The 69,229-nt window shown below is 38.4% G+C and overlaps 1 protein-coding gene and 1 long non-coding RNA gene across 2 annotated transcripts; one reads left to right on the top strand and one right to left on the bottom strand.

The window, feature by feature from the left end:
• Positions 1 to 16,278: 16,278 nt before the first annotated feature.
• On the bottom strand, positions 16,279 to 48,618 carry ikzf2 (IKAROS family zinc finger 2). Its single transcript, XM_034694752.1, has 9 exons — positions 48,192 to 48,618; positions 46,910 to 46,994; positions 45,580 to 45,626; positions 35,943 to 36,044; positions 29,646 to 29,837; positions 28,631 to 28,798; positions 23,137 to 23,274; positions 22,316 to 22,447; positions 16,279 to 21,538 (listed from the first exon to the last, which is right to left on the bottom strand). The coding sequence occupies exons 3-9, from the start codon at positions 45,605 to 45,607 to the stop codon at positions 20,742 to 20,744; spliced, it is 1,557 nt and encodes a 518-aa protein (XP_034550643.1). The 5' UTR covers positions 45,608 to 45,626; positions 46,910 to 46,994; positions 48,192 to 48,618; the 3' UTR covers positions 16,279 to 20,741.
• Positions 47,750 to 49,489, top strand: LOC117820813. The gene is made up of 2 exons (XR_004632846.1): positions 47,750 to 48,129; positions 48,401 to 49,489. It is a non-coding gene; the product is annotated as an uncharacterized LOC117820813 (long non-coding RNA).
• Positions 49,490 to 69,229: the final 19,740 nt, after the last annotated feature.

Genomic DNA, 69,229 nt, shown 5'->3' with positions numbered 1-69,229 from the left:
TCTATTCCAAAAACACAATGGGAAACTTTGGTTGATGTGACTTTTACATTAGAAAGTTATGCCAATTTAAAGCTCCAGTGAGGGGTTTTAAGCTAGCATGTGAAACAGTCTGAAATCGATGTCAGTGCCTTTGACCTACAAAAGCAAACAAGATCATCAGCATGAAAATGGATGGTTTCTATAGAGTTATTTCATATATCAATATATAAAATTGGTGTGAGGAGGAGGTTGTCAAACAAAGTGACTTACTTTACGTAGCCAGAACAGCCTTTTTATTTTCCTTGTTATAGATCTTGATGACATATTTGACTGTTTAACCCTCCTGTTATGTTCGTTTCCCAGGAACAGCAATAACGTTCCTGGGTCAACTTGACCTGGGGCATATTTAATGAATCAAAAGTGTCAGAACCCAAAAAATCCCAATACAATTTTTTTTTATCTCATTATTAACTCCATTACTAATCATGTAAATCAATATGTAGTGCAATGGTGTTCTTTAATTCTCACAGATCATGGTTCAATGAGGATAACTCACTCGTTTTTAATTGTGTGTTCGTGATTGGGATGAAATATGTCACACAGTTGCAAAGAAACAATTAGTATTTGACACTTCTCAAACTACTGTCCTATTTGATACAATTATACATAAAAAGACACAAACGCCCACACACCCACACATACACACACACACACACACTCACACAGACCCACATACACATGCACACATACACATGCACACACACACACACATTATTCTCTGTAATGTTCACTTGTTGTCTTGTCTTTCACTTTTTGTATATTGTGTATTGTCATGTCTCTCACCCATCTTGTATCATTAAGCAACACTTTAATAAGAAAAAAGAAAAAAAAAGTATTTGACACTTCTGACTCCTTTTAGCCTCCATTTTGACTGCCGGGTCAAGTTGACCCACAAGCAGTATCTATGTAATATAAAAATGCAGCGGGGGGTTGCAAATATGTGAAATGAACCATTTTCCTTGTATATGTTGATTACGCTAATTAAGCCAAGCAGAAAAAGTTTCATACCGTAAAAATACTTTTAACAATTTTATTTTTGAATTTTGAAATGAGTCAATCTGACCCAAAAACATAACAGGAGGGCTAAAGATAACTGGATATGATTTTTGCTCAAAAAAACAAAACAAAAAAAACAACCTACACATTTAATCAGCTAAGATATAAGAGGTAACACTTTTTCCACAGGGGGTCTCAGAATTAACACAAACTGAAAGTTTCTCACAGCAGCTTTAAAATAGTGTTCTCATTTTTGGTTGGCGGTCTTTTTTTTCTGGTTTTTTTTTTAGCCTTTTAAACTTGAATATTTTTTTAATGTTCATAAAATGTGAACATGGCTTCATAGCTAAATCAAAGCCATGAGAAGTGTAACATAATCTTCATATTTGCCCGCTCTGTGTGCATAATGATGATCTTTTATGATGTAGGCCAGATCAGCAATCCACATGCAAACCAAAAAATGTTACTTAACCGAGCCAAAATAAGCACACTTACCGAACTAATCATGGTTGGACCAGAAGAGAAAAGTTGTGAGATTAGTATATCACAAAGGAACAAGTGGAAGAAAGAGTGTTTCTATACACAGTAGATCAAGTTTTCTTGTTTATCACTATGCCGTGTTAAATACTTGATTCTGATCAGTCAAAACAACGTAAGCATAGAGATTGATTTTGACAACAAAAGCAACAATAGGTAGTGATGTGTCCTCCCTTGTCGAGGCTTTGAAGCATGTGCCGAGTAATCCAGGAAGATTTCTATGAAGCGCGTATCAAGGCTTGTGTTGATGACATATGTGGTGACGTTCAAAGCCTCGCGAGCCGCCTGTACCACGTGACTTATTCAGGAACCGGTTTGCGTGTTTGGTGCCCGATTCGAAATATAAGGGGCAGCGCACAGTGACAACCTTCTCCCCAATTTGTTTCCACTTTCCCTTTTGACCCGGCCGTTATATCATAAAGACAAACACCATATTTAGAAGTTCATTATTTATGTATTGGCGTCACAAACATTATTCATTCATTTATCCAATTCAAAGCTTCACACACCAAAGGGATGGTGTCATTGTAATCCCTGCGCTTATTTTACATTTATTGTCCACTTGATGGCGCAGTAGAGCAAATGGAGCACCGGCCCATGAGTGAACCAATTGGATGGAAAGCCTCAAAGCTTCAAGAAGCTTCATCTGGCCATCACTAACAATAGGGATCATGCACATCATATCAAAACAGTCTGTGGAAGGAGTTCCCGCACATCTCACTTTTTACTGTTGACACTGTGGCAAAAACGAGGCTGGTCTTGAGAGTCGCGACGTAATGACAGTTAGTGGGCGCAGATGCGAGAGCAGCCTTAGGAACTGGTGAGCCTCAACCATCCCTGACAGGGGAACCCCTTAAGAGAGGTCCTGCTCACCCTGTCCGCATTCTAATCGGCATAATCATCAGTTGATTATTCAAAATCCCTTTCATGATTTATGGTCATTTCTGTTTATTGTGAACCATAATCAGAAGCCATGATTATGTAGTTGATTACTGACACTTGCTGTATTGGCATTCTCATTGAGCATTTCATTACACGTCAATATCAGATTTTGATGTTCTTTCTGGCTACTGACATTTATTTAGCATATAATGATTTCTCGACTGTCAGTGTAAGCATATGCACAATTCTAGCATTGTACAGGAAAAATGAGCTGTTTCAGCAGTTTGAGAGGACTCAAGCATTACGACATCTCTCCAGTGCACTGTCTGAATATATGAAAAATAATCTTTATCGTGAGATTAGACTTGGCTGACAGCAATGACAACACCTCAAAAGATCCATGTACTGAAATCACTAAAGGATGACTGAAGGATTTAGTTCAACTTAAGAGTAATAGTTTCTATCAGAGTATGTTCTGGTTTAAAGACAGCTGAGATATTTGGAATCTATCACCAAAGCTGGAAACGTCTAACCTACTGCCGTCATGGTGGAGAAATGTGTACTTTTTGGATGTTTTTTATTAGTGCTGTAGTCCAGCCGAGCATGAATCATCAAAAGTGCCTATTTCCCAGTTCAATCGACTCGCACAGTCACTCTCCCGAGAAGAAGGAAGCAACAGGAAGTGTTTGGCTTTGTGGGAGACTTGTTTGTGTGCATGCATTTAAAGGGACACATCCACGACAATAGATTTCTTTTCTAAGTTGGTGTATTGAAAGCTTATAGCTATTCCCCTGCACATTTCTCTTCTCACCAGACTCATATGGTGGCTAAAGAGTTGACTAAAACTCCAGCTCTGCATGCGCCTGAGTCAGTGAGCAATAAACAGCGTTAGCGCATTACACACACATGATTACGTGGCCATTTCCTCAGTGAATGAGTCTCATCAGAAGTCAGTGAAGAAGCCACCGAGTGTGTAATTGTTTCCCATTAGGGGAAACGTCGACTGCCATCGAGTAGCATCTCTCTGCAGAGTTTGCTGACGAATGCTCGCTGTCCACTCACTGAGGCGGCCTCATTCTGCTGTGGGGGCTGTGATGGAATTGCTCCAGACTCCCCCAAAACCAGCAGATCAGTTTGAGGGTGAGAGTGATGCATCATGTTTTTTCTTCTTTTTTTTTATTTGTGAGAAAGGAACTGCAGGGCAAGAGTTCATACGTCTGTTGATTCACTGCAGTGACACCAGACTTTAAACATTATTATCAGTCATATCTGAGCCTGCAGCACTAACGCCGCTGTAGCTTGTAGTTAGTGTTTTAAAAGCATTAGTGTGCCACTGTGGGGACATGTTTTTATGTTTTTTCATTGGTGCTGATTTTCCTTTTCCAACGTTGGATTTTGAGATCATCACAAAAACAAGTGTTGCTTCTGTATGTATCTTGACTGAAAGCTGCTAACTCTATGTGCACAAATGTATTCTGAAAATGAAATACTCTATCTTTTTTTAAGCAGCCATTCCACAGTGTAACTATATTTTTTTTAAACACTTACATAGTCTGCAGTCATGACTTAAAGTCAGCATGTGCCGCTGTGAAGATGCTGCAAATTGAAGAGCTTACACTGCAAATTGCAGGCTGGTCAAAAGTTCAGATAGGGTCAACCTTGTCAAGTGAGACCTGAGGATGAGGCAGAATGAGGATCTCTCTAAAGTTATTAATGGTTGCCTGAAATGCACTCTGTTCCTGCACAGTGGTGTTGATTTGAATCGGGAAACATAACCAGCAAAGAGCAAGGGTTTCCTTTACACTGCTGCCATCTAGTGGATGGAGGAGGAAATGTCATCAACACTACCAGGGAGGTGAAAGGGATTTTGACTGTTTTTTTTGCAGACTTCTGAGACAGGTGGAATAGACAGACAGACGGATGGACAGATTGAGTAGAATACATTAAATAAAATACGTGATATTTTCATAAAAATGTTATGACACATTATTAGATAATCATGACTCAGAATCAGTTTATTGTGAATATCATTTGAACATAAAATGAATTTATCTTGGTCTTTTTGTGCAAAGAAAAATGAAAATAAAAGTAGAATATAAAAATATAATCAACAATAAAGAATACAAATCTACAAAAGCAATGTAATACAACACAAATGTCTAAAATGGTAATAGTGGAGGAGCTGTGCGGTTGTGCAGGAACATGCAAGGTGATGGTCCAGTCTGTATTAATGCAATGCATAAAGTCTGATATGGAGTCTTGACATGTATCTATTATCAAGGAGAAGATGAGGCTGGAAAAGGGTCTGTGTAATGCATCGTGTAGGAGGTGGAGAAGAAGGCGTCACTGATAAGATTTATGGAAGAAGGGTAAAAATTGTCTTTGTGGTGTTAAGTTTTGATCCTGAGAGACTGCAGTCTCTTGCGTGAAGGGGAGTGTCTCTGAGGGAGGACTCTGTGTTTGGGGTTAGATGAGTCAGCAACAATCTTACTTGCACACCTCAGGGTCTTGGAGAGTTTTCAGATTGAAGCGAATCAGCCTCTTTGTTTGTCAAATTGATTCTATAACTTCTCAACACAAAATGAAACTCTTGTCTCCTCAGAACAGACCTCCTAATGTTAATTTTGTACATTCTGCAGAGGATCAAATAATGGAATTCTATTTCTTTACATATTTACATGTGAACCGCCAGACCTAGTATGAACATGATGTTAGTTTCAATTTCAGAATTTCCATTTGTTTTTTTTTTTTTTGTTTTAGCCTATTGTTTTTAAATTGAGTTCTAAGCCATATTATGTTTGTGTATTCTGTGACTGTAAATCACAAATCTTACTTCCCTGTCCATTTATTGAAAAAGGCTTTTGTAATGTCTGGATTCAACTTATGAACATGACTCTACAGCTTGTACAGTAGATGGTATGTGAGGATGACTTACAGTGCATGCCCACTGACAAGCAACCATTGAGCATGCACCATGAGGCTCCTCAATTTAAGACAAGGTGTCTTAAATTGAGGAGTCTTTTCAATCAAACCAGCAACCTACATGGTGTATTTAAAAAAACACATAATGGCACTTTTTCCTTTGTATGGAGGATTGTGACATAATAAGGAAGAGACGCTGTTAAAAAGTCTCTTGGTACTATTACTACTACTATTCATCTCATCACTATCATTGCTCTCTCACTCTCTTATTCTCCTCTACCCCTCTTTCCAACCCAGACTAGTTCCAGGCAGATGACTGTGTAACATGAGTCTGGTTCTGCTCGAGGTTTCTGCCTGTTAAAAGGAAGTTTTTCCTCGCCGCTGTAACTAGATAAATACTGCGAGGTGCAATGTTCAATGCTTAATAATTCAACACTGAATATGGTTTGACCTGCTATGTTAAAGTGTCATGAGATAACGTATGTGATGATTTGGCGTTATACAAATAAAGATTGATTGATTGATTGATTGATTGATTGATTGATTGATTGATTGATTGATTGATTGATTGATTGATTGATTGATTGGCGGTCAGTCAGTCGGTTTGTCGATCGATCAATCGATCGATTGATTGATAGGCATTCTGGGAAGCAGATGGTTGCAATACACAATGAATTGGAGCATATTTTTAGCCGCACTTTACACGAGTGAGTGGATCCATACTGTTACTGCCAAGGACTGTTCTGTCTTGTTTTAAAAGTCTAAGACTATTGGTAGAAACATGCAATATTGTGTATTAATTATGCATTTACTGCTTTAATTATTTCTTTACGCAGGAGTAATGCAACACCACAAGCACCTGGGGTTTCGTTTTGGGCTTTTATTCCTAAGAAAGAATAGAAGAGAGGATAGAGTTGGACACTGGGAAGTAAGAGTGTGTTGTGACATGGAGCTGCGGGTTGGAATTTAAAACGTCGCCTGCTTTGAAGACTATAACCTAAAGACATAGGCCATGCAATTTAACCATTGAGTTAAACCAACGCCCTCTGGTGGATTTCTAGGCAATGATCCCTCACATTAATGTAAACATGACTTTATTCATCATAAATGATTCTGTATGTTTATATTTTTAAAACACTTGAGAGGATAACTCTGGCTTTATATTTTCCAATGTCTTATTATGATTATGTAATCTAAATCTTTGTTCAGTTTATTTGAAATCTTAACAAACTTTGTTTTAAACTGAGGGAAAAGTATGTTGCGTCATGAATCTTCAATAGCAACAAGTGTCCACTGGATGGCAGTAGAAGAGAGGGACTGAAGAAGCCTGCAGGCACGGTTACTGCAAACATACACAGGTGTCTGTGTGTGTATGCGCCCTCAAGTGTGTTTGGTGTAGACTGAGAGATAGAAAAGGATCAACAGAGTGTAAATGAGATAAATGAAAAATTGAGATGTCTCATTAAGCTTAGGAGCAGTCTACTATAGCAATTTAGAGGAGGGTTCTTGCATTAAAACATAAAAGAAAAGCATAAAAACAGTGTTTTGAAGAAACAGTTAAAAGACAAGATCCTTATGGATTTGGTAAATATATATATAAATATCATAATAGTGAGATTTAAAAAGAAAAAGTATGAGTGCATAGAATCTAAGCTCATGTTTGAAAGGTTTTTGTTGGACTGAATTTACACCAAACCCACAATTGAAACTGATAGCACTTCCTTTTTCTGTTTCCAAAGCTGTTAGGAGATACTATATTCAGTTAAAACTCTCTGTACCGTGTATGAATAATTGACTACCCATAACTTCTATAAATGAGAAGTTTTGACAGTATCTGATGTTGTTTTCAATCCGTGAGCATGAGTTGGAACACAAAGCTCTTCCCCATAAATAAGAGTAGAAGAGCTTCAGTGTTCGTCGTATTTGGAAGTAAAAAAACAACTCACTTTAAGACTACTTTGTCCTGTTTCTGCTGATTACTCTCTCAATGGAACCCATTTGAAAGCCCAAACAACTCGGCACCACTTTAAATTGATGCAAACAGGCCTCAGATATCTGTAACTGAAAACAAATGGAGCGAGAAATAAGCATTAGTCTAACTTATAAACCAGTTTAACCAGCAAGGCAACATTAGACGAAGATCCTTTATTGGTTTCAGGTGGATTTTCCAGCATTTTTTTCTGAGCCATGCTGCTTTGAGAGACAGGACAGAGGACATACCTCTGTATGCCTCACTGTTAAGTGTAGGGAAAACTCATGTCAGTGACATGACATAGTGCTTGTTAAATATTCTGGCACATGATTACAACAAAGGGAAGAAATCTAATCTTTAAATCAGAGAGCAGTTTAATCATGGAGCAAACATGACATGGATTTAGATTATCTACTGCAGTTCTATTTTCCTCAGTCCTTTTGGTTTTGTCACTTCAGAAACGATTGACACAGGGAGCTTTGCATTAATGTTGAAGGAGCACTGTCCTTGGTTTACTTCACAGAGGGACAATGGTGGATAAAATTCCCACAAAAGTATGAAAAATGTGTTGAAAAAATGTATAAACCTGTATCTGTATTTACTTGGAGCAAATTCATCAAGTAAAGCACACTGTTTTATAACAGGGCATTGCGATGGGGCCTTGTTAGATGTGTATCACCCTTTCCATCGGCTCTCTATGCTGTAATCTTGACCCTAGAGCCTGCGACCACAAGACATGTGCTGACATTTGCAAAACTAAAGGTGAGAAACGTGACAAAGTGTACTCACAAGAGTTGTTTTAGTCTTGACTTTCTTTGTCCCCATTTCCCAGAAGTGCAAGATAAGCTAAATGTGTGAAATACTGAGTCTATAACAAGTGCTTCCCCCTCTAAATACGAAGCAAACTAATCACTAGAAAGGGTGATGTCATTATGTTGACTTTTTTTTTTTTGGCATACTTCCACAACTCTTCTCTTACTGGAACTGTACCAGTCATTATTGTACTGTGTCAAATGTAGGGCTTAGAAAACAAAGACTAAGCAGCTTGTAAGTGATTCCTTTTTTACACAGAAATTTGGATTTACTGGTCTCTTATCATCCTGTCTTTCATTTAGAAATTACACACATCATCATTTGCTGGATTACCAGCAGTGACAACTCTTCAGTTTGAGTAACAGGATTGTCCCAGCCACCTGTGAGTAAAGGCAAACCATTTATTCTTTCAAATGTTTCAAATTCTTTCAACCCCTGTGTTGTGGCCTCACAGACAGTCAAACACATTTAAACTACAAAGCAGAGTAAAAATGTGACATAATTCAAAAACAGATTTCAGTTTGAGTGTTAGAGCCTTGTCAAAATGCAAATAGGAGTACTCTGGTGGTACAGTGAATGTAGCTTGATGTGTTGTTTTCTGACGATAAAGTGCAGAGAAACATAGATACAGGGAGGGGCCGACACACTGAGTGTCCCCGGCCCACATTCAGCTGCACAGAATGTGATGCAAATGGAATAACTCGAAGGGCTGACATTTACTTTTGCACTTTGGTTTACAGTACGTGTGGTTGCCCTTTAAATCACTTGTGATCATTTTTGAACATGACTCCTTATGTTGACCCCTTTTAGGTCCCTACCCTGAAAAAGTGACACGATGCTCTGCGGAGGAAAAGAAGAGAATAATGTGCAATTCTAATACAATTTTAAGGGGTAGGAAAGAAGTTTTTATATAGTATTTATGGCTGGATTGACACCCTCTCTTCCTCTTTATTTGTTTTTTTTTAAAGAAAAAAGTAAAAGCAGCTTTTGCATTCACATTTATTTCCTGTTTTCAGTTCAGCTCTTTGCAGCTGTGTATTCATTTCTGTCTAACCACCAGTGCATGTATCCCCACATCATTCCAGTGCCAGGCGCCTGCAATGAACCTGTCCCTGTGTGCTTTGTGACAGCCCTCAAACTGTAGCTTGCTTCCCAGTGAACTTTTTTTTTCTTTTTTTTCACTCTTCATGCCGATCAGCAGGTGCACGGCTCTACAAAACCCCACTTTCTCTCTTTCTGTCACGTTCTCTATCTTCCTGTGTCGGATGCATTCATCCCTCTCTCTCGGTTTTTGTCTCTCTCTGAGTCTCTCTCTGTCCCTGCCAAACTTACCCTTGCTACTTTTGCTTTCTCTTACTTGTTCCCCTTTTGACTTTCTCCTGTCTTTTCTTTGGTCAGATGACTGCAAACTTATTTTTTTTGCACACTTTCACGGCCTCTCTCCTCTCACCTTTATCTCTCGTGCATGTGCATGCCTGCATGACGCGGCTAAGCGAAGGAAGGAAAGTAGAAGTTCCCCCACAGTTCTACTTCCTCGCCACATAAAAATTTGCGACCTCGCTCTTTTTAAGCACTCTGACCACAAACCCAGAGGCCTTTGCAGTAACACCAAAGTCTTCATCACTAGCATTATGGTGTCAGTGCACAGGTTGTGAAGACAAGCTTGGCGTCAAACTGCTGAAATAGCAGCTTAATTTACAGCTGAGTGCAAACATTGATAGCATGTGCATTGCAAGTTTGCAGGGCTTCCATTTATTTTTTATTTTTTTTGCATAAAGCAAAAAGATTTTAAAACCTTTTTACCTTTGTTAACTTTCCACATTTCTACACCGCCTAACTAACTCCTAAAATCTGGGTGTGTAACTGAAACAAGTGGGTGTGCGTGCATGTCTTTGCTGGTGTGTGTGAGGCTTTAAAAGGCCAGTCCAAACATCCACCATTACCTGGCAGGAAAAACAGGAACGGAACTTGTCGCCAGGTGATTGCACAACAGAGCCGTGGATTCTCACTTGGCTGAAAAAGATCTGGAACTGAGCAGCTCCCTGCACTGTAACCTGAAACCTAGACTGGCTGTGCCACTTGTTGGTAACACAAAAGATATACTGATCCTAACATGCTCAAAAAATGTCAATTCAAGGGACTACTATTTTAATTCAGGATCATAGGGATGTTTATTTTTCTATCAACTGTGCCTGCAGAGTATTTAAATCACCTACAGTTGTCCTGTAAGCAAGGATTTTAGGATTTTTACTCAAGATATAGAAAATTCAGTACTCAGTGTTGAACACTTGTCTGCTGAAGTGCCAAACTGTGGTGATTTTTTATTAGCCTGAGGTTGCAATGTGGGTCTGTATGGATGTCTGCAGTTTCTGCAGCACCCCGTCTGCTCTTATTATATAACAATGTCTGCAGAAAAAGCAGCCTGGGCAGTGGAGCCCAGCAGAGGAAGTCTTGCAACCAGAACCACAAAGCTTCTTCAACCCTGCGTCCGAAGACAAAAAATGAGAGAAAAAACTTTGAACCTTTCCTTCACTTTGGCCAGAGAGGTTATAGCTGCATCATGCTAACCATCACAAGTCCATCCTGTAATGCTGTCTTTCTAATTCAAAGTATGAGCTCACTCAATCACTTGGATTCTTGAATGTGGAGTGCAAAACTGCTAGGCTAACATACATTTAGAGGTTCTGTCTTTTTAAAAAAATATATATTACACATGTGGGTGACTTGATGGGCTTCAATATTCAATCTCCAGAAATTATGGATTGCGAGGATTTCAAAATGTCATGTTTGAATTTTAAGGAATTACTTGACACAAGGAACAGACAAGGTCATTCTGCTGCAGTTTGAGCAGCTGATGTCGGCCTTACACCAGGCAACATTTCAAGCAATCACTAAGGTCACAGACACATTTCAAAAGTTGTAATAAAATCATGAGAGTTTTGCTCAAAGTTAAGGTTTGCTCCCGTGATCTCTGCAGTTTTGTATAAGGTGGTCATAAAACTCTGTCCGGACTGTTCTAAGGTAATCTTTTTCCCATCTTGGCGTTACAACTACAGTTTACTGTTCACTAAAATGAACTTAATGTTCTGACATTTGCAAAATACATCATCTCACCCGCGTCAAACAGGAAGCTGCAAACTAGCTTACAAACATAACTAACAGGCGAACGAACATACGTACAGTCCTCTTGGAATGTGGAAAAGAAGGAGAAACTTGTGGAGTTGTAGAGAGAGTATTGAATGCCTTTGACAAATCCTCCTATTTATACCAAAACAGAGTGGAGTAGGAAAATCAGTGGACAGAAATTGCCCTCAAAACTTTCCCTCAAGTGCTAACTTCTGTCCAGAATCGGGACATGACTCTAATTAAATTGCAGTCTGTGATCCTTGATGCCCAGTCTGTGCTGTCTTTCTGTAGTCTTTGACACTGTGACCTGCTAACACTTTGTTTTAAGATGTAAGAGGATATCAAATATTAGTGTTTTTAAAAAGTTTTTTCAAAGTCTTCCAGTATATGGAAAGAATAGGAGGGATTATTGAACTCTAAATAGTAAAAGAGGGAAATGTTAAGACTTCTTCAAACGCTTAATCTTATCAATCAATACATTTGTATTCACATAGTGCCACATCACTACAAAAATTCTACAAGGACACTTTACAGAAAGAGCAGCAGACCGTGCTCTTTGTTGTTTCATATCTAGAGATGCAACATGAGTTCACCATGAGCAATTACTTGGCAACAGTGGTAAACAGAAACCCTGAGCAGAACTAGATTCATTGGTGAGCAGCCATCTGCTATGACTGTTGAGCCGAGAAAGTGGGATGGAGGGAGTTGCAGGAAGAGAGAGAGAGAGAGAGAGAGAGAGAGAGAGAGAGAGGAGAGAGAGAGAGAGAGAGAGAGAGAGAGAGAGAGAGAGAGAGAGAGAGAGAGAGAGAGAGAGAGAGAGAGAGAGAGATGGGTCGACAAACAGAGCTATGGTAGCAACAGATCATATGGTCTCATGGCTACAATGCAAATGATAATATTAAAGCTCCTGTAAGGAGATTTAAGCTGGTTAAATTACAGACCTAAATTAATACTGATGTCTTTATGTGAGCTCCAAAAACAACCAAGACCATGAGCAACAAAAATGCTCATCTGTTTAAAGTTTATTCTAGTGCCTGTAACTACTGCCGCAGGGTAGGTGATAAGTGAAGGGAGTTTTAGCCCACTGCCGAAACAGCCTTTTCATACAGTTTCAGAAAGCAAAAATTCACTGTGAGAGATACATTTCAGATAGAAATACTGTTTATATTTCAGAAAACACTTCTAACACATATACAGGACAAGATCACCAAAAACAGAAGACCTATAAATTTGTCCACAGGGGGTGCCAAAATCCACACAGATTAAAGGGTAACACTTTACAATAATGGAAGTTTTCTTAGCTAAATAATGCTTAATTCACATTGAAGTAATGCATGACTCATGATGAATTTCTGTATGAATTAATAATTAATTCCTGTTGATCACCATGAACTAATGATCCTGTCACGATGACTTCATGTAATGACAACGTGTTTAATACATCATTAGTTAAGGTATGGTAATTAACAGTTACTTCATACATCACTTCATACATGACCACATTTGCTGGACATACAAGGTTTTTTTAGGATAATTGCATATGAACAGCCTCTCAGGTGGAATTTTTAAACGTCATATTTCTGAGAACAAACTGAATGGTGCGTGTGTGTGTATATATACATATAAAAAACCTAGTATGTCCAGCAAATTTGGTTATATATGAACTGATGTATGAAGTAACTAATTACCATACATTAACTAATGATGTATTAAACACGTTGTCATACATGAAGTCATAGTGACAGGATCATTAGTTCATGGTGATCAACAGGAATTAATTATTAATTCATACAGAGATTCATCATGAGTCATGCATTACTTCAATGTGAATTAAGCTTTATTTTGCAAATAAAACTGTTCCATTATTGTACAGTGTTACCAATAAAAGTCCCTCACAGGCGCTTTAAGAGTAAAATTAGCAAAAACAGTTTAGTAATGCTAATATAAAAACAATAATTTTAATAGTTGGAGTCAACATGTCAAATGTTAGCAGGTGCATTTCATATGGCCACAGTCTCCACTGTTAACATCTTTGAAATCATCACGACTCTCAGACTCTAACCAGGAAGCAGCTAGTGAAGCAGTACGCATTTGCTTCACACATTAACATTTAATATACTTAGTGTGCTTAATAACTTGATAAACTAACAATTTAGTTGATAATCTTGGACAGACTTTTTTTTTCCACTGCCTGCTTTAATGTGGTGAGTATACAACACTGTCCAGAGTCAATAATATCCTCACCTGAACCCCAAGCTGCAGCTGACATTATTGATTGTACTGTAGTTGTCATGTGGCCTTCAGCAAGGGAAAAATACAATATTCCAGTGCTTTACCGCGCCCCAAAGAGAAATGTCTGGTCTCTGTACAAAGAAAACACTCATAATTAACAATATATGAGAATTAATTTAGTCTTTAATGAAAAGACACAACTGTCAGTTCTTTTACATTTTTGATAAAAGCTTCCTTTGTCTTTAACTGAAGACAAAAGCTAGATCAAAGAATTTTAGCAATTAACGCTTAAATGAGCTCAGTAATTGAAAGTTAATGTTCTTGTGAAATTGTTTTTCAGTGTCTGAGAAATGGTTTTCTGCCAGAAGAGCCCCACAGAGTGAGTTGCAGGTGTATCACTCCTGCGTTTAAAGTATGAGTCAAACTGAGATGTGATCTGGAAAGGAACAAACAATCAACTGACATGCAGGTAAATAGTGGAATCTGAAGATGAAAAGATACAGTTTGGGGTCTGTTCAGGCTTTACACTTCTCGCTTTTGCTACCGCCTTCAGGCAGCTTTGATTTATGTGTGTGTTTGCTCAGAAAATGTGTGTGAGTGTGAGATACACAGATTAAAGAGGCAAGGGGATGAAGAAGACTGCTCTGACATTTAGAGGCTTCAACAGGCTCTGGCGCCCACCTGTTCATAGACAAAGACTGGAGGAGAACAAACAGCAGTCATTATATCGCAAACTTCGGCTAAAGCTGTTTTTATGATGGTGTAGCCGTTCAGGTTGTGTGCTGATTTTTTTTCAGTAATGATACTTAACATAAGGACAGAAAGTTTGTGGAACACTTTTTTGCAGGAGCTTCTTATGTCTCTGTACTTGAGATAAAGCGTGGTGTGACCCTGATACTGATGCCACACAATCACACCTTATTCACATCTTTTTGTATCTTTCATGATTATGTATAGAAAACAAAAAAGCAAAATTCTAAATAGGAATAAAAATAGATGTAAGATAGTTTATGTGGTTTGTATGACATTGTACAGAGCAGCTGGTGAGCTGTCTCTAAGTTAAACAGCGGAGGATCTATTGTGGTCCAAAATCTTGCAACATGAGTAGTAATCTATACCAGTGTTTTTCAAAGTGGTGTTCCCCTACTTTGAGATTAATAATAACATTAGTTGTGACAGTCACATTTTATGTCTTTAGATGTTATTAATCTCTGCATACTGACATCTGTGTTCTGTTTCTACACTCATCTTTTATTTAAAAATCCCTAGCCAATCAGAATTGAGCAGCCGCACACTGATGTATCAGATAAATGCTGTACCACTTAAAACTAGCCAACTCCTCACATTTCTTTTAAAAAATAATATTAATAATAATAATAATAATAATAATAATACATCTTATTTATAAAGCGCTTTTCAAAAACTCAAAGACACTGCACAATTGTTAAAAACAATACAAGCAAGGAACACTAATCAAACAAAAGAAAAAAACAGTACAATCACAAATCAAAAGCCAATTTAAAAAGAAGAGTTTTTAATAGGGATTTGAATGTTAAAGGGTCAGAGCAGCCTTGGATATGAGTGGGGAGTGAGTTCCAGAGGGGGGTCGGGTGGCTATGGAGAAGGCTCTGTCCCTCCAGGTTCGGTGCTTGGTTCTGTGAGGTGGAGACAGGAGGTTGGCATGTGAGGAACGCAGGTTACGGGAAGGAGTGCGATGGTGGAAAAGAGTTTACAAAAAAATTAACAAAATAAAGACTGACAAGATCATTAATAAGGGATACATGATATATATCTGTCTGATAAATGATCTGCTGGTAATGGCAATATATTATGTAGTTTCACCACAGATATATGGACTTCTAAAGTTAATCTTGTGAGTATGCTGAGTTTGACAAAATACACACTATAAACTTATTTTAAAAATACAGAAGTGGGGAAAAAATATCAGTAATCTTCTCGGTACTGACCATTAGGACCCTTGATCTTGACAGTGGTGGGTCAGTACCAAAATAAATTTACCTCAGTACTTTTTTTTTGAGTATGTGCTTCACCTACTTGATTATTATTTTGGGAGAAACTCCCACTACACTACACTTGATAGACAAACATTGTGCTTTTGACTCCTCTAAATGTCTTTCAAGTTATCCCTTACTCTCTACTTTGCTCTGGTCAGCTGATTAAATGTATTTTATTTTCTGGAATCTGATCCCAAATACAATCAAGTGTGTTCATTTGATTCCAATGTAGTCTCTACAGTTGGACAGACCATAGAGATTACAGCAAGCTGTCATTGGGCAAGAGGCAGGGTACACCCTGGACCAGCGGTCACATAGAGACAACCATTCAGGCAGACACTCAGGTCACTCAGAATTTAGAAAGACCAATTAAACTGACAAGCATGTTTTGGGACTGTGGGAGGAGGCCGGAGTACCCAGAGAGAGCCCACACACGCACTGGAAAAATATGCTCACCTCCACACAGAAAGGCTCCTTCCCAGGCAGGGATTTGATGACAGCAAAGAACCTTCTTGGGTTTAGGGTTAAGATAGCAGCATACATTTTTTTTGTTAGAATGCACAACCAACCCAGAGATGCCACTTTGTCCACAAGGGACCCTAAACTTGACACAAACTAAAAAGTTTTACACACTTTTTTAGTTAAAAATACATTTTCAATTTATAAGACAGTTCCATGTAAAACAAATAAATGTGTAAAATGTCTGGCTTTCTGTTTCAAACAAAAGAAAAAAAACAGCCAGGGTAGTCAAATCAACTTTTTTAATAGAGAGAAACCCATGCCTTAAAAATATACATTGTGTTCTTCACAGCAGTGTGTCTTCATGTTAATTCATTGATGTCTAAAACAGGGCTGAACGATCCTTCACCACATTCATTGTTGGACTGATAAAAGTCATGAGAAATTACCAGAGTATTTCAATGACTGTGCATTTTTTTTGGATAAATAAATCACATATTTTAGGACATAAAAATACACAAGCTATGCAAATACCTGAGAGCCCTCACATTGGAAAGTCCTTATCAATATCAGTGATGATCAATCGGCACACATTTCTGGATTATTCCAATATTCAGTGCCAAAATACACACCTTTCATATATTATTTCTTAAAAAATACAATTCACCTGAACCCAGCCTTTTACATTTTCTGTAAACATTTTTAAACTTAAAAAACACACAAAAAGTTCACAAAACTATTTGGATCAATATTTTAGCAGAAAAATAGACATTTAACAGACACATTTTCAAAATTTACAAAAAATCCCCGTAATGTGGTACAATAGCGATAATTTAGATTTTCAAGTAAACTCCTCACGTATGAGGAGGACAGACAGAAGACCCTTTTTCTTACTTTTTAGTTCATATGGCTGCTGCATTTAAAGAAGATGTTCACAGGTAAGGCTGTCCTTATCGCAGCATTGATATAAGTACAAGAAAATATAAGTCTGTGCTGCAAAACATTACCTGGAGAGGAAATGAAAGCATTTTCAAGATTTAGTTTAAAACGCCTGTCATATACTGTGCCTAATTCAATAATTTATTCCTAATTCAATTTTATTTTTTCACTGTTTTAAACAGGTTTTTTTTGATAGAGTGAAAAAAAACAGGGTTGTAATAACTTCCATTAAACTGAAAAGATTTGTATATCGACAGGACCCGTGTCTTTACAGATAAGGCTTCAGATAATGAATATATACAGGATTTTAATAGGAATGTAGAGAGTCAATATCACAGCTGTGAGGTGTAAACAACTTCCAGTGCTGATGCATTACAGACGTTAGTTTTTATGCTAGCTGGGCACCAGGTGCACATAAATGAAGCGGCGTGTAAACAGATAAAAGCTGCCATTTGATCCCAAGTAGACACTGAACAGAAAAGTAAATCACTGAGTTCAACCTCAGAATATAATCTTTTATCATGACCAGTATGAAACATGTAATGCAAAACTTCTTGTAGGTACTGTTAGCATGAAAATAGCATGTTCATCAGGCAGCATAGAAAAACCTCCATAATGTTTTAGGCTCCACTGAGGAAAATAATAGCCTTTGTTCTGCTAAAGATTGATTTCCACCTTACCTAGACTCTAACCTGAAAAGTATAAAACAAAAACTAATCAAAAAATATGGACATAAAGTGCAGGCCCAACTGTACAATGAACAGTCTTATCTAAGTCCTTCCACAGGGAGAGGCAGCAATGAAAAAGCAGCACTCAGCCGTACTCACTGACATCTGTTTTCCTTCAACATACTGTACATGATGGACAAGAGATCTGGAGGTGGAAAGTGGCATATCTCCTACTCACTATTTAAATTTTGCATACAAAGGTTACGCGTGTTTTCAGAGGTGACTTGGAATGCTACAGTTATAAGAAGTGCTTTCAGAGCAGTACTATGGGATAAACTCACTCCTTCTTTCACCTTACTGCTGGCCCAAGCATAAAATACATTATGTGTGTGTGTGCCTTAGTTTGACATTGTGCTGTTAAGGTGCAGACAATAAGTGAATTGGTTCAAACAGTATCTGCTTGATAATAACACAGCAGGACATCTTAATTTGACAAATGCTCATAATATACATAATTTCCCCTTGAATCCCTCAGTGTAGAAAAATGTCAGCTTAAATAAAGCTGCACTATGCTAGCTTTAAGCAGCTGAGTGAACCACTTCAAGAAGAGCTCTACCTCTTCCTCTTTTTTCATGGAATCCAATTAAGATTAGGATTGAACTGAATCCAGAAATGTGCATTTGTATTAATTGACTGAGCTAGAAAACAGCACCAATAATGATGAGCCACCCTTACCCCGTACAGAGTGGATTAGATCAAAAATCGTGGAACATTTGGTCGACTGATGTTCATCATGGAAGATAAACCAATGCTTTATCTTAATCTATCTTGATGCTGCTGGTTTATATTGTCACAAAGCATCAAACTCCAGCCAGGTAGTTAAATGACTCCTAGTATATTCACTGTACCATAGCATCTTTAAATTTAAGGTGTGGTATCACTGTGCCTTTCTGCCAGCTTTAAACAAACTTTGATACTCAAAGTTTAGGAATCTGTGTTCTCAAACTGCAAGCAACAACCACGAATCACCAGAATCTGGCAGTTTCAAAAAGAGCAACCAGGGAACAAAGGGATTGCCAGTTATTTGTGTAGGGACTGCATTAGCTTGGCAGCAAAGAATGGCAAAAAAAAAAAAAAAGGGAAAAAAAGATGGCCAACTATCGCTGACCTTTTTAAGATGACAGGGCTGACAAAAACCATTAGGCTGGATTTTGTGTACTTCCTTGTTTTCCTTTCATTGTAATTTTGCCTCATGATACTTTAACAGTTCTACCTTGTAAGTGCAAAGTGAATAGATGATAATAACTTTGAAAAGAATGATTCCTTTATGTGTAAAAAATGCACTTTCAAGGGACAGAAATAAAAAAAGGATTCTAAATTATGGAAGTGTTTATTTTAACCGTATTGGACTATTGAAATCTGAAGCCATTTTAATAAAAAAATGTCACATTATTGAACTTAATTCATTTGCACTGGGCATGCTAACTGTGAACATTAATGCTTCAATGTTCCTTTTTCCATTTATCTAAAAATTGTCAAATTTTCATGTTTGGTTACAGTTGTGGTGGAAAACTGAGATACAATTGAATTTTGAACATAATGATTAGTTTATCAAATTAACTTAAGTTGTAATGATTTTGTTGTTGATACATTAAATATGAATTTTAAATTTTTCAAATGAACATTATTCAAATCTGAGGGGCACGTTAACTTTCAAGAGGTAGAAGGCAATCACTTTGCAGGCCACAAATAATTGGAACAAGGTTAACTTTGAAAGTAAAACTTAACAAACTGAAATCATGGATGAATCAAAACAGAAACTTTGTCCAGTTAGCTAGCACAGCCTTACTCTCCTAGTGTAGCGACCCCAATCTAGTGAAGCAAAGAGTGCAGAAAAATGGCCCAAATTTTATATCCTATAAACTCAAAGTTTAATAAATGTTTAATAATGGATGCTATCTTGTCAAATGACTACTTTGTATTTGTAAGAGGTAGTTTTCCGCCATTGACTTCCTATGTAGCTTTTTAAGTTAACATAAGCTTTTTGGTCAACTGCAGCTAATTTTTGAATGCAATTTTAAAGGAAATATTTACTTGTGTTTCTATGTTTATTGTGCATAGGTAAAAAAATAAAAATAAATGTAATATAATGGTGAATTGTGTGATCTTAAAAAAGATACACATCTGAAAAGCTACATTTCTCAGTTTACTTCATCGCACATTAATTTAAGTTCACATTTTTGATGCCTTAGCACAGCTATTTTATCATATATCCAAAGACTACATGTACTAAAGTCCCAAAACATTTTGATGTTGTATTCATTGGTGGGGGTCACTGATAAAGTTTTTAACAACTTCCTAATTACTAAAATATTTATTATAGTCTCTGCAAAACTAAGGATAAAACTAAGTACTTTAGATGATGGTAAGACTGTTCATTGTTTTACATCCATGGGTAAAAAAAGAAGGACAAACACTACACTGGCAATCCAAAGTACAAGTCCAAATGGACACCAAGTTGCGTCCAGCTCAATAGAACAGCATCAAATAACAAGGTGAATTCACACCACTGTTCCAAGGAAAATAATCAGCATTATGGGCCACAGCAATGTCACAAACTTAACAGATACTGCATGATATGCCTTAGTTTTGAAGCCAGTTCAATAACATGCTGCTATTGTGTTATTATCGACTGCATTGGTCCCACAAGGTGGAAATATTTCAAATATCTGTATGCATTCATTATTTTTTTTTAGGAGTAGAGAAAATGCTGTAAGAAAAGCGTGACAATGGGAAAAGCACAAAAGTTGACATTCCCAAATAAGACTCAAATGAAAACTAGTCAAAGTCATCCGACAGCTGCTCTGTTATACAATTCAAGAACATACAAAAACTTACCTTCCTTCCTCTGCATTAATCATATTTAAATATGTAGAAAATGTGTCTTTGGCCCGTACCTTCATATGATTGTTCAACTGTTCAGATTCACAACAAAGTAGCTTAAAAAGAAGTCTATGCTATGATTGTGCTACACTTTTCAACAGTGCCATTCAACTGTGCAGTCTCAGAGGTCTGGGGACAAGGACAGATCTCAGGCTATTGCTCCTTTCTTTTCCTTCACCTGAATTCCTTTCCGGCCTTTTACTGGAAGGTGTGTTCACCTCGGACTATGTGGGAGGAAAACTCATAGCGGTCTTTGCTGCGGTGGCCACAGATGTTGCACTCCAGTGGATCTCTGTATCCATGGCAGCCCATGTGGATGGTGTACATGACATGATCAAGGAAGAGAACCCGACAGTGCTCGCATTGGAAGGCTCGCAACTCCTGGCCCTCTCGTCCGTACACCCGCACTCCTTCCTGGATGATAGGCTTCTCTGTAGCCCCTCGCATTATTCCAGTCCCAATCCCCACCCCGCTTCTTGGGGATGCTGCTGCTGCCCGCTCCCCTGAATAGACCACTGCTGGACTGGCTCGAGACCTTACACCTTGAGGTACCCCGTGGTAGCCCTGTTTTTCCTGAGGGCTGCTGCGAGCTGAGTCAGCAGAGTCAAGTCCACTGTGGTTGGGAGACTCGTCTTGCCCTCGGTGGTTGGGCTTAACCTGCCTAGTTAAGGTAGTAGGCCCATTTGTGATGGGATGGCTGGGGAAGTCATGGGGCTGATGTGGAAGCGTTTCACAGTTCCCTGGACGCTCTGCTCGTTGGCTGATGGGAAGGACGTGATGGAAGAGAGGGTTGACCATTGGCACCACCTCTGCCATGGAAAGATGGGGGCCTGGGTGGTGTAGCATGGGCCTAAGGGTGTCAGATCCCAAGTATGTCATGGCGTTGCTGATGGCCTGGTCCATCATGTGGGGTGGCATCAGGTCAGCCTGCTTCTCATACTTCAGACCCATCTCGTAGCCTAGTTCAGGGTAGCTGTAGCGCACCATCTTTTCACCTGTTTGGGACAGAATGACACTATGAATGCGTGGAATGGATTGATTTAAAATTTCAATGGCATTTTGAGAAACCAAAACAAGAGCAAGAACAGATTAAATCGCAGGGTGCAGGAAAACAGTCTTGCATTTAGCTTGAAATGAAAAGTATACATGCAGATCTGAGCTTGGTTTTATATCAAACAGTTTTCTTTCTCGCCTGTGAAAGTCATTATTGTTGATATTTTGGGGCTTGTTTTTTTTATATCGGTACACTATGTTCTGCACGCACGCGTCTAATAGGGTGGAAAGCCCCATCCATCTGCTACTGCACTGTTTAACCCCTCTAGAACAAGGATGCGGTGAGCTGTTTTCTCTCGATAAGAGCTATGGTGGTGTTACAGGTGTACCTAACCACAAAGTGAAAAACATTTCCTTGCCTTTCAGTAAACCTCGTGCTCTGGCTTGCTCAGTCTCTTTTTCTAATTGTATGGCAAATAAAACCAAATTTAGAAACAAGTTAAAGCAGAAGCAAAAACATACATGTTACATGACGGCGTTCAAATTCAGGAAATAAAAGCAATTTTTCATCCCAAATTCCTCAGTGTCTGTTTGGACAAGAACTACTATCCTTTAACCCCGATTGCTTAAATCAAGTTGAGCTCAACTTTTTGTGTTCAACAAACTCGTGATACTGTGTCTTGCTTGGCAGTCGATCATGCAGAACACAATGGACACTCCACAAAGACAGAAACAGCAGACAAAAATGTTCACCGTCTGGCCATACTAGGATTACCCACCCACAAATTTCTGAGGTGTGGTGCTCTTTCTCTTGCCCACGTTGTTGTGCAGCCTCTCAATAACAGGTGGCCGATCAAAGGCTCCAACGCTGTTGACCTCTGCCATGGGCCTCGGCTCTTTAGGAACCTCACCTTGAAAAGGAAGTTAAAATGGAATGGGGGTTTAGAAAAGTGAAATGTTACCTAAAGACAGTTTGTTGGAAAGATAGACTCCCACCCACACATTGGAAAGTTAGACTGCTGATACAAAGAGTTGACTTCCCGTGGTACTTAAAAGTGAAATTGAAATCAGAATTTTGCTTCTTTTTTTTTTTTCTAATCACGAAATTTAACTATTATCTCATTAACCTTCCTAATATCACATTTAATGTTGTTTTAGTTGCTCATTTGCCTGGGATTAAAATAGAAAACTCAACTTAAGAACAATTTCAAATGTCAAAAAATTAAAATGAAGATATATTTAAAAAGGTGAATAAATACATTGAAGGACATTTTCAAAAGTTCAAAGTGACTGAACATACACAACAGAAGTAAACATAAAAATAACAAAAAAATGCATGAATTTATAATATTTTATTTATATAAGTTTAAAGCTAAAATGAAAAAATAATAGCCACTTTTTACAAAGTGTTTTACAGAGTCAGCCTTTGTTTTATTACACTCTTAACATTTCATATATTCCTCACATAGTCCACAGTTGTATTCATAACAAGCATTACTTCAAATATAAAAAACCCACCACATTTTCCTGCATTACTGTAATACTGTTCAACATAATCCTGCCCACATAATCATGGTTTTAGTTCTTGGTAAACTTTTACCTGTGTAGGGGCCAGTGTTGATGGTGGGCTCCAAACCAATACCCTGCAGGTAACTATGGCAGCGCTCCTTATGTTCCTCTAAAGAAGTACGCTGTTTGTAGCTGCGTCCACAATAGTTGCACTTATGTGGCTTGCCAACTAAAAGTAAAGACATCAAATGAGAGCACATTAATTTCATTCACCGCTTTACAGACAGAAAGAGTGGGTAGTGTCTAATGAGATAACGCAACCTGCCACAAAGCGTAGTAGTAACAGGCAGTAGTAGAAACAAACCTGCCTCTGAGATCATGGATTTCCACTACTAATGTGAGGATTCCAGATAATGTGGGTGACAGAAGGAGTTTCACAATGAAGCCTGCATTCCACAATGCTTTGGTGTCTGGAAAATATATACTGTAGCAACTCCCACTCTGGCTGAACATGACTGAACAGTGGAGTTCATCATGCATCCCATAGTGGCGGTAGGAAACTGACTCCAAAGTTAAACTGTTATGATTCATTGTGCCACATCTATTTTATGTGATTCCGTCCGACCGCAATAAGTGGAAAAATGAAGACATATCCTGTACGTTTGTATCTGCCAAGCTATCAGCACATAATAATCCATTGCTGATCAATGGATTATTAATGGATGCATTTAATGTTGAACATAGTATGCTTGTATCTAAACTGAGGAATGTCCAGACTTTTTTGACTGGGGTGGCCGATGCAGGACAATGACTTATGCAGGGGGTGGCATGAAGTACATGTGGGAACACATAGATGACTAGCATTTGTTTTACCCATTCTGACTCAATTAATCAAACCTACTATAACTACTAACATTACAGTATCAAACAGATGTTGTATTCCCGTGTCTATGTTTTAACTTTGAATGATCACACTATGTTTAAGGCTCAGTTCTTTTAGGACTCAAAAATGAATAATAATTCAAGGTAATAACAAAATAATGTGATACATGGTAATGCAAAGCAAGCTCTAAGCAGACTGTATGAGCATGGCAACAGTTTTTCGTCACCAATGACAACACACATTAGTCATAGTTTATATTTCGGTATTACATATTTAATTATTATTATGTTTTAATTTGAGAAAGTTCCATTTACATGTGATTCCTGTGGCCAAATACAGGCCAACAGTTAGCAAGGCCACTTGTGTCACCATCTTTATACAATGGAACTAAATGAGCTGAGTCCTAATTGATCTGAAATGAGAATAAAAATGTGACTAGATTTCATTTTGAGATATTTTTTTTAGGAAATGAAAATGCTATACAGAAAAGCACTGCTGAGGAAATAGGTCTGACAGAGTATTCTGAAAACTAATGCAATGACTCATAAAGAGACTCAGTGAGTAAACTGGAGGCCACATAAGCCCACTGATGTGACCCAGACAGCTGCATTAGCAAAATGATGTAGTAAGACATTCACGGCTATAATGGTGATGGCTATTACTAGAAGAAATGTGCAGATGATCCTGTGCTTTTGTCATTGTGAGAACAAGAGAAAGCAAACATATTTCAGTCTGATGCTGTAACACATATACTACACACATACACATTAAGAGGTCGGTTACAGTCCACATGTGAGTTTCACCATATTTTCAAACCTCTGATATGTTCCTGGTGGAGATTAGTGATTACTACTTTAGCGGTAAATGTCACTTTTTCCTTGATATATTTCTTGTGGGTGAAACAAAACCAGTTTGTGACAGACTTAAATGATTATTCATGGCTGATCTTACATCAGCAGGATTTTTTTTTCAGTGAAATATGTGCTATAATAAGTTTACTGCTGCATCTGTCTTTCAGTATTCTTGTGGTCTAGGCTTCATTATTATTTGCCTCCTAGTATGAGCAGACACAAAAAAATGCGGTGGCTGATGATGACAGGTTTCAGTGTTGTCTAAGCATGTGTTGGTGTATCTGCTGGGTCATTTCTGTAATATTATTTTTGGTAGAAAAGGAGTAAATTCTAGATAAAGAGTCATCATGGAAATATTTCCTTTGCTGCTGTACTGGAAACATTGAAGTGGGCAGTATTCAGTCAATAATCACTCTCTTGTTCTTAATAACTCACATCGCACTTTCTTTCTCCCCACACTCACAACAGACTTCATTACTTTTTCATATTTATACATCCGCCCACACACAGCCCTGTGCACATGCTGGATGAACCTGATGTATCCACCTTTCAGCTGCTATTCTTATTCATGCAAATTATCCACATTGTGCCTAGGACTCACTTGACTGATTGCATTTGGCTAACAAAAAGGAACCGTATCAAGTTTACACCATCTGTCTTACAAGATGTAAAATCTTTGTTCACTCACGTGTTGCCTTTCCTGCATCACTCTGTCCCTAATCAGCGAATAATGTCATCTTTGAACAGTTAACCTGCCATGAGCAGGGGCGTGTCCAGTTTGTTGTTTTTTAACAGGGTGGCCCAACTTGGAAAATAAACAGGGGTCTGCGTAAAATATATGTGGGCAGATATGGACAAATAGCATTTATTTACCCATTCTGTGTTGGCTAACGATACTTACTTGTACTTTAATTACTAATGTTATAGTATAATACTAAAATCGTGTTGCTTTGTATGTTTTTTACTGTAAAAAGTGCAACTGAATGGCAACATAAAAATGTTCTAATGTTGTTGTATGTTCCCAGTCACAATTTCAACTTCTAACAATCAGATGGCCGATCAGATTACATGAGGTCCCATGCCACAAAAGGTTGGGTACAACTTCAAGTTGATTCATTGCACCTCTGCTACCTGGTTCTGGTTCTTAGTGATTCTTCAAAGTTCAAAGTTTAAAGACTTCTTTATTGTCAAATTAACTGCAGTATGCCCTAGACATACTGAGGATTTGATATTACGATTCTCTCTCAGACCCTAGCAACGACAACAACAGATAAACATAGGAAAGCTAAAAAAGATAAGAAGTAAGCTAATAAAAATAATAAAATACAGTTTAAACAGTGCAAAAACTCTACTATAGTGCAATTTAAAATCAAAAGTGGGTGTGTGCGTTTCAGTCCTGAGGATGACAGACCTCAGCGTTGATTGGGGGGGGGGGGGGGGGGGGGGGGGGGTCAGTGACTGGGTTAAGTCTGTGAAGGGGGCACTATGGGAAGAGGGGGCAAAGTGAGAGAGAGTGAGAGTGAGGGAGAGAGTTCAGCATCCTGACTGCCTGGTGGATAAAACTGTCCCTCAGTCTGCTGGTTCTGGCCCGGAGACTGCGTAGTCTCCTTCCTGATGGCAACAGGCTGAAGAGGCTGTGAGACGGGTGACTGGGTCCGATTCCATTATTTTACAGTGAACAAAAAAGCTATGAATATTTCCAGGACAAAAATGAGCTTGCCTTTGTTGTTGGGACATTTAAACTCTCAAAAGTGAACTGTGAGAATGATTTTTCTTCATTCTTACAATATCAATATCATTAAAATGTTAGCTCAACAAGAGAATGTACAAACCTTGAACTATGGGACCTCTCTTTAGGAAATTCAGGTGGAGGGGTGCTATCTAAATTAATAACTAACAAAGAAATACCTGAAATATTTATACACATGATTATTTTACCTCAATATAAATGTAAACTAAGTGTTTTGTAACAGAGTGTGACGAGACGTTGCTCCAGCTACTACCCCTGCTACCACTTGCTGTGGCAGAAGTGTTTTCGTGAGCAGCCCATCGAAAACAGTGCATTCCCTCAAATTCACACTGTGCTGGAGTAAATGCTATTTCCTATTAGATTATCAGAGTGTTTTTGCCATACATTTGGCACTTTGTTGTGTCATTATCTTTAGCCAAACTTGGGTACTTGCTGCCTTCTGCTGTGATCCGCTTCTCATAACTTTGTTGATGGACTGCATCACAAATGGATTCAGTCAAATATGTCAGCACAGCAGGTCCTGGCAGATAAATTAAACTCCTAAGGACTTCAAAATTCTTACTGAGGTTTAGTCCTGGAAGATTTATGTTGTTTGGAACTGGAATTCAGGTGCCTTGTCGTATCCACAAATGCCAGAAATTTAGAACCGGTTCCAAGTTGGGACTGGTTCTTGATACCCAAGCCTAATGGCCCCCTTAGGCCACTCCTAATCCTAAGGAATAGCAGCATAATCCAACAAGCTTTGATTCTACCACCCTTTTTCTAATTCTCACTCTTGTCCTCATTTATCCTTTTCCTGGCCCCTCTTTAACGCTTTACATCCCCTTTTGGTTACACCTGTTCTTCTGGGTAGAGCACCAAGCCAGACCTACAAGGTGCAGAGCATCCTAAGACCCCAAGTACTGAGTCATTGCATTTAAAAGAATGTCATGACAAAGTAGACAGAAAGAAATACAATAAAGACATAACTGAGTAACATAACAAGTACACACACACTAAACACACGCATTACCCCTATTTGAAAAATAATGCTGTGTATGAGTAAACCTTGTGGGGGCATCAAAGGCAGGTATGACGGTATTGTCTGGGCTTGATTTCAAAGGTGTACATAAGGGGAGAGCACACCCTCTCTGAAAGGAAAATGGGTTACAGTTGAGAGACACAGCCAGCACTCCTGCATGTGTCTCTCAGCAGATAGATATCTTCCTCCTCAGCAACAGTAGTAACTGAGAAACAGTATGTCCTTGGTGCCTAACCACAAAGCATTCACTATGCTGTCTATATCATGCGTCTATAAAATAATAAAAAAACATGGCTTTGTTGAGAACCAATGGAAGGCAGAGTAATCAACCAGCACATATGGATATTTTGGCTATTGCAGTTCTGCTAGTTTTCAAAGGAGAGGCTACGTCAGGAAAAGCTACATAGGGAAAAATGATTATCAGTATAATAAATGTAAGATACTTATATTCATTTCAAAGGCTGATAGTAGGTAAGTAGCAACCGCCATTGTTGGAAAACAAGCCAATGCAGAAGTGTCCTCTTGCAGCTGGCTACAAGAACGGATGAACTGCACTGGGCTCAATGTTAAAATAAAACAGAATCAAACAAGTTTAGTCTGGTTAATCATGTTTTTAGTCTCAACAACTGAATGTATGTTTTTTTTTATTTTGATAACTCATCTATATGGATTGAAAAAAGGCTAAGAGTTATGCATCATTAGTCTCGATTAGGTACGTGGCTGATTTGCAGCAACCAAGATTCATATGTACCAACCCAACTCCCCCTCTTGGCTGGTTTCTGGATCAGCCAAGAGTTAGTTTAAGTAAAAAATTCCAATTTGGCAGCCACCTTCATTGGCTGCCATATTGCTTCTTCAGAAACCAATGGACGTCATCAATGAGTCTATGCCCATGTTTTGTACAGTCCATGGTATTATGTTAAACCTTGCAGGTGTGTATCTCATATTGGTGATATTTATAAAGCAGGGACATGTCTTCAATATTTTGGGATCAATCCCAGCCTCTCAATCATTTTGAGTGTATTTTTATAATGTCTAAATAACTGCAAGGAAAGGAAGGAGTATGAGGAGGAGTCTTACCGGCATGAGTGCGCAGATGTCCGGTGAGGGCATCGCGCCGCCGGCAAGCGTAGCTGCAAAAGGGGCATTTGAAGGGCTTTTCTCCCGTGTGCAGCTTGATATGTCGCAGCAGGTTTCCCTTCTGGGTGAACGAGACACCACACTGGTTGCACTGGAACGGCCTGTCACCTGATAGAGGCAGACACAGGAAGTCAATACCACAGTCACTGTGGAAGGGAGACGTTTTTAGAAAGTATCAACAAGCCTCAAGACTTTTTTTCTTTTGTGTTTAACTGAACTCATTAACCTTTGATGTTTCTGTAACTGAAAACAATGTCCGTCCCCTTGTGTAGGTACCATGAACCATAGGCACCTGCTTTATGGTATAGAGGTAAATAATAGCTGTATATTACTGTCTTCATGTGACTCTTTTAACTGCTTCTTGTTGATGATTAATGATAACTAAGAAACAAACGTGTTTTTTTGCTGTTTGGATTTTTTGTGGCATGTGTGGCAGTTCTAAGAATAAGAAAAGTAAATCTAAACTCTGCACATAGTGCATGTGAATTTTAAGTTAGGCATTTCAGTACACACTTTGGATTTTACAGCTTCTTTTAACTGCTGTCGTCCGTTCCAATGGCAAATCTTTTGATCTTCAGCCAGTTGGAAAAGAGAAACATGATCCTGACGCTGTGACAACCAAAGTAGTCATGGCGTCAGTTGGAACAGGTTGCGGGGGATTCCAAGGATATTTTTTCCCTGATAATAATTCCTAGTCTAAGCAATTGTCTTTGAACAAAAATAACCAAACAAAAAAAACAGAAAGCACTCCACACCCACTCTCGGAGAAAACAAATGATTTCTGAGTCACTCTTAAGACGGGAAGACATACATACCTCCCTGTTTTAACATAAGACAAATACAGATCCTGTTTGGATTATGAAAGCCTGAATATACTCATGAAATACTTATATCACACAGCTTTTTAAGAGCTTAAGACACTTGTAAGGACACATGTAAGTATCTCCATCAGTACCATTTGGTTGTCGACTTCCTGAATCAGCTGTCACATTTGATCCTGATAATCCATCCTGTGTGTTGTTTGGGCTGTCAGTCATGGATTCCTCCAATGTGTCTGCTTCCTCCCCTGTTTGGCCTATATCTTCAAGTGCCGGGCTTCTGTTGTCAGCCTCCTCCGCTGTATCTTCCTCTTGCTTAATTGCCACTTCTGTAAAAACACAAACAAAAACAAGGCGTCATTACACAGCTTGCAGTATCAGGTTTAAGGGATACTTTCATTACTTGCATTACTTGATGAAGCACGAGCAGATTACAACACGATGGCACACACATCGCAAATACTGTGGTAAAATGAGCTGATCTGTGATGCTCATTGGAGGCGAAGCGGTGTAAAACAGGGAAGATGAATTCAAGTAGCATGTTTGAGTTGAAAAATTCTAGTCTGACTTTAACATTAGATTAAAAAATAAACACATTATTAAATCACACCTACAGGCCTGTAATTCTAACCCTGCATGGCAATGTGGTGCTACCCCTGGAACTTAAGCCTTGAGTTTAGTACACACATTTTTAAATTGCTGACATTTTACTCCCTGAGTAATGTTACATTCTGTACCACCAGCACCACATTGCTACTGTTTGCTTGTGTCAAGCGATAGATTGCCTGATAAATCTTCTTCTGTCCTGCAGTTGTTGCCATTGGCAGTCATTATGCATCCATGTTGGTAGCAGCATTGCTGTGCAAGCAATTTGCACTGTGCTTTTACTAGCTGCAAAGAGGAAATGGATTCTGGTGATAAAAGTTGACTGATTGAAAGGATAATATATTGCAGAATTGGATGCGTATGGTCTGATGTACTCACAAATACTGTTAATCAGCTTTAGGAAGTAGTAAAAGCATTTCAAATAATGGCATTGGTATAGGAAAAGCTCAAATAGACGAGGCATCCTGTTGAGTCCTTGTGACTTGTAGACAGCATCTGGATGGACTGACGCATAGATACAAGAGGAGAAAGAAAGAAAAAGAAACAGGCTGGTCTGGTTCCTGGCTGTCCCTGGGGAGAAAGGGAGTGTCAGAGGCCCTGTAGCCTAGCACACCTGACAGGCAATGGGAGACCGGCTGGATGACAAGGGTAAGAGATTGAATAATGTTAGTGTGTGTGAGTGCGTCTCTCTTTGTCTGTGTGTGTGTGTGTTTGTGGGAGTGTTAGTGGCGGGAAACTATTCACCACCTGCAGTCTCTAGTTGAAAATCAGCAGCAATTAGTAGCTCTAATTATACACTACTATCCCATAACTAACACACTAAAATAATGATCCAGGGGATGGAAATACACGTGTAGTACACGACACTGCTAGACTTGATTTCTTTCATTTACATTTGTGTCTGAACAAGCACTTTGATGGTAAATACTGAAATACAGTTCAGTCATAGAGAGAAACCGGTTTCATGATATTCAACAAAATACTCCTATCCGGAGAAAAACTTTGGATGAAAAAGGCAGGTACCACATTACTCTTCCATTTCATACAAACCACATTAAATGACATTTTGTTGAAAAATGAGACTGGTGATAGCTCTTTTGTGTGACACAGATCGTTTGTAGAAGCACACAGGAGCTTAAGTTTGTATTTTAAGAGAGAGGAAACAGTTCTTTTGTCTTAAACTTCAAATTTCAGACATTTATGCACACAAACTATGATTGCAATTTGATCAAGCCTTTATAAAAAGCAGGGTATGGTCTAGCAGGATTAAAAAAGTATGCAATATATCCAGTAACTTATTCTTTGTCGTCTGTCTGATGCGTCAGTATCAACTGTGTTTACAGGCCTAACACAGGGAAACAATTCTGTTTTTAATCAACCCTCTGAGACAAAACTTGTATGACTTCCTCCCCTTCAGCATTTGAGATTTTGCAAGAATTGCACTCAACCTCTTTCCCCACTCATACCTGAAAATTTCTTGAGAACTTCAGGAGAACCAGCCCCTGAAATTTTCAAAAGTCAGGGGAGGGGGGGATTTTAAAAGGGTGATGAAGTCTTTACTGTATAATGTTTAAAACAAATCCAACATAGCTGGCCAAGAAGAGCCTATAAGTGAGTGCTACGTGTCATTGGATGTTTTTGCAATATAAATGAAAGAGTGGAAAAGAACATACTGGGAAGTAGAGAAGAGTACAAAGCAGCTTCATTGCAAGACATGATTTGACCCTGTTTGTGATCACACTGTGGCTCACCCTGAAGGTGATGAGGGCATTTTCCTTTCATGTGACAGGACAGGTTGAGAAAGATAAGAAATGTGGGGAGTAACATGCACCAATCACTGTCCAGTCCAGGAATCAATCCCACGGTCACTGCAATGAGGACTGTAGCCTCTGTACATGCTACTCTGGCAACCCCGCTCTCAGTTAAACTCTCAATAGGTTTAAACCGGTGTAAAATGGGTCTTTAGAAAAAGTGTGGAAAAAGTCTAAACACCTTCCATGCTAACTTACTGATCCTGATGATCCTGTTTAGGGAATAACCGTGGTAATAATCACTGTGTGGGTTTAAGAGATTGTTTTACTAAAAACCTTCCATGTGAATGTAACCATCAAGTGTCCCCTCAGGCTTTGGAACTGCTTGCACTCAAAGGCTCGTCAAAGAAATTAAAAAATTCAAGCAACATGTCCTTTGTACCTATCCTTCCAAGCAACAGTATTCTTTAAACTGATGCTGTATGTTTCCAATGCCACAGTTTGTACAGAAGAAACACTTATCCCAATACCCACAATGCCGTTGAGCCTTGTCTTCGTCTGCTGTATCCTGGCAACACGGAGCGGACCTGAATGTCCTTGCAACTCAGCTCTATGCATCTTTACATCTGTCTCTAGAGATGCAGTTTTGGTATATTTTCACTCCTCTGGATAAACCACATTACATTCTGCAATCGGGGTCTATCACCCATAATCAATAGAATATCAGGGTGACAGACCCCTAATGATTACAAGGTTGACCAAGAGCACCACATCGTTATGAAGATGATATTCCGTCATTCTCACAGCCGAGGCTGTCACCTTACGCCCAAAGGATGTAATTCTACTCTTCTCCCTTTTATTACCAGACAGAGTGCACATTAACAAGACAACTGCTGTACAGTTTCAGCCTGAGAGTTTCATGCAGATGATGTGATGCAGCCCTTCTTTTGTAACAAAACCTCAAATAGCAAATCATGTTAGGCAACCTTAGGGATGACAACAGCTCTTATCGGTGAAGAGTATCTCCCTGTGAAAACCATCGCCTCGCCTGCCTCCTGTAGCTATAAACCTGTGGGAGACTAGCTTCTCTTTTTCTCCCTCTTCTCACTTAGTTTCCTCTTTTCTTACATTGCTGTTTCATTGTGACATTGCTTAAGCTAATCTGAGGCATCAGGCAAAAAGGGGCAGAGAAGGGAGACAGCAATACTTCAGAGTTTGAATTAGGGCATTTTTGGATCAAGCCTGTACAAGCTATTGCTTCTCACTGTGGCTCGTGATCACCCCAATCACAGTTTTTTTTAATAAGCTTAATAAGAACTATTTTATTTGAAACCTTTTTACTTTTGCTGAGACTGGAATTTATAAAGTGATTTTATTGAAAGAGCTTACCTAGCTTATGGACCATCTTTCACACAGAACTACGAATCTCTCTGTTACCAGAGGATCTGATACTATTCAATTAAATATGATTCGATTCAGTTTGAACTCTGATGGCTGAGATCCCAAATTTGGAATGGTTTGATGCAATTAGATTCGAGGGTGATTCCATTCAATACAATTCAGTTTGATACATTTTGATGATTACTGATTCCCAAGTATTTTTCTTACTTTACACAACTGCTAAAAACTATAATTGTGCTTAAGATGGGTTCACACAACACCTTTTTGCTGTTCTGATTAAAATCTTTCCAGTTTAAACATCTTTGTCATGTCTTTACATGGAGTAGGATATATTCCAATCTGGTGTTTACATGCAGCATGTAAGAGGCACCAATTGTACGCCATAGTGTGACATCATGGTACTTTGGTAACTATTGTGGTGATGACAAGTTAATTGTTGATGATGATAATGGAAGGTCTTAAATTGTTTGGTTGCTTCATTTTAGATTTTCCTTATTTTACGAAAAAAAAAAAAAAATCCTTATTTACTTTTGTGCATTGCCTTTATAATGCTTGGCAGTACCAGCATCCAAATGGACTTGAAGCACTTTGTTACTCGAACTGATCTTGTTTCCTCTTGTCTAGATATTTGCTTGTGTTGTTCTTGTTCTCGTATGTGCGTCGCTTTGGATAAAAGCGTCTGCTAAATGACATTGTAACATTGTAACATCATGGCCTCACAACACGATGAAGGAGATGGGGGGTTGAGCATCTGTTGTGTGGATTAGTAGCTTTTGTTATTGTCTTGTTTTTAATGAAGCAAAGTTAAAATAGTGCATTGTCTCCATTTGGTGCAATGCTAAGGACGATTTGTTGTGGGGATCATCATTTCTTAGTTTTTGCCCATCAGGCTGATAAATTATTTTAATCTGGGGCGCTGGTGGCCTAGCGGTCTAAGCGCCCCACGTATAGGGGATACAGTTACGGTTCGATTCCCGGGCGGGCGACCATTTGCTGCATGTCCTCCCCCACCCTCTACTCCCCACATTTCCTGTCTCTCTTCGGCTGTCCTGTCATTAAAAGCAAAAATGCCCCCCCCCCCCAAATATATATTTTTTTGATTTGTTTCAAAATGCCAAAAAAGACCCTCATTTTATTATTCAGCAAAGTTCGCACCCAAGAGTTACATCAAATTGCTCTTGCTTGAGCTCAAGTGACAAGATACAACAAATGAGAATGCGCAAAACGTCTACAATTGGATTGAGTGAATACATGGCTGTTTAACTACCCCTCTTTTAAGATTAAAATTCCAATCAGATCAGCAGCTGTCATCTAATCACAGTTTTTTTCTAATCTGAATAGAAGTGATCATGTAAACCTACCTGGTGTGTCTTTCAAAAAACATGTCCTTGTGTTTATAACTTTTGAAACAGACAAAAGAATAGGGCTACTGTTAACAAAGAAGACCAAAGTATTTGATGTAAAGGAGAAACTCCCTGGAGCACACAGACAGTTTGTGGTTTTTTATTTAAGGTGCAAATAAAGTTAGTGACTAACATTTCAGCGTCGATACGTCTTCTTCTGAGTCAAGGCTGATGCTGAGTTTTTCCTTTACCACCTGACATTATTGTCCTCTCCTGAGATGCACTGGATTGCAAAGCTAAATCAACTCACTCAAGAGACTGAAACACAGTGGATCACCCAATTTCTTAAAACTTAGCTTTTTTACGCACATCTTCCTTCATTTGGCTTTGCAAAGCCCCTTTAGCACTTAAAACAAAGTATCACACAAGCGCCAACAACTTGAGCAATGAAACAATAAAAGTAGATCCAAAACAAACACTGTATGACAGCTGAAAGATCAATATTGTTGTGTTAAAACTTAAAAAATTAACAACAACAATATACTTTTTAATCTCCTCTCATTCTCTGTGATTGTCATCAGTGCAATGCACATGACATTTAGGCATCGTTGTTATCATTGCCAGTTTCTCCTCATTTGAAGGTTCTTGTTGAGCTTAGTCCTTAATTTGAGAAATATTTCTGTCATACACTGAAATGCTGGCTGCTCAGTATCTGAAGGTTGTAAACCTCAGCAATACAAGATGTCAGATGGCACGTTGCAGAGTAGGGGCTGAAAAAAGTGGTCAATATCAGGTGTGCTTGTGCTGCTGCTTGCTAATGCTAGCAATGTTGCACTGGTTTTGTAATATTAATTGTCTTATCAGGTGAAACTAGTCTTGCAGCTCATGGGCATAATTGCTTTCTTCAGAGCGTACGGACGGGCAGACTTTTGGCGAGTTTCCTTCCCTCAAATGAAGTCCGCCTGACTTGATTTCTCAGGTGAAGACTGTAAATCGATTGGTCAATCTTGGATGTTGTTGTTTTCTCTCATGAGCTATCTAATGCAATCTGGCCAGCCACCTAAGCTAATATTGCTCTTGTGTGAGGTAAAGGACAGTGTCCAAGTCTTGCAAGATTAAATACACTGAGCACATTGTGAAGTAATTCCTCTTTCCTCAGAAGGCTCTTATTGTGAAAGTGTTGAGTTTCATCAAATCAGAATACAAATGTCAGAATCAACTCATGTGTTGGCAGAGAGCCACATGTTTCTTTAGAGAGGGGACTGTGTGTGAGTATTGTGTGAGTTGTTGTTGGCAGTCTGCAAAAATGTGTGTCTCTTAATAGAGCACTCACCACTTGGGGATTTAGGACCCTGAGGAAGCGTCTGTCCATTAGGTGTTGACATATCCGCCAACATTCTCGAGTTCTCCTTACCAGGAGAGCATTGGCCGTTACCTGGGAGACAAACAGAAACAGAGCAGCCTTTCATTGTACTGTACAATATTGTAGTGGTATAATAAATACAATGCAATGCTGTTGTGTCTGTCTTTGTGGAAAAGCAAACAAACACAAGAAATGAAACTATGGATGCATGTTTTTGATGCACTCCATATCTGACCTGAGATTGTTTTTGTTTTTTTTGTGTATTTTATCAATTTTAGTGTTAATAAATGTAGCTTACTGAAATGGCCAATTAAGGAAAGAAAAAAAAAAACATGTCAACTGGGACAATATGTAAGTTCTCCCCCTCTCTGATCCATAATGATTCATTTCATTCCTTATAAATTTCTTCACAAGTCCAACCTGATCGGTCACTATGGTCATCACATTGAATGCAACAGGCAACTCACTAAACAGTCTCTATATGGCTCCTTATGTCCAGCAAATGTGGATCAGATTGCATCCTCTCAGCATTCTGTACAGAGCCTAGGCTATGGATAGCCCTGTGTCCACTCAGAGGGAGAGCAAACCAATCCCTTATCCCCTTACACCCCAACCTCGTCAGGGTCACTGGAACAATACAGTGGCAACAGGCAAACACCCCTGCTGACCCAGGTGTCAGATCCCTCAGGAACCACAGTGAGCCATCATTCAGCAGGAGCACTTTTAAAGGTTAGCCTTCAGCTAATGACAACAGAAAGAGTTCATTTTGAAGACTCAAGCTCTCGACTCATGTAGCAATAACGGTAGCCGAGGAATTGTCTGTAAAAATCAAAAGGATCTGCAACATGCTATATCTGAAATCGCTACAAGGAAGGCCATGTTACAATTTGTCAGTACTGAATATGTCTGAAATGATCCCTCATACATGAAAAAGAAATCTGTGTCAGATCTCTTCTTGCTGTGACAGCTCCTCTTAGTTTGACAACCTCTTCTGTGGTATTGTTCTATTGTAGTGGCGGCCCCACTGAGTGAAGCATACTGGGAGACATTGTCCATGACACAATCCCTGGGCACGGGCTCGGGTTGCACCGGCTGGGGTTGGAGGAAATCTCAGGTAACCGACGCTGGCTATCCCTTGGCAATGCTGTCCTGGAGACAGGAGTGGCCCAGATTTGTCATGAAGGATTTTCCATTACTGTCGCAGACGCTGACAGCTGCCTAGCAGCACCAAGGCTAAGTTGTCTGGATCACAAAGTGCAGTTTGGGGCTGTCTGGTATAAAATGCTAAAATAAGCAAGTCAAAAAAATCAAAAATCAAATGTCTGCAGATGTAGAAATACATCATGAAAAGACTTGAGTCATCAAAGTACCCTGATCATTCGAGAAACACTGACCATCAAAGAAGAGGTCACACTTATATTGTGCCTATCTGATGCTGAGAAAAAAGCCTGACATGTTTTGGTCTTCAACAGTTGTAGTAGTATGCACGCACGCACGCACGCATACACACACACACAAACACACACACAAACACATGCACGCACACACACACACACACACACACACACACGTGTTTGTACTGGTTTGTGGCGTTGTTTTTTTGCTGAGTCAACCATGTTCAGTAAGATCAGGAGTTCAAACATAATTTAAATATTTTCTTAGTAATACACAAAATTGAGATAATTTAATGTGCCGGCGAATGGAAAGGAACAAATGTGTGCACATGAAACCTGGTAGGAGTAAGAAACGCTGAATTCATCAGTGACGCCACATAATCACATAGTTTCAAAAGTACAGTCATCTTCTCAGGAATCTAAAAAGGGTCAATGCAATTTCTTATCTCACAAACTCTTTAAAAGGTAGCACAAGCCAATTATAAAATGGTATTCAGGTTCAGGAACAGTATTTAATCATGATACATCTCAGTCAAACCAGGGTTGAGCTTAACCTGCCTGCTTGTGTTAGAAGAAATGAATTAAAAACACGGAAAATATCTCAGCAGCACCTTAAGGTGTGTGAGGACTTAAAGCAGATTCTTCTCCGCAGTGACGAGGCCCTTCTTTCTGGCTTGTTGGATACAGACTGTTTGGGAGCTGGTTTTTCCTGTCAAACCCTGAGCCTTCCTTAAGAGACAGATTCATATCACACAGAAACGCACATGCAGACACACATCACTGACCAAGCATACAGAGTCATATATAGACAGGAAAATAAGAGCTTTTAGTCATAGCTTTAAAAAAATATAAGATATTGTATCCAAAGCCCTTGACACATAATGCAAATTACTCAATACAGTTAGAAGTTTATACCTAACACTGCTTTACTTTGAGACAGTAAGTTACGGTAAGTTTAAGATGCTAGTTAATAAAAAATCCTGAGAGTTTTAAGGACAACTACAGGTACTAAATCATGTTGTAGATGCTGATTTGTTTCTTATTTCACATACACTACCAGTCAAAAGTTTGGACACACCATCTCATTCAATGGTTTTTATTTATTTTAATAATTTTCAACATTCTAGATTAATACTGAAGACATCAAAACTATGAAATATTATGGTTTTGCCATAATATGGATTACAACAGTAGTCCAATAGGGCTATCAACTGTGTACTAACCCTACCTCTGAACAACACAACTGATGGTCTCAAACACATTAAGAAGGCAAGTCATTCTACAAATGAACTCTTGACAAGGCTCATGTTAATTAGAAACCACTCCAGGAGACCACTTCATGAAGCAGACTGAGAGAATACCAAGAGTGTGCAAAGCTGTCATGAAGGAAAAAGGGGGCTACTTTACAGAATCTAAAATATAAAACATTCTGGTTTGTCTAACACTTTTTTGTTAATTAAATAATTCCATATATGTTCTTTCATAGTTTTGATGTCTTTGTTATTAATCTACAGTGTTTCGAATAATTGAAATAAATACAAACCCTTGAATTAGAAGGTGTTTACAAACTTTTGACTGGTAGTGTAGTTTATAATAGACTACCTTGTTTGTTTACACATACGAACCATACTTTTTTTGCAAACCTTACTGCATCTGTTGTATTCACATGTATGGTATATTCCCTTTCACCCTTTATCAGTAAGGAATAATCAATTGTTTACATGGGATTAAATGGGATCACAGAGTATGCAAGACACAAGATCATTTTGGTTTGCCATGTATGGCTACCATTAGTAGAGCTATCACCACCAGCCTTCGCATGTTGGTCAAAACGTCCACAAACCTTTGCTGGTTACACATTACTCTGGTCAAGTGGTTACATACCAGTTTAACCAGACACAGCCTACATACAACTTAATCTCCATTTTTCCAATCAAATACTGCCAAACCATGCCATGCTAAGAGATGCCATCTGATTTCTGTGCTTGTTTACATCCAGGTAGTAGAGCAATACAGTTTTTTTGGAAACAGCAATTAACCTGAGCTGCAGCCTTAGCTAGTGGCAGGGGGCTGCGCTATACTGTTAGGACACAAAATTTGAATGTCATTCAATTCTTGTGCCAACTCGTGAGGGTGACAACAACACCGTATCAACTCAACTCACACATCACAAATTATTACGGACTTTGCTAGCCGATCTGACCTCTATTTCTGACAGTTTACCTCAATTAACACGAATCAGTGTTCACAACATGACCTATTGAACCTAAAACCAAACATTAGATGCTGTATGTTTACGTAAGTTCAAGGCTGCTGCCTGCAAGTGTGACTTTTATGTTTAGCCACTTCCCTCTGTCCCAGGTAACATCACATCGGGAAATTAAATTAATTGAAGAAGAAAGTTAGAAATTCAGAAATCAAATGAGACAAATTCGAAGGCATGAGACATTATTGGACTTTTGCCATTAATATTGGAGTTCAATCTCAGTTCAAAATAGCAGTAGCTTCATGGACAACATGGGCAGCGCATTATCTTTAATTTACCTCACCTTTTTGGTCAGTTACCACAGCCCTTATCGTTCTTATTTTTATTCCACTTAACTACACTCGGCATGGGCTGCTTTATGTCTTGCTCAGTTTAAGAATACCAACACAGCATTTCTTTGGAAAAACCTCAGACCACTTCTGACAGCTGTCTGACACTTCATTAGCTTCCAGCAAGGTTGTACTGCAGCATACGTGACCAAAAACCAAAGGATGACAACATAATTATGTAACATACTGTTTAATCTTTTAGGCAAATGGTGTAAACCAGGCATGTCCAAAGTACGGCCCGGGGGCCAATCGCGGCCCAAGGTCCATTTATTTATGGCCCCAAGCTTCCATCTTAAAACGTGTTATTTATAGCAAAGAAATTAATCACATTCTGAATCATCAGCACTGGAAATTCTGCAAGGCGGCATTAAAGAAGAAACACAAGAACTCTTACAGCTGACAGGTTTTCAAATTAATGTTTTAAGATGATGTGAAAATGTTCTTGATGAACATTAAAAGTTCAGAAGACACAAAAGAGGACACAAGACAAGATCAAGATTATGAAATTGTGCAGAAAAGGCAACATTTGGTGCATTAAAAATGTTCAAAACGAATTATTTTGTTCTTAAAATGATGTCTGCTGGTCAGAAAAGTCTTAAAAACAACATGAAAAAGAAGTGCGATGAAATCCAGATTGTGATCCTGCCATAGAAAAATAATGAGACGATGTTTTTCCCACATTGCCCGACCCTCATGAAAAACATTTTCCTCCAGAAGAAGATAAAGTTTACCAATGTTTATGTGGCTGGTGGAGAACTGAGGACTACCTAGTTACTGATTTATTGAGAAAAAAAAAACGACATTAAATAAAGTTCATAATAACTTTTATGATTCCTAAGTCTCAGTAGGAACCACTGGCCCTGAGGTATTCTGACAACATCAGATGTGGCCCTTTTTGAAAAAAGTTTGGACACCACTGGTGTACACGTTCGATGTGATCAGAATTCAAGAGTGTGACGTGTAACTTTTTTGTAAAACTACCTTTATCTAAAGCTGTGAAAAGTAATAATTGAGATGAATCAGAAATCAAGCAAGCCAACACAGTATGAAATGACTTACAGGTAGTTTGCTAATGGAAGCACTGTTGGTGATATTTAAATTATCTTTGTATTATAGTTAATTTACATTCATTTCTGGCATTGGTGGGAAATGACTAGATAACTATGGAAGAACAAGAATAATCTAAAGCTTCTCTCTGATATGATATGACATTTTGTGTGTGATTTGGTTCTATATTAAAAAAATGGATCAATTGTTTGATTGATTTAATGACCAAGAGGATGACCTTACCTTACTTATACATTCTGAATTGTCTTATGTCTGATTTAATATATTGTGGGAACTTTATGGTATGTAGTGGTAAAGCACAGAGTACAGAGTGTATTCACTATTTTATACTATTTGTTTTTCTACTTAACTGTATTGTTAGAGTCAGTCAAATAAGGGAAATTCAAATTCAAGAACTCTGGGATGAGGAAGTAAACGAGGCCACTGAAAGTTAAAAAACTTGAGTGAATTACCATTGTAACTCTGAAAGCCAGAGTAAAATAATACTTAAATTAATTCATTTTATACAGAGAAGAGATAGTTTGTAGTTATTTTTGGTAGATATTTGGCATTTGGGTAAGCCACCTATACAGAGGACAGTTACATAGAATCCATTTAAAACCAAGACTGAAAACTTCGGATGAGAAATGTCACAAGTGTGACTTTTAAAATAATTACATATCTGAGAGAGTATATCAGATATATATAGAGTAATCAGCCTGAGCAAATGACAGTATGTATGATACACTGTGATGGTGTGTGATAAAGAGAAAACACGTGTTTCGTGGGAAAAGTGTGTGTGCCTGAGTATGACATCCTGCTCAATAGAGATTGGATGTGACAATGACAGCCCCAGCAGTAGTTAACAATAATAGTAAGAGAAGAGTGTTAATATTAAAAGGATAGTTGGTAAATTAAACAGAAATGATGTGTCTGAATAGCCTTCTTGAAAACAATGTTTGTTGCTGTTATCACTGTTTTGGCTTACAAATTCAGCCACACACCGCATTTGTCAGTACAATAGGGTTGTTGCTCTGGGTTTTTAAAAGTGTAAGCATCCTTTATCTTGATATATAAGTTCTAAAAAGTTAAAAGCAATTCAGAAATTGAAACCACAAATATTGATCACGCTGTCACGCTATGTCTGATATTGCTACTCTGAGTCACAAGACAATTCTGACCTATAGATTATCGCAACATCAATGTAAATGACTATACACTGTGTTCCAAATTATTATGCAAGTTGCATTGCTGTGAATACAGGCTGTATTTTTTAATAAATGCAGAATCTGCAGAAATGAGTGTGCCAAATTATTATGCAAGTTGGTGATAAGAGCATTTAACTTGTAAAAATGTAAAACTAGGCACCATTTTCAACGTTCTATTGATTGAACATATTAATATTTACCACAACTGTATTCAAACTTCAACAAGAACAACAGTTCTCTTTACATTTGTATACAAAATAAAACATTTCAAATCCAAAGTGTTTCTCAAATGTCAAATATAACCTCCTTTTCTTTTAGTGAGGGTCAGAGGTCACTGTAAACTGATTTAGTTTCTGATGACTTCTCTGCTGACTCTGTGTGCTGCACCTTGTATGTCTTTCCAAAGATGCTCTTTTGGGCTGTATTTCTTGTCATTGCTGTAAATTATCTTCTTTATTATTGACCACAAGTTCTCAGTTGGGTTGAGATCAGGTGAGCAGGCAGACCAGTTCATGAGGCGATCGTCTTTAAAGCCCTGAGATGCCATCCTGTCTAGGGAATAACGTGAGGCATGTTATGGTGCATTGTCATGCATGGACACTAGTATCTTTTTCACTTTAGCTGAATGTCTTTTCCTCCATGGAAGAAAATTTGTACCCCATCATGAACCATTTTACACCATCGTGAACCTCTTGGTCCTTTTCGGGTTCATGATGGTGTAAAAATGTCCTTCCATGGAGGAAAAGACATTCAGCTAAAGTGAAAAAGATGCTAGTGTCCATGCATGAGCACAATGCACCATCACATGCCTCACGTTATTCCCAAGACAGGATGGCATCTCAGGGCTTTAAAGAGGATCGCCTCATGAACTGGCCTGCCTGCTCACCCGATCTCAACCAGATTGAGAACTTGTGGTCAATAATAAATAAGATAATTCACAGTGATAGGAAGAAATACAGCTCAAAAGAGCATGGTTGGAAAGCCATACAAGGCACAGCACACAGTGTCAGCAGAGAAGTCATCAGAACCCTCACTGAATCAGTTTACAGTGACCTCTGACCCTCACTGAAAGAAAAGGAGGTTATATTGGACATTAGAGAAACACTTAAGATTTTAAATGTTTCAAAGACATTAACAGTTTTATTTTAAATGTAAAGAACACTGTTGTTCTTGTTGAAGTTTGAATACAGTTGTAGTATATATTATTATTTTGAATCAGTAGAACATTAAAAATGGTGCCTTGTTTTTGATTTTCTCAAGTTACATGCTCTTATCACCAATTTGCATAATAATTTGGCACACTCATTTCTGCAGATTCAGCATGTATTTAAAAATACAGCTGACGCATAATTTTAACCGCACATTTGAAGAAATATATTCACTATCTGACTTCTTAACAAATTTGAAAACGACTGTTATCAGCCACAATGACTTTTACCAAATTGTATCTCAATTTCCCCGCACCGCCATTCTGAGAACTACACAGACATTAGCTGTTTGTGGCTGTGTGAGCCTGGGGCTAAAGCCCCCAGTACAAATTCAACTCAATAAAAAAATAATAATTGTAGTAATATTACGGTTTGAGAGCTTTGGTCACATCCACAGAGTGTTCTGCACTTTGCAATAAAGGTATGTATGAGTGTATCTGGCAGCTGAGCCTTCATCTTTAGATCATTCTGTTAATTTCCTCCAGACCGATCTGCGTGTTCATGAAACGGAATCACAGTTTTGCCTCATATGACTTAAATTAAGTCGCTGGTCCAAACAACAAAGTGCCATAGTGTACACACAAGCAAAGTTGCAATTATCAGCCACCTTAAGCAACAAAGCAACACAACTTTAGACATTTAACCCCAAAATGTCATAATTGGGATTCCCCTGTAGTATTGGCAAGATACCTAGCCTCTGATGTCCCTCTTTATAACTTCCATGAAACTTATTTTGGATGGTGTTTCTCTTAAATTTCACCAGTTATAAACAGATGATTTCTTTTAACTTTTTGTCACAAGGCTATGACCAGGAAATCCGTTTTAACCTAATCGCAATGAACTGATAAAACTTTTGTTTAGTTGGTAATGAGCTTTCTATTAAGGCATGCCAAGATAAGATAAGATAAGATAAGATAAGATAAGATAAGATAAGATAAGATAATATATTCTTTATTGATCCCCATTGGTGGAAATATATTTTGTTCCAGCAGCTTACAACTCAGGACAGGGGAATACAACAATGTACCTAAATAGTTCAAAATATGATTACAATATTAATAATTAATAATAGTAATAATAATAATAATAATAATAATAATAATAATAATAATAATAATAATAATAATAGTAATGATAAATGTAAAATAAAGAAAAATAAAATGAAATATAGCAGATATGACAGATATTTACACTCTATGTACACTTCTATCTTATGTCATCATCATAGGCTACAAATTCTACTTGCTCAATAATGTATAAGAGTGTAAAAAAAATAACAAAGTAGGAAGCCACCGTTTCTGGCCGATCTGCGCATTAAAAACATCAAATTTCACACATCAAATAGGCTTTTACTTCTGGGACCAAAGAGAGTATAATATTCTGTTTTATGATGTCAAACAAAGGAGTATGATTGCATATAAACGAGGGTATTATTGTAGCAAAGCCTCGCAAACATATTTAGCAAATAATGAAACATATAGAAGCAAAGCGATTAAGATTTTAGCGTTCCTAAAATATGTGTGTTTCTGCGACCATTTTTCCGATGGCTCATGCTAACGGAACTGACTATCATTTCAGAAGCGACCCACGGATGGACAGGAACAGGAAGAGCCTCCATTTTTTCTTCCACCACCGCCCCTACTCCGCCTGCAAAGTGTTCCTCTTAGCACAAACCCCCACTGGAGACCTGAAATCCCCGCTGATGTCATAAATAACATGCTACCTGTTTATATATCTGTTCAACACAGCGAACTACAAGAGAGGATATACAAGAGACCTGCCCAGAGGAAACCAGCAAAGGGCAATGGAGGACCACAAAAGCATATCCAGTATCTGCTGCATTAAACAGGATGTGAACAGGCAAAAAACTGCGCTGGGGGGAAATCCCTTGAAATGTTAATACTGTTATGTTTGCAAAAAAAATGTTTTTGTTTTTTGGGACAGTGCTGTATCAAAAAGTTGAAAGAGACAGGACAGCCTAATCAGGCTTGTAGTATCGTCACAATCACTTCATACCACATATCCGAAATCCTCACCATCATTACCATCATCATTTGCACTGACACAGAGAAAAATGCTTACATGTACTGCACTGATTCAGTCTGAGTAAAAGTAGGGGTCAGTGTGCACTGAACATGGTGTGTTAGTCACTTACTAGCACAGTGGCCTTCAGGAGCCTCCATCTCAAGTGCTTTGGGAGTACTGGGAAGAGAAAAAGAGACAATTCAGTGACTTATAACGGTGACACAGCATTTCGTTTTTATACAGCATGCATTTGCCTTTCTTTAAATTATTCTTCACGCATTTTAAATGTTCAACATCAGATATTACATGAAGAATTCATACAACCACTTTGACACTGCACACAGGTTGTAGTTTTAAATAATAGCCATATGCAAATGTAGGACCGTTAGGCAGCTTTCTGTGCATGAATTCCTCTGTGCATATGTGCATTTCAAAGGAGACAGTGGTGTAACCTGTCTTCTTATTGGAGAAGTAGTCCGATATATTTAGCAAACCACCCTATGAACTAGTCTAAATGAGTGAACAGTGAAGTTTTAGTTTCAGGTTCTATGCACATATCTTCAGTCTAAATAAGGGTTAAAAAAATATAGCAGGCACGGCGTCTCTGTGTTCTGCATTTTACTTCTAAGAACTTGCACAATTTTCCCTTCATTGTGACAAACTTTTATTTCTATAGAAATTCCGCAACTAATTGTTAAAGCCATGGTCATTCTATTCAACACAAGCAAGACACTTAATATATAAGGGCACCTATTTATGAGGTTAAATCTGTGAAAAACTTGTATTATAAAGACCATGCAACTGAGACAATTAGTCATGTTAACAAGTGAACGGAGGCATAGAACTATACAGAGGTACACTTCTATCATGCATGCCTCTTTTTTGCATGTTCTTGAGCACTTAGGGCCAAAGCAGATATTGATGTTAACAGGAAATTTATAATGAGGTTGTAGGTAACTTATAAGTTTGAAAAATTGCTTACATAAAAAGTGGACCCTCATTATTCCACCATGTATTGACATGACAAAGTACACGCATGAATTCAAGAGTGATAACTTATAAATTAGAGACATTTAAATTACAAGTAGTCAAATCTGGCAAAAATATATTTCCTACAACTCAAAAGAGTCATTACAGAGCTTTTCTTTCAACTGTGTAACATTTACTGACTCAATGTAAAGTGCCTAAAATCTTCACTCTGTTTATTTGTCTATAGGTTTGCCTCAACCCCTACTGCAACATAATGTAGTAGGATTAAGACATGTCATTTAAGATGGGGAATTTTTTTGTTGAACTCTCTCTGAAGCTTCAGTCACTTTGTACATTTGGAATTCCTTTTGTATCACACTTTGGTGGTTCATGAGAAAAGCCTTGGTAGCTACAGATTTAAAGTGAAACATAAAAACAAATCAAGAAAGTGTTATGTAAAAAAAAAAGAAGAAAATGAATCATATCGTTACCTTCAAGCGTCTTCCCTGTGCAAAAATTGGGTTGGTGATTTCAGTCAAGGACTGAGGTAGGGGGTGCTAAGCTGTCTCCACCTCCCTTGAAGGAAACAACAAAGACAAAATTACATAGACTGTTTTATCAAGTAATATCTAACAAAGAAAAACACAACCTATATGAGATAGCATTTTGAAGTCCAATAACAGGAACATGGGATCAATTTAAGAAAGTTCTGAAAAGCAGAGAAAAGTTTGGCGCATCTATTGAATCCTACAGGTGACTGCTGCTGCGTCAAAGCCTCCTCTGCGCGCGTCCTGTCGAGTTTTCCTCTCTCAAACACTACACCGAAACCGTCTAAACCGTCCCGAGATGTACTTGCCTCAAACTTGCGACATTTCTTCAAAAGTCTCCCAACTTTCAGAGGCGAACACGACGCACTTTTACAGTAAGGAAACCGAGAGGGGGGAAGACTCAACAAGTTGGTAATGGAAAGAGAGAGAGAGGGATGGATCAAACTGGATCCACCGGTTCCTAAGGAATTAGCCATGGTGACTGGGAGCAGCCAAGCTGTTTTCAACAAACCAAGAGACTGGAAATCCGTGGGCAGGAAATGTTGAAAAGCTACTGAGGAGATGAGACTCGAGGTTTGAAGGGCAGAGTCTCGCGCGCTTTAATCGTAGCTTGAAATGGGAATATTGGAGTGTACCGTTAAACTGCTGTATGTGACCACCCTACTTCCAGGACAATAAGACAAGAACAATGAAAATGTAATTCTTATTTCCCCTTCCTGAATTTACTTTTAACAGCTACTCATGTAAATGCCTTTAAATAGTCGAATTAAAAATAGTGTCACAAGCAAAACCGGAGGTAGAACTATTTTTAACTGGCATCAATAAGGACAGAGTGAATCTACCTGTCAGACAACAGCCCATCTCTGGAAATAACCATCACCTGCTAAACCGGGATGCCTGTTTTCATAGTGACATCGCGCTGTGCCTCTCGTGTTAAGTGATTTCTGCTGGCTGTGTGCGCCATGGAGCTGACTGACAGCTTCAATTCAACAGGTTATTCGATCACCGCAGTCTACAGCAGAGCCCGTCTGGCTCTCCATTCACCAGACAGACGCTCCTTGTCTGCCTTTGCCGCAGACATGCGCCTCCAGCAGCTCTGAAGCGTCTCTATTCTATTTCTGTCGAATAATATTGACTGGTTACACTAAAGCAGCGACAGAATGGTCAGTAAATCCAGGAAACCGATTCATGCACGTGTGTTTCTCTCGCTCTCTTTTTTCATTACCTTAAAAACGTAGGACTTTATGTAATCCCATGAACTTGCACATTGATCCAGACTGAACGTCTCGGCATGGAGCAGACTTCATTCTAGTCCGACATGCGCCATGCAGCGCCGACAGAAAGCTAGTTTGGTTCCGCAGCAGCTTCAGCAGCAAAAAGCAACAGTTGTTAAATCCACCGCTGTACTGACTTCCTCCTCCATCTCCTCCACAGCACGGCACAGCACAGCACAGCAGAGCAGCCCGCCCGAGTTGCTATTCTGGGAAGTTGGTCTGACGGAAACCGATCACAGAGTGTGGACCCGGTCTGCCTCGTCTCTGCTCGGCGATCGATTAGGTTACAAGGGGGCCTCTTATTCCCAAAGCTGCAGACAGGCTGAATCCCCGTGGAGACAAGAGCATGACTGTCAGAAAGTGTCTATAGGGAATACAGTGGAGGCTACTCAAGGACAAATACAGTGAATATTCCTTTTTTGTACATATGCTGAAGCTAACACGTGATTAGATGTATTTCGCAGAAATGAGACACATCTGTAACAGTAATTATGACGAACTTTATGCAAATGTTATCATCTCGTCATATCAGAATGTGAACAACATAGACGTTTATGAAAACAGTTTCTTTTTTTTTTTAATTCAAGGATTATAAACGATATGTGTAATGAGAAATACAATAGTAAACAATAGTGGACAATTTATGTTGTGACAGCAAAGTTTGAAAACTATTTCTTGTTGCTTAGACACAGATACATTTGCAAAAAGTTAAAATTAGCAGTTATCATGGGCCCCTCTGATAGATGTGTTGGACTAGAATAAAGATTATGATGCTCATCATAGTATAATCGAAGATAGTGTTAAAAGAAGCTGCAGGTGTTATTGTAGTGGTCATAAAAGATGACTCCAAGGCACTGGTGTAATGCTAGCACAAGGTAAACAGGATAGTTCACCTATAAAAGCTGAGTTAAGAAACAGAAAATGAGCAACTGATGTAAAACTGTGCGAATAAACATGATTATGTCAGCAATTCTGAATAGCTTTTTATAATTTAAGACGTCAAGTAAGTTTTGGCAGATAACAGTGCGAGCGGTTTGAGTGTGGATCTGTGAATAATTCATGTAAACCACTGGTTCTTACACTGCATGTCCAATTGAGCGAAGAGGCTCAACTAGATTTGATTGTGACTTAGAGGAATCAGAAGCCTCATGTGGCTTAAAGACAGTACGCCTGAAGCACAAGTTGAAGCATAGGTGCACATACTGGGCCAATAAACTTGTCTGGATTCTAATAAACACTACTCTCTGAACCTCAGAGGACACCCCCCGTGAGGAGCTTGGCTGAGTTTAACTCTTTGATTAACAGAATGGGATTTATTGCAACAGGGAACAAGGGCATCTACTCTCTTTTCATCAAGCACGACCACAGAGGAAAATCTTGTGTAACTGTTTGTATGGACTCAGTCTGAGTTTGGGCATGGTAGTCAGTTCTTAGGTTGTGATTTAGGCTCTTGTTATGGAGCCTATACTGACTGTGGATATTGGCTTTACTTACTCATTTAGTGTCACACAGAGCCCATGTTTGAAAATTGTAATCACAGCCTCTCTTTATTTGGATCGTATCTGAACCCAATGGGTTAAGAGGTGTTGCAGTAATAACTGGGATGCACCAATGTACATTTGAACATCAGTGTGAGACAATTTTTATCCCGTTGAATATTTGCCCTGTTGACAGACATGGTAAATAATGTGCCATGCACCCATGTCAGTGGCCATTGTTCACCCGTTGTGCTGAATCAATTTAATGCTGGCAAGCTTACGCACTTCAGGATGCCTTTTGTTGGTCAGACAAAATCCCCTGTTGGACAAAGTAATTTGTTTTCATGGTCAGATGGGAAAGAAAACGTAGACAGCGTGGGAGTATCACAATGTTTCTGCGAAAGATCATCCACATACAGTTTGTAAGATAAGTTCCAGTGACATTTCAAGAGGAGGAACAACCAGCAACAATTTAAATATATGAAATGCCACAGCTTATTTGAAGAACAGACACAAAGAGTGCATAGAGGTGAGGCAAAAAGGTTGGAAACAGAATCAGTTATTAGCTAAATCGTCTTTTCAAACATTAGTGTCAGCTCTGGTTTTCACAATCGGTGCATCTCTAGTAATACACCTTATTTTCAATACAGATAGAGTTTGCATGTTTGATCATAAACCACTCTTCTGAATCCTTAAAATGAGAATATCTCTTGTCAAGTATATGTTACATGGACTATACATTATCTAGAGTACAGTATATTCTTGATGGTCGACAAGCCATTCAAAGATAAAAAAGGCACAGGTTTCTACCACTTGACACCATAAAGGAAACAATGTCAACACAGAGCTCAAGTATAGGTCATAAACGATCAGTGGTATATAACAGGGTTATACAGTTGAGGTCTTTGTTTTCTGTTTTTGTTTTCATTTATTTCACCATGTAGTTATTTCAAGAGCCGTTCTCACCAGCTATTCCAATAAGTATAACAAGGGAAAAAAGCATTGTAGCTTGTGTAGAAGGTACAAACTGTTTTCCCTTATCAAGAGTGTGAAGTAGTAGCATCACTCAGCCAGACTGTATCTTATGAGCTCAGTTCTCACTATGAGATTTATGTCTGGAAACAAACACTAGAGATCTGAATCAGCCTGGTCAGATTCAAATCAGAAGCTTTTGAAACCACATGGCCTATTTCTCTGGCCTATATGTATTAGAAACATATTAACTGGAAAGTTTATGTTAATACATTTTCAACCATCCTACTATGCTGCTTCATTTCAACAAGATAATAAGCCTGTATTTTTCTCACAAAGATTTATTTTATATTGTTTATTGAGGGTGTTATCTAATGGCTGTCTTGTACTTTTCATCTCTTATTTCTTTGGTTTGCAATGTGGCAATGTAAAATTAGACAATGGAAGTAAAAGTTCTTTATTGAAGATAAAAGTAAATGTACAGAAATATCATAATCCAGTGGTAGCTAAAATAAATAAAGGAGTTGTTCTGTAGTGAAAGAATCCCTCTAATGAATGATATATTATTAAATCCTTATATTAAATTATTGGTTTGTGTATATTTATACACATGTGTACACTGAGTTTCATGTAGTTGTCGCAGCTCACAGTGGAACTATACCAAAATTAGCTAAACTTTGGTTGTTTTGTTCATGGTCTGCCCTTTCTTTAAAAGGTTGAAAGATAATTCTGGGAAGTTGATTATTATCTTTAACCTGATGTGTTTTTTTTCAAGCGAAATACTGATTTTCTTAACTGAAATGATCACACCTCTGATGACAGTGTTAACATGAAGAAGTGCCAAACAACACACGCTGACTTCCTTTGTCAGTTTGTCATTTAAAATTTGTTCTTGTCATGTCAGGTCATCCACGGTTCTGCAAGACCTGGTGGAAGTAGACTTACAGCTGATCTCCTTAATCCTACTTAAAAAAAACTCCAAAAGACATCATAGTGGAGCAGAACTTCTTCGCATTGCCAAGACTTCCTTCTTGTTTACACCACCTGCAATATTCCCATTGAAAAATAATTATACAGTATTAAAAACATGAGTTAGGTTTTTTAGTTTTCACTCCATGCTTCCATGTTGGTTTGAACGATTTATCCAGATGATCATGCATCTCTGTAGCCCATAGTTCCACCCAACTACTTCAACACAGCTTTTAAAAACACATCATTGTAACGTGTATATCCAGGGCAAGAGTGCATGACTGTATCTATGACTCTGTTTACATGTGGATTATTGACAAAGATGTGAACATTATCACACATTTTGCAATAACATAAATTAATAAAGATAGAAATGATACCATAATAGACTTCAGTTACAGTGCATGTCTCACGTAAAACTCCAAATCCTGAACTCACAAAAGTTGCTTATTGGACTTTAAAGGACCCTCTTATGCTGGTTTCAGACATCTATCTGCAACTAGTTATCTTCTGGGTGATTATAGACCATTTATATGGCATCACTAGGACTATTAAATGCGTTCTTAATTATAGTTTATTTAACATGGATGTAGGGCTGATCAAGGACAATACAATAATCCTAAATCAACGTTGGTGTGAAAAAATCTGAGATTTTATTTTTAGGTCCTATCACCTAGCCCTTTTAGGATGCCTTTTTTCAGTCATCCTCTTCCCCTCACTGACTAAACTGTTCAAAACAAAACATAAATACTAGGTTGGGCACGATAAATAACTTTAAATCTTCATCTGAAATTCTGCTGCAACAAGGCCCGTTACTCACGAGCTGCTTACATGTTATGTCCCATGTCTTATAGCTACAAGTTATGGCGCACATTTAAGTCATTCCCTGAGGATGTTGTAATGGAGACAGTTAAATTATAACTATTTAGATTTTATATAAATCTATTACAAAGGACACACATTCACACTCAGCAGGAGATCCAAAGCTGTAATTTGTGGAAACGTGTATGATTGTGTGGCTGCACTGGCAGAGACACTATTTTTGACTAGAGGTTGAGGTCTGTTGTATGAATGGGACTGAAGAATTGTCGAAATAACAGTTGTTACATTAGCAGAATGTTTAAGTAGCTGCATAGTGGTGATTGTGATTGAAGCTTCTAGAAACAGTGTGAGATAAGTGAGCCTGCTGTTAAAAGAAGGGACACTGTTCATTAAATCAGAATTCATGAGTATTTTAACAGGAATTTATTCACTGGAGACGTAAGAATCCACTCATTGTTTTTTTAAATCACTGCTATTAATTTTCTTTTCAACTAAAGTTAAGTAACACTGCACCACCTCTGCATTGCTTCACATCACCTCTCTGTCACTGCAGCTCCCCCTGATGGGGAAAAAGGGGAAATGTCAACAGGCCCAAGTTGAAGTCATGTGTGTATTTTTATTTTGCTAGTGAACTTTGATGTAGAATTCAAAGCCAAGTAAAATCTTACCTCAAAGTTTGCCATCCACTTGCAGGATTTTTAAATGTTGACTATCTTCCCTTCTGATTGTTGTGGACAGTCTATTATACTGTAACACTGCTGAGATGTTCTATAAGTATGAGACATCTTGATTCTGTCTCCTGTGTGACCTTAGTGAAATAATATTGTTATTTTTTATTAGGTGGCTAAATGGTTCCCCCTACTGGACTGCTATTAAAAACATGCTCTTAGACCATGAACACAGTAAGCACACATAATAAGGTATAATATGATTTTTACCTAAGGACACATCCTGACACTCAAGGTTTTTGTCATTGAGGACAGTGTAGAAAGACCTCCAAACCACAGAGTATGAATCATGAAACACTTTTGACAATGGGAAGACATTTTTTTAGACAATTTAGAGTTTTTTACTAATTGAAGTACACAAAAAAAATAGTCAATCAGTGACCTGAAGCATCTAAATTATGATTCGTGGAGTGTTGAGATATTAAGACATTAGAAGGACCGAGCAATCTGTGCGCCGAAATCCTCAGGAACACATACTGAGGTGGATTGTTATACAGGTTGTATTCAAATTAAGGTAAATCTGTGTCTGTGGGGAGGTGAGACAGTGATTTCATAGCCCTTTGACACTGGTAGGTGCACAGAGTAGATGACTCATCAGTAAATACCCAAACTGAGGATATTTGGATTGGTTTTGTATTTTAGTTTCTTAAGAAATTTGCCTCCCCTTTCATTTCTTAGGATCAAGTGTGAAAAGTTCTTTTGTAATTTAACTTTCAGTATGTTTTCCTCTCAATTTTCAAATTATTTCTTGTATATCCCTTGGCAGAGCCTTTATAGTTAGCATAGTTATGAGCATGTTTCATTTCCTTGAAAAGTCATCAGGATTTTTATAGAGTTGAGAGAGAATGAGAGGAAGATATGTTTCTCATTCCGTTCCAGGAAAAAGGAATTGAATGACTTTCACAAGTGACAGAACTAATCCACACAGTCCCTCAGTGTGATCATGCAGAAACACCATGCCCCCTGAAATCCCATTAAAGAGACTCCTGAGTATGTAAGAAAGTGAAATACATAAAGAACAGGTGGAGCTTACAACTTCTGTGATGGCTCTCTGTCGTTTAGGTGTGACTGTAATCCTAACATAGAGCCAGAATGCTGAATATCAGAGCCCTGGCATTAGATTACCTACATGAAGAAGCCATAAGTGATTTTAGTTAAAAGGTATTTGTAAAACCGTGTGATTTAACAAACAGCTACCATAGTAAAATGTCAAACTATTTCAACTCAGAGCACCATACGTTTAGAAAACGGAGTTCCTCCTGTTACAGTGACGTTGCGTGACACTGACAGCAGTACCTCTCTAAACATGGATTACATTAATATTTATTTCCATATAAGATGCACAATTAGGTGCTTCTGAAACATCAATATATTCATGTTAAATAAGAAGTCTCCACCTCACCTGCATGGCCTCACCTGACCATGCTTCACCTAACGAGCTGTTCCCCAAACATTATAAAACCCTGCCCTCTCAGGCCTGTGTTTGTTTCTTTCTCTCCAAACCAAACCAAGGCTGACAAGCCAGGCAGCACACGGAAAACCAGACTGTGAGATGCAAATGGACTTTTCACCTCACTTGATTCTTGTTTTGTTGGAACAACAAGCATTGTTAACCATGTACATGAAGTTGTTCTTTATTTACATTGCTAAATTCCTTTTGGTTTAAAGATGTAGTATGCAGCGTTTAACAGACTTTGTAGAAATGGATTATAACACCCATAAGTATGCTTTAATTAGTGTATAATCACGTGAATATACAAAGTGTTTAGTTTTTGTTAACTTAAAATATGGCTTTTATTTCTACATAGGAGTAGGATCCTTGCCATGAAGGCTGCCATCCTGCACCACCATGTTTCTGCACTCACACAGAACAAACTTGTAACGTACATGTTTTTGTATTTACTGAGTGAGCGCACGAAATGCAACAGCTCGAAGACGAAGAAGAAAGTGGTTCTGTTGTTTTGTGGCAAATTATTTGCATTGATGGAAGATTTTGATGGTTAAAGCTTGTCAAATGGAGGATCATACTTATCATGCATCACAGGAGCTTCTTGTTCTTGAAGGCGCCCATTGCTTCATCGACAGGATGGGTGAGCAAGGATGCATTTCAATTTAGAAATTTTCGAATGAATATCGCCAAGCATTCCCATTTCTTTTTTTATTATGATTTGTTTAACATCATGAAGTAGGATCTGCGATGTTTTGTCAGTGTCGTTTTTTTGTAAATGTGCACACACTATCAGGTCTTGGAGCCAGTGTTATTAATACCATCATAAGTTTTCAAATTGAAAGGCACCACTCAAAAAACAAAACAAACATGAACTCATTAAGCATCAACTTATTAACAAAACCATGAAGTATTCTGAATGATAAAATAAAGCACCCAGGTGAAATGAAAACATATAAACCTCTGAGGTTTCATCAATGCAAAGTCTAAGCCACTAACTCTGCCTTCAATCTCCTCCTCTCAGGCGACACAGATCGAGTGTGTCTCACTGCAGATATCTTAGTATTTGAATTGACAATTCTCTCCTTTACACCTCATACTGAGCAGCTGGTAAAAAGATTCAAACTGAAACTGGGTTTTTATTTTAGAATCAAATCTTTCTTTCAAGTCCAAAAACTGTCTGCCACCACTTTCATGTCTGTGCTGGACTATGTCAATGTCTCATACAAGCATGACTCTTCTCAAAGCTTACATGCTGTGGACACTGCAAGGTTCATCACTAAATCTTGCCTTCACTCACAACTGCTTGTATTATAAACCTGCTGGTTGGTCTTACTTATGCATGTGCATGTAGACTGAAACACTGGTGTATTCTTATTTCCATGTGTACTTTATGTCTGCTTCCCTCATACCTTCAACCTACATCAGAGAGAGGAGTACAGGAAGTGAAAATCTTTAGTCCTGGGACCTTTTCTTACTGTCTGTTCCAAAGATAATAATTTAACTGAGAAGAACGTGTTTGGATTTATTGTTCCCTTTTGGAAAGAAGGAAGGAAACTTGCAGATCTGTTCTCATTGGTTGCGTTTAAGGCACTTTTGAATGACTTGAATGCAGACACATCTGGCTGTAAATCCTCAGCCTGATACATATGATTGTGGATGGTTTGTATTACTTGCTGCAATGACCTCTTGTATTGTGTTTGTATGCGTGATTCCTCTCTGTTGGAAACTTTGGAAACAGTGCAGCTTCCTGTCTTGGCCAGAAAACTCTTGAAAAGCAAATTTTGAATCTCAATGAGTTAAGCATATGAAAAACAGCTGTACTGACGGCAATAAAATGGACCAAAAGCACAGGAAAAGAATGCAACTGTACAAAAATGACATTAGATTGTTGAAAAGTTTTTGAAAAATGGGTCTTAAGCTGTTTTTTAAAAGCTGGAAACAGTACAGCATATTTGCATGGGGAGAGTGTTCCAAAGAGTCTGAGCCGCAACATTAAAATGTACGACCACCTTTTGTTTTGATTCAAACATGAGTAACAGCAAGTAACCCCCTGGTCAGGTGACCTGAGGGGTCCATCTACGATGTAGGGATGGAGCTGGTCATGTATACAGCTGTGGCTCAGTAGTAGTGTTGATTTTCACTCAATTGGAAGGTTAGGAGTTCGATCCTTATCCCGCTGTCCACATGCAGAGATGTTCTTGGGCAAGACGCTTAACCCCAAACTGCCCTCTGCTGGCTGTGAATGTGCTGTGTGAATGGGATTCACTAATACTGATGGATGCATTACATAGCCGCCTGTCAATGTATGAATGTAGAGGGTGACGTGTACTGTAAAAGCACTTTTAGTGATCAGGAGGCCTTTACCATGTATTCAATCAAGCAGGGCTTTGTCAGATAATAACATTCCATTAGAATTAATTCTGGATATATATTTGTATTTGTATACTTATTGCTCTTTTACCCTTTTAAATTATTTATTTTTTTATATTCACCTACTCATCATATTATAGTTTCACTATTCTTTATTTTCCTGCTTGAGTACTTATCAATCTTTTATTTTAAGTTATCATCACATATTATTGGCTTGTTTCTTTATTCACTTACTCAATGTGTTTCTTATGCAAAAACATCACTTCCTTGAATTGTTTGCATTGATCTTTTTTTGTAATGTGTCAAAATCTAAATAAAAAGATCTTTGGAAAAAAAAAAAAAAGAATTAATTCTGAATTTGACTTGCAGCTGTTGTAAGCTAAATTCTGTCTGTGTGATGTGAGTTGCCCTTCTTGACGTAATCAGGAGTCTGGAAGCAGCATTTTGGATCAACCCTAAATGGTCAAGGTAGGACTTATTGAGGCTGGAGAGATACGGAAGCATAAATAAGCATCTCTGAAACAGCTTGTGAGACATGAGGATTCAGTTTTGTACGTTTCTCAATGACAGAAACATGAATGAAAAGTTTTATACTTCTAAAGAAAAGAAAGAAGAAAGGTACTTTATTGATCCCCAGGGGGGAAATTCAATTTTTTTTCTTCTATCTATTTCTTCTATCTCAGACCACTGAAATCAATTTGAGCTTTTAGAAAAGATAAATAAGGTTACAAAATATTTTGTAACTTTGATGAATGATGCACTTCCTCCTATTATTCCAACATCACAGACCAAGACAACAGTTTGGTTTTTAGAGCGCAGTTGGCTCTGTGTACTTTTTGAAGCAGTTACAAAGAAGTGGTGGTGACTGTTTTACCAGTAATTCAAAATCACAGTTCATTCTTGGCTCACATTTGTTTGTGTCAGATAGGGAAAAAAAAGATACACAGACAGAGACAAACTGGAAATTCTCTGTAGTAGATCAAATAAAACCAAGTGTGGAGCAGGGGGGCTTGGTGGCTTTACCACAATCTGTTTTCAGTTACTCACATGAACTGAACTGACAGGTAAGCTGCTCTGGGACACTTTAACCTCAAAATGAACCCATTGTCTACACACCCACAGGTTTTTCTTCTTCTATGACTATGTTTGGAACTTGTACAAATGGAATATGTGCATCTGCTAAATGTGATGCTAATATATAGAATGGCTTGAATATACATACAATTAATTCAGCTCCCTCAAAAGGTATGGATGCACTTTGCTTTGACAAAAGAAAGCCAAACCAGGCTACAGAAACATTCAGTGTGTGATATCCTTACTGAGGCTGACAGAGGGCACTGGTGTTCTATGAAATAATCTACACTAAATTAAGGCCTCAAAACAGTGCAGAGCTGGAGCAAGAAATGCAATGACTTTTAGAGGAAAGACTCTTAAATTAACTCAGATTTCTCTAATGTGAAAACATGAGACTTCCTTTAACTGGTTGTGGAATGTAAAGTTAAACACTCAAATCCGAATTTAGAGGGTTCATTTCTTCTTTAGGTGTGGGAATAGGATAGAGCCCTGTACTCACTTTTTACATCATTTCAAGACCATGGCACTTTCATTTTTACAGAAAAAAATGTGCTAAAATCTTAACCGGGTAAATGTCTGCATTCAAGGTTTCATATCAGACCAACAGATAACCATTTCAGGTTGTGAAAGCTAGCCAACCTGTTAGTAGCATTTATTAGCTGTAAATAAGACAACTAAAAAGTAATAAAACCTGAAGGCATCCTTGAGGGACTCTTAAAGCCCTACATTTTTAAACAGTGAGTGGGTGAGTGGTGGCCATTACCGTGCTGAGGATGCAGTGCTGGGATTTGTTTGTGTGTTTGCATCTGTGTAGATGTTGGCTTGTTATCTGAGCTGCTTATTCTGAGTTATTAATGCTGATATCTAAAGATGCAACCAGTGGTAATGTTGCTAATGACAACTTACCAATCATCTGTTTACTCTGTGAGTGCTGTGAATTTCTTAGCAGGCAAAGCGTGGTCCAGGTCTGCTTTTGTTGTGATTGCTCTAATCACCTGGACCTCCTGAACTACCTGCTGGGCTCTGTGCTCTTTGTTCAACACTGGTGCAGAATTCAAAGGAGGAAAGAGCTCTGGATGCATTAAAAAATCAAATAATGTTCATACAATGTTGATATTTTGATAGTGAGGTGAATTTAGATGTATTTAGAACTTTGCATGTGCAACTTTTCTTTGTGAAAGGCCAACATTAAATCCAAGCATCACAATAAGTGGCTGTTTTAGAAAAAGTGCTTATTACTCAGTGTCTCATATGTATTTGCAGATTCTGGGTAATAATGCAGAATCCATAGGTATAGGACTGGATTTTTGGTATTGTTCTGTTGTTACTGTATGTTACAAGGAATGTTGTCCACTGGCGTTTCAGCTGGCTTTGGCTGTGTGCAGCAAAACTGTCTTTAGAGAAGAAAAACAACAACACAATACTGCAGCAATGCAATCCTGAAACCTATTGCTGGGCATTTAGTAACTCCTGATGTCTTCAAAAAGAAAAACTGCATGCAATTGCAGAGAGCAATCTGTTCTGTAGATGTAGTTTCTTAACTTCTGCTTCATTGTTGCTTGTTAGACAGTAAATAACTGCAATCCTCTATTCTTGGTCTTGGCTGGAAGGCTTTGTCCCTAATCGCTGACTATTCAGGAAAAGCAAGTTATCAGTCAGAGGCAGATTGTGATCAGATGATAACCGATGGGTTCCAAGAATACAGTACTAGGAAACTGGGGCTCACACTTAAGGAATAACATATGTGGAATGGACGGTTATGCAAACTAGAACCCCTTCAGGGTCAGACAAGACCCCTCCACCTCGCTCACCCAGTCAGGCTTCTAATTTGCATTACAACCAGCATGTATAGTGATAAATGATACTGCTTATTAACTAGCTTCCAACTTAAGACTAAAACCAGTTGACACAATATTTTGATCAATAGATCATTTTATTGGTTTAAAAAATATATTTTTCTTCCTTTGATTCCATGGTCCGTAATGCTTCCAATGTAACAGATTCTTATCCGCCTCCTTGCAAGACAAATTAACATTAAATTGAACATTTCAATTCCCAGTCAGGTTACAAAAAAGCCTGCTTATTTGTTATGAATTACAGCACATCAAATGGAACAATTCTATTTTAATGTAAGTCAAGGTGATCAGGACTTCTGCAGGAACACTTATTTTGACATATGAGTTCACATTCAGCTCCCCTTCTTTTTGTGCTTTGCAGTTGACTTCCCCTTTGACAAAATTGAAGCAAATATCACATCTTTTGACACTGTTTCTATTATCACTACCCCTTTGGTTTAAGTTAGTTTATTGCTATGGGCAACTTAAGCACTGCTGCAAGTGCATTGTCTGAATTGCAGTACAAGATCCTGCTCCATTGTTCTCTCTCAGAGATGATTGGGCCCAGTAGCTCCTCAGGCTGCTCTCACATCTTTGCCCAGTAACTGTTATTATTTCTCACTATCAAGACCAGCCTGAGACAGAAACGCACGTTTTTGACACAATGTTTTCCAATTTAGAATGCTGACAGAAACCACTGTTTTTTTGCCAACAGTGTCAACAGGCAGAGTTGATCTGGTTGTCCCTGGTAGCACTTTTACTATCCAGAAATAATCACAGTTTTTTTTAGGGTTTTACCAATCAGAATCAAGTATTTAACTGGGTAGTAAAGTTTACAACTACACTACCTAAACTATTACACTGGGATGTTAGGATAGTTTTAATTCGAGTGAAATTTATTTGTAACATTCGTCATCAAAATTGACCAAGGATTATCAATCAGTATTCCCATTTTCTCAGCTGTACCATAATATAAGGTAAATCAGGGAAAGATTTTATTTGTCCTAACATGTTAATTGCTGAATACCAAACATTTCAGTACAGTGTAGTACAGCATATTGTTGCTGTCGGGCAGAAACCTTGTATCTCCATATTTTATCATAGTATTTTTTTTGCATTGTTTAATTCAATTGTCCTCCTTATGTGCCTGTCACTAGTTTTTGTAAAATGTAACAGTTTTCAATAATTTTAAAAGCTTATGGTTGAATCTCAAGCAGTGTTTTGCTATGTGAAAACATTTCTTTTCTTCACTTCCCATTTCTTGTGAGTTTGGCTAATTTTATTGAGAATCTCTGAGGCATCAATGTATTTCAGATTTTTGAATTACAAACTGTAATGACAGTATGTCACAGGTGTATGCATACAGCAGGTTCAGGTTACTTTATTTGTACCCGTAGGTAAACTTGTTTTGCAACCAGTGAGATGTTGTGGTCAATACAGAGTTAGAAGACAGATGTCAGAAAGAACAAACTACTTAATGTGCAAAACATACAAATGTATCCTAAAACTAATCTAACAATAAAAGTGGTAAAATGAAAAGACATGATAAAATGACAAAAGTGCTAAAGGTTCCATTTAAAACACATATCAGGAAACAGTAAACCAATAAAAACTATAAAATCACATGAATAATTAAGAAAATCAGCATAGGAGTACAACTACAGTACCCAATTAGTGCTATTTGAAACAAAGGGCAAGGGACTAATTTTTCATCTTTAATTAGTGATCAAGAAGGAGATTTCCTGTATCATCCAAAAAGTCATAACCCTCAAAGCATGGGTTAAATTAACTTGTTTCTCCTTCCCCCATGTGCTCCCCTTATGATGTTCACAGCTTTTTCACTGCCAGACCTGTTGTTCTGATAGCTAAGACATTGCAATTTAGTTTGAACAGACGGCAGAATCTCTGCTACAGGAAGTTTTTCATCCCTCAACTCTGTGGAAACTTATCTTTGTTAAAACTCAGACTCCAGGGGCTGAAAACTCTGTTGCTGTCTGCTGTGCAGAAGTAAAAGTGGCAAGTTTTCAGACTACACAGCTTATTTGCTGCTGCAGAAAAACAAAAAAAGGAGGTACACTTGTTATGACAGAGCCTTTAAAAGATGACCACAAGAGTTAATTTATGCTAACTGATGAATGTTTGGACAGAAGAAGTCATAGCTTTCACCCACTGATAATCATATGGTCGTCCATAAAGGTTCAGTCCCAGGAGCAACACCTGCATGGGTGACTGACTAACTGTTCCCAGTCACCAACAGCCGCTCAACCCCACATAACACCGACACCTCTGAAACCCTGCCAGGGGTTTTACTGAATCTATTAACTGAAAGCAAGAGGTCGATATACAGTAGAGTGCTCAACAGACCGCCGCAGTACAATAACAACTCAGCTACATCTGTTATTCTAACAACGTACGGCACACCATATACATTGGCTGGTTGTGATTTATATTTATATTACATCTGATTCAACTGGAATTCAATACAGGGCTGGGTTTTCATCTCTTTATGAAGACTTTAATTCCCCACTGAATCCACAATGCCCACGGAAACAAAGACAGTAGTAATTATGATCAATACAAATTTAGTAAAACCATGTTTAGTTATTTTAACATATCTGCAAATGTCCTGGTTTATAGACAAGACAGTTGCCTATTTATCATACTATCAATGTGTGGATGTGCTTCCACATAAACCCCTCACTTTATAGGTTCATGCTTAGTTCAGGCTTTAAAAGGATTTACAGTTGCTTTACATTCACTGTGTCAAATACTTGATTCTGATTGGTCCAAACCTCATTACAACAGTAATTTATTATCAGCAGTAGAGACAATGCCAGGAAGAGTCTCACATCAAATCAATTCACAGAAAGGAGTCTAGCATTTTTTTTTTTTACCTCTGCCTGCTGACACTGTGGTAAAAACATCAGTTTCTGTCTCAGGTTGGTCTTGAGAGTCAAAATAATGACAGTTACTGGGCACAGATTTGAGTGCAACCTGAGGAGCTACTGGGTCCCACTCATATATGAGAGGGAACAGTGGAGCAAAATCCTGTCCTGCAACCCAGGCAACAGCAGCAGAGCTGGTGAGTGAGTACACATCTATTGTTGATTGCTATAAACTTAGCGGCAGGGATATTTGCAGCAGTGTTAAAAGTTGTGGCATTTGTTTCATTTATTTTTAAAGGCATGTCAACTGCAAAGCTACTAAGCCCTCCTACACCCGAGAACGGCCCCATTAAAAACAGAGAAGTCTTTCTTTTTCATTCAAAAAAATAATCTGCATTCGCATAGCAACGCAAAAATGACTTAAATACAAGAGTACGCATGACAGACCAGTAGTTGGTGGTTGTGCTTCTGTTCTGTGCAGTTAAATACTCCTGCAGAAGTCCTGATCACCTCATTTAACAGTTTTGCGTACATTAAAACAAATGCAAGTACACAGGTGGCGCCAAAATTGACACAAACCAGTAGTTTTTCACAGTAGCACAGTGTTTAAAGGTGATCTAATCCAACTGCTGTAATCTGATCAGATTACTTTTAAAGAACTGGGCCTAGAGGTTATTAAAATAGATTTGCTGTCAATTTGATCTCTAAAGGCTGAGCTATACTTCTGCGTCGAATCGACGGCGTAGCCTACGCCAAGGGTCCACGTAGCTCCCGTACCTACGTAGAGGCCTACGCACGTAGCTGACGTGCACCTCCTCCAAAATGTAACTTCCCATAGAGTCGACGTGGACCGCAAGGCCTGTGATTGGTCCGCTTGGCGGCATTGTGTTTCCTGCATTTACAACACTTTCGGGATCCTGGACATCGGCCGCACATCGGCTGTGAATTCCATCTCCTCCTCTCTATTCTTCATGTAATCATGTCTGTATGATAAACAGCAACATGTATCAGCTGTAGATTAACATAACACACTCTGAATCTCTGTGGAAAAGTAAACAGAGATCGTAGCAGGGCCGGAAGCAGGCGACCGGCTATCAGAGAGACAACACTGCCCTCATCCGTTTCGGTGTAGAATAGCTGTGCGACACGGACACATCGACGCACAAGTAGGTGCGTGCTCATGTTCGCGTCAGCCCCTGCTGCGTAGGGGAGACGCAGAAGCATAAATCAGCCTTAACTCAAATTTTTACATGACAATATAAAAATAATTGTAGAATTACATGTTAACAATATGGTTGTTTAGAACCGTTTGTTGACAACTGTTTAAGAACTTCAGAGTATAACTAAGTGAAAGTAACATTATGGTTCAATCAGATGGTCACAGAATTATGTGTTAAATTCTCACTGCATCTGTCCATCTCCAGGAAATAAAACATATTCCCATTTTGACATTTATTTGCCGCTCTTTGATTCATTTTTCATTGAGTGCAATTCATTTTAAAGTTGGTTGCAGACAAAGTAAGGTCAATAGACTGTTTAATTTATTCTCACCGTGTCTGTACACCCTGAGCTGTGAAATTGCAGAACAGCAACCGAGGCAATACAGAGACTTTGAAAACATTCAGAGAGCACACATCTGCCTGCAGAGCTTGCCCCGCACCACTCTCTCCTCCTTTATTTATGCTGTTTGTTGTTGTGCATGTGTGCACCCGTGTGAATGTGTGAATTTCTGTTTTGTGTGACACACATGAAAAGATACCAGTCAGCCATCCTTGACCTTGTGGAAAGATTCTTTACAGGTTAGAGAAAGAGGTTCTGTAGACATGACATATCACCTGATGGAACTCTACAAGACTCCAATCACACATGGCCTCGTCGTACCTCTCCAATAATTCTCTGGATTTGTTATGGCGTTTTGATGCTATATGTTTACCCAGGATTTATAATCATGACTTTAGTAGCCCACAGAGGCTCAGCACATCCTGCTAGAGGCTTCCGTGGCAAACAAACTGAATTACCATACAGCTGGCAGACAGTTCATCACAGCCAAGGTCAAGAAGCTCTCCACTTTTTAGAAATATGACGATGTGAGTCCGCCCACTCCTTGTCCTTACCATTCTCAAACTCGTCTTTTTGTTTGTCGGCAGGGCCTTGGAGAGCAGCCACGGCAGAGTATCCTTTCACCTCTTTGTCAGGCAGCCCTCGCACTGTTCATTACTTTGTCCCCGATTGATCTGCGCTCTCAGATGACAGTACAACCATTTCATTTCTGTTGATCACTGCTTTTCCACCTCAGAGAGCAGGGGCTTTAATGGCCCTCCAGCAGCACGGCACTCCACTATTACCTTTCAGAGTTCTGCAGTAGTTTAAGACATAGTACTGCACTGACAGGAGAAGACCTTGGCTTTAGACCAAAAAACTGCAACTGCCTTTACGTGTAAAAACTCAAGGTTTTGTGGTAAAACAATATGCGTCTTTAAGCTGTGAAGGTATTTTAGGTGGTGTTGAGACAGACTGAGACTGGAGCTGATGCCTTTTTGTGATTAAAGGACTCGCTGTGTATGCTAAGACTGATCAATCCAAGGAGCCCAGCACATTTCTTTAGCCAATTCCACCTCTTCCTGTTGACAATGTGGAAAAAACCTTAGTTTCCAATAGTACCAGTTAGAATATGGAAGAGCAGAGAAAAAAGAGAATTGTGAATGAAAATGTTAAATTGAATGTGATTTATAACTCTAATTCAGAATAATAGCAAGACCTTTACATGAAGGAAAATGTTAAGTTCAATGTTATTTTGACCCACAGGTAAGGCTGATGAATACACCATTGCCATGGTGCTACCAACATTACATTTGAGGTACTATTTTTTTTAGCTGCATACATAAATCAATTTAAAATACTCAAACATATATAATATATCAAAACACATTTTAATTAATTCTTAGTGTTAACTTACTTCTATCTTTAGTTGGTAGCGAGGTAATAAGTGGGATCATTTTTAATGAGCATGTGGCTAAAATGAACTAAAATCCCTTTAGGGTGAGACCCACTTCAAGTCAGGGTCCTGCTCACCCTGTCAGAATTCTAATTCCCAAAGCCACCTGCTCACTATACATCATTATAAAAGTTTGCTCCAAGATTACAGGAATTAAACAGAGAGACTTGTGTTCCCTCTGGGAGAACCAGGTGCTGAAGAAAGCGAAAACCATTATCAGCCAGCCATTACGTGTCCTTCGTACCGAGTTTGTACTGATGCCTTCAGCACGCCGTTTTTATGCACCCGTGAAGAGAACTAGTCGGTATTCAAAATATTTTATCCCGTCTGCTATCAGACTTTTAAACTCAGACGGCAGTCTTTTTAGTCATTTTAAATAACATTGGTATGACAAGAGATTATATTGTCTTTTAATCGTTGTTGTATCTTACTGTTATTTATTTATTACATTAACTTATTGCTGTCCTCCACAGACCCTCTAGTCCCATGCACAGACCCGGTGCTTGACTTGTGACTTGCAGCATGATGGATGTGTTGTAGATGTTAAATGTTGTATGGTTGTTATATGGTAAGCTATAAATGAATTGCCCTTCTTGGGATCAATAAAGTTGTCTGAATCTGAATCATCCCTTACTTTGTTATTTTCAATGCCTGCAAATGCTGATGGGAGTACAGCTACCAAATGAGGCATTGTACTTGGGTCTTGTCTTACCCTGTCAGGATTCTAGAATCTTTCACATTACCACCCACTCACATTACATTGTTCAATAAGTTTGAAATGAGTAAAATGTTGAATCAAGTGCTGTAGAGATTATTTTTCATCAATATCGAGAGTGTATTTACAATCAATACCTATGAATTTTAGAGGTATAGGTTGGTTGAATATGTGTTGTGTAAAACTTTTAAATAAACGTCATTAGTCTTACTGGAAGTGCAGCATTCATAAAGTAATATAACTTTGCCATGAAGAGATATTTTTCCCTTTGTTCCATTAAGGATTTGACATAATTCCCCTTCCACAATGTTATCAGATTTGGGTCACAATGAAGGGAAAATGTGTTTCATGAGGTTTGGAAAAAATCTCTGGCACAAGTCAGCAGCAGTAGCTGAAGGGCATGGGATGAGCGATGTCATTACAGCAGCATTGTGAATCTGATTGGTCACAGCTCGTATGTGGCAAACGACCTCAGAGTTCTATGCTGGCGTGTAGAGGGGCTAAGTGAGATCAATGAATTCTTTAAATGAGGAAATTACCAAGGGGATAACATATTGTAATTATGTAAAAGCCTTTAGAAAAATTATTGGCAGTGCATGTATTCCTGTACTAAGAAGACTGGATGTATTTTTATCTGTAATGTTTAAAATTAGGGCAGAGACAATGCTGATTGGTAAGGAAAACAGGAATGTTCTATATTTTTGTATTGAATTTGATTTATCTGTGATAAGGCCATTTTTAGCAGCTGAAAATGATCATAGGTTGGGTTTCACAGCAAGGGTATGGGTTTGTCCAAAAGCACTGCATGGTACCATTTGTTTACCGGATGATGCAATAGGGAAACAGACCTGCACATTTTCAAACATATTAATCAACTGATGAAGTATTTCTCATTATACCGAGTTTTAATTAATGAGGTTAGAGGGTTAGAATCTAATGATGTGCTAGAAGCTATGTGAGGCCAGGGCCAGCTGAAACCATTTTGGTGGCCAAGGCCTAATTTGGTTTTGTCGCCCCAACCCACATCCACCCACCAGTAAGGCCAATCACCATTAACACAATTCTCAGTCAACATAACTAAAGAGTTTCACATGCCTCTAGATGCCTCTAGGATCAGTGTGAATCATAAACTGTTGAAAAGTTTTTCTCACTATTGGTTTATATCATTTTTTGTCTGTGTGTCTGCAACAATGTGCAATGCTCTGGGACTCTGAGGCATGGTGGGGCATTTGGAGGACTTGGATCAGTAGGAGTTCCTGGGAATTATCTTTATGCATACAAGCTCTTTTTTAATGATTTTAAATGCATTGCATCACAAATGCGTTACCTTATACCTGACTTTAGTACTGTAGGTGTCTACCTTTGCCTTGAGGCTCTACAGCATGGACACGCTATGCAATTTCGTTGGGGTAAATGCATACATAACTTCACACTGGCAGTTTTACATGCTACTGTTTAATAGCTTTAAGTTTTAGCATGCACACCATTTCAGCAAGACCAACCCAAAGTGCTGCTGAGGAAATGGAAATGTCTTAAGTTTATGTCTTTGCAAAGTAGGTCATAATCTATAAAGTATTATGACCTTATGATTGTGTTCTTCGGAAAGTCTGGGGATGGCCAAAAAAAATCCCAGCAACAGCAGAAAAATGTTGTGTCAGTATATTTAGGTCCAGCCTGAAGTCACTGAGGAGAAAAATAAGTATTTTGATTCTGGGATAGGTGTCCCATCTGAATATGAGTGCAGATGGTGCAGACATCTGAATTATGCCAGATGTAAAACATTGAAGTTATCTGTAAGGTTAAAAAACATTAATACATTTGGTAAATTCAGGTTCTTCATACCTTTAAAAGAAAACATATTCAGTTAGTCTCTTTCATTCTTTTAAAATGTCAACATTCTTGAGGAAATTGGAGCTAATAAGAGTTAAATAGAGGTTGACAACAAATCAGTTGTGCTAGAACATTCTTATCTCAAACTAGTTATTACTCGAAATGTAACTTTTAGCTCTGACCCTTTCCCAAGGTGCCAGGTGTAACGCAGATGCTGATATCTTCGTTCCACACTGCCACCACTTTCCTCTGTGTGGGTGTCTGAAGTTTGAGGGGTAAGGTTCAGGGTGAGACCAGATGATAACAAGCCTAGACGTCTGTGTTTAGAGATATCACACTTACACATACGCATTCAATAACCACAGAAACCAGATTGGAAACTTTGTCAAGTGGGGGCGTTTACAATCTGTCGACCACCGTTTCCCATACAGTGAAGAACTATTTTTCCTACCACACGACTGTAAGACATACTACTGTGATGACAAGTGAAACCGTCTCACATTCTCTTTTGCAGGGCGTATGTTTATCTTGAAAATGATGAAGATGGCACCTGACATGAAAGGGAGTTTGTGATCTGCAGGCAGCAAGCGTGTGAGGAAGTTGGGGTTTAGTTTTCAAACAGACACAACTGAATTGATAAAGTTCAAAGTAACAGGAGAAAAGTATCATTCGATGTGTGCTGCAGTACTTGACATCTGACATTTTAATGACACCAAAAGACTAAAAACAGTCTGTTTTTTCTTAAAGGAAAATCTTTGTAATCAAGCAACACTTTTGTTGACTCTTTTTGACAAAGTTTTTTTTTAAGGCTTCTCTTCCTTTTGAGTGCCATCTGTTGAAAAACACAAAAAGATGTCCTACATAAC

This window comes from Notolabrus celidotus, chromosome 10, assembly GCF_009762535.1.
Source record: "Notolabrus celidotus isolate fNotCel1 chromosome 10, fNotCel1.pri, whole genome shotgun sequence".
NCBI classification, from domain to species: Eukaryota; Metazoa; Chordata; class Actinopteri; order Labriformes; family Labridae; genus Notolabrus; species Notolabrus celidotus.
Note: the sequence above shows the minus strand (reverse complement) of the source record. Positions and strands in the feature narration are given on the sequence as shown.

Coding starts and splice junctions, on each gene's coding strand:
- ikzf2 (XM_034694752.1), bottom strand. CDS start 45,607: ATGGAGGCTCCTGAAGGCCACTGTGCTA. Junction 36,045..45,579: donor TCCTGAAGGCCACTGTGCTA/GTAAGTGACTAA, acceptor TTTGTCTCCCAG/GTAACGGCCAATGCTCTCCT. Junction 28,799..29,645: donor AGGAAGTCGACAACCAAATG/GTACTGATGGAG, acceptor TGCCTCTATCAG/GTGACAGGCCGTTCCAGTGC.